General features: G+C 42.1%; 3 protein-coding genes across 4 annotated transcripts; 2 read left to right on the top strand and 1 right to left on the bottom strand.

Annotated features, from left to right (window-relative positions):
* Positions 1 to 48766: 48766 nt before the first annotated feature.
* Positions 48767 to 53862, top strand: LOC120818365 (uncharacterized). Its single transcript, XM_040175391.2, has 7 exons — positions 48767 to 49024; positions 51522 to 51675; positions 52082 to 52225; positions 52363 to 52491; positions 52568 to 52816; positions 53066 to 53191; positions 53314 to 53862. Exons 1-7 carry the CDS (start codon positions 48882 to 48884, stop codon positions 53539 to 53541), a joined length of 1173 nt encoding a protein of 390 aa, XP_040031325.2. The 5' UTR covers positions 48767 to 48881; the 3' UTR covers positions 53542 to 53862.
* A 2644-nt stretch (positions 53863 to 56506) lies between these two features.
* On the bottom strand, positions 56507 to 58114 carry LOC120818369 (glutamine amidotransferase-like class 1 domain-containing protein 3, mitochondrial). Of its 2 annotated transcripts, none has more exons than XM_040175397.2 (5): positions 57974 to 58114; positions 57521 to 57633; positions 57230 to 57401; positions 56922 to 57123; positions 56507 to 56841 (listed from the first exon to the last, which is right to left on the bottom strand). In XM_040175397.2, exons 2-5 carry the CDS (start codon positions 57626 to 57628, stop codon positions 56649 to 56651), a joined length of 675 nt encoding a protein of 224 aa, XP_040031331.1. In that variant the 5' UTR covers positions 57629 to 57633; positions 57974 to 58114; the 3' UTR covers positions 56507 to 56648. The 2 variants fall into 2 exon arrangements, with proteins under 2 accessions (XP_040031331.1, XP_040031332.1); XM_040175398.2 differs by having other exon boundaries at positions 57521 to 57752; positions 57974 to 58040.
* Positions 58115 to 58650: 536 nt separating this feature from the next.
* Positions 58651 to 62564, top strand: LOC120818363 (uncharacterized). Its single transcript, XM_040175389.2, has 9 exons — positions 58651 to 58789; positions 59172 to 59285; positions 59400 to 61073; positions 61166 to 61265; positions 61352 to 61500; positions 61611 to 61723; positions 61818 to 61907; positions 61989 to 62111; positions 62208 to 62564. The coding sequence occupies exons 1-9, from the start codon at positions 58738 to 58740 to the stop codon at positions 62406 to 62408; spliced, it is 2616 nt and encodes an 871-aa protein (XP_040031323.2). The 5' UTR covers positions 58651 to 58737; the 3' UTR covers positions 62409 to 62564.
* Positions 62565 to 66505: the final 3941 nt, after the last annotated feature.

The following is a 66505-nucleotide window of genomic DNA, read 5'->3' as shown; positions in this document are numbered from 1 at the left end:
TGGGCTTCGAAAACCAATTTATTATCTTCTCATTTACGAAGGAAATTTAGCACTTACATTATTAAATGTCAGACTCGAGTTCTCGGACTTCAGATCTTTTGTGTTGCTAAACGTATTATGGGCCATGCCATTCGCAGTTGTTATGACCTGAAAGAAACACCAATTTCATCCTTAATTGTTTTCATTTTTTCATTTATGCTTGAAAAAGTCCAATACATACAAATTGATTTGAGTTTGATGAGATGCTCAAATTATTTTTTCTTTTGCATCAAATGTGCGTCGGTTAATTTCTTTAATGCTAAAATGCAGCAACAACTTAACAATTAGGTGGTTACGACATCAATCATCTAGGTTTTGTGGAAAGTATGAGAGATACGGATGACTGACATGTGAGAACATAATGTTTCTCTAAGCTTATGGTTTCTTCACTATTGTCACGTCTTTCTTTTTGTTTTTCTTGCGGCCTAGTTTGTGGCCATTACCACAGTTGAGCTGTGTTTTAATCAGTAATCAGTCAAAATTTGGCGGGGTAAATTAAGTGAAATTCAAGTTACATTCAAATCACTTCCTTGTGGTTGAATTCGAATGAACTCATTTTTCTGTAATAGTAATATTTGGTCGGTCATATTTAAAGCAAATCCAAACATCTAACACTGGACCACAACAGACTGCCGCCCTTCGGACAGATGTTATTTGGGGTGTGCAATAAAAAAAAACACCATAGCGGACAAGCTGAACTGTGGCCTTTTCTCCCCTCATGAATCTGAGAGATTTCAGCTGCCGACCATGTAATGGGTATTTCTACCAGGCAGCTTCAGTTGTTTAGTGCACTGAAGCAGGTGTTTTTCCCCTGGGTTTTGTCTTTGCCGTCTTCATTCTCCACAAAATCCCCAAAGTCAGAAGGAACAATAAAGCCGCCTTTTGTGTGTGTTTACATTAAACCAACTGTCCAGCACTACAATCATCACAGCATATGTCCGAGGGCTCTGCTCTGGGTAAAAAAAAGCAACCTATCCCATCTACATCCAGAGACAATACGAAATACTTCTGCACACAAGCCTAGACATCAAGAACTTTGACATCGTCATCATCATAGGAATCAATCTGAAAATAGCCTTTGGTACTCCAGCCAGTCAAAGGGCAGCACATTAGACAGATGGACACAAAACAGGCGTGTTAGTACACAGTCCTCTTCTCCTGGACCCGTTTTTCCGATCAATTTAAGGGTCTTTTTCAACCTACACAAAGCAATTCTGCAATTCTGCACCCACTCCCTTTTTTGCGAACAGGTCTGGTTATTACTGATTAAAATTGGCACTCTTGCAGAGCTTTATTCCCACTCTGCTCATGGCAGCCTAAACTTTCTGTCAGAAGATTAATCAGCTTTAGGAGTAAAATAAAAACCTGCCGATGGCCAGTGTTACACCACCCTTTGGGAAACCTCAAACCTAAACTGACAGGTGTATGATGTGCAAATCTTCCATCAATGTTTTTCACCTCTCTTTGAGCTGAACGCAGCCATGCCGTATCTGGTGGCTCATGGTTTTATTTTTATTTTCAATTAACGTATTGGCATCAAAATTTGATCTTGATGATGAGGATTTATTGTCAAATGTTGTTTACATAATCCTAATTATTACAAGGATATAATGAAAGAGATTTTCTTTATGACTTAAATTAGGTAAATAACATTCGGGGAGATTACAAATTGTTTAACGTTGGCCATTAAAAACGCGGTCGGTTGAAGGTCGAGTCTTTTAGCCAAAAATCGGTGACCTCATCAGTCCTCTGTGCAGCCATCGTTAAACAAGCCTTTTAACTCCGCTAATCTTACCATCCTGACTTCATTATCTTGTTATCTCAAGATAGAATATTAATGGTTTTTGAAGGTCATAACTTCAATCTAATTGCCGTTACCTTCATAAAAGGGAGATGCGGTAAACCCGATAGTCGCTTCACACCGTTGACAGATTAAAGTGCAAGTCAGATGCCAGAGATTTTGACTGATTGCCACATTAGGATTTAAATTAATTAACATTTGACTGCAACCACAACTACTTACGAATTAAATCATGATCTCAAAAAAGCATTTTTGTTACATTAAGCTAACATGATTATGAAATGTGACAACAAGAACACATATTTTGATCTCTAGAAGTAATTAAATGACTTGTGTAGCTTTAACCAAGTGGCCACTGTGTCTGTAGAGAGATGTTTTGTTTCATAAGCATGCCTCGAAGTAATGTGAGTCAGGGGGTTTATATTTATATCAATATATCAATTTTTAAAGCCTCAAACTACTACTTACTGCATTTGGTTGTATTAAACATCATAAGTGATATACAAGTGAAATACATTATTTGGTACATGAGAAATTGCCAAACTGGCCATTTTGGAGACCTGTCGTTACTAAAAACTCCCTCATTTTCTGCTTCAATCAATTAATGTCAGACTTTGCAGAGAGCATGTACACTTATGGGGCTATGATTTGGGAGAGGTTTAAAAATGCAAATGCATCATTCCAAAGTGGTAAACATGAACTCGGAATTTTTTTATTTCTGCTGTGTGCCATTTTCATTTACTCTTAACCAGTAACAAATACACTAATATTTACAGTACAGGTCTTTTTTGGATAATAGCTGACGCTTTTATCCAAAGCAACCTACACTACATTTTTGCCTGGGGAGCAATTAGGGGTTAGGTGTCTTGCTCAGGGACACTTCAATATGGGACATGGCAGCCAGGACTCGAACCACCAACCTTGCGGTTCCCAGCACTGCCTCTCTACCCCTGCACCACGACAACCCCTTTAAACATCTGAACAAGTTTTATAGGTGTTCCCTTCTATAAAATTATTCAAATAGACCATACAGCTGATATACTCTTTTAAAAATGGGTATGCAAATTCTGAGCAGCGGGTTAAAAAATGGGAGGGTTTTGAGAGGTTAACTGTTGTGGTACAGAAGATGCTGCCGTCTGTCAGCCTCCAGCAGACCTCAGTGGGTCAAAACAGTTCTGACTTAAGCCATCTGTCTGTGGCGGCTACTGGGACCATCGCTGCTTACCTCAGGGCTGTGCACTTTGCTCCTCTCGCATCATCAGTGATGATGCGAGAGGAGCCTGACCTCTCGCCTGACCTTTACTCTGTTTCAAGCATTCAATTAGTTGGTGCCCTTCTAGAAGTTCCTCTCAGACCAGTGTGGCTCTGACACTGATCTGAGCACATGCATTGATGGTCAGGGAACTGTCCCAGAGCTCCCAGCCAGCTAGTTATCTGTGAATACATCACTGTGACGAGAGAGAGCGCAGCCTGTCACCACAATAGTTAGAAATTAATGACGGTAAAGTGCACGGAAGTGCTATCAAATGGCTTTTAAATTATCGTCTTTTCCTACAAAAGAGACTTAATGTTCCAATGTTTTTTTCAAGTGGTATTTGTTAAAATCGGAGTTTTAGAATTCTAGATTTCATCTCATGGATTTTAATCCATCAAAAGAAAATGTCAAAGTCAAGTCTGCCTGGCAGCAGTTTCGATAAATTGTCTGTACAGATCTTGAACAACCAGGCTTTCTAGAATCTCTATACTCTGTTCAGTGGTATAGTACAACAGGGCCTAAAATACACCATCTCACGGCAGATCGGTACAACAGACGTCATGACGATTTCATTTTTTTAAATGTCTGTGAAGACAGAGAGTATGTGGTAGCTCAAAGAGGTCGCCGAGGATGGAGAGAGCATCCGTACCCTCTTACCGTTGAAGAGTTTAATATATGGTTCCCCCTCGTGTTCTTTGTTCAGTGGTGTGACTGGCCCGCTCTGCAAAAGGTGTTTAGTCAGATTGACAAAGCTATCCAGAGAGACAGCGTCAGCAAGGCTTACTGGGCTGTTAGAAAAGGTCTTGTTTACGACAATACACCGAGCGGTGTGCAACCTGGTATATCTACTACCATGTGTAGGCCGAAAATGATTCACCCCTCAACCATCTAATAGAATGATAGGTGGGTTATGCTAATGTTGTGTATATATTTCTGTTACCGATGTTAATTCATGCAGAATCATAAATAAACAAAAAAAAATGTTTAGACTCGGAAATCTCCGGGTCCCAGGCGGTCTGGACTCCACCCGCTTCACCTCCACCTCCAGCTCTGATGGTTCACACCCCAACTCAGACTCTGCCTCCCGGGCCTATGGCCACACAGGAAGAAGAAAAGAAGTTCTGTGAACCTCAAGAGGTGTTTAAGGATACTGCCCGGTTCCTAGAATACCTTAGAATCGGGGTGCTACATCTGCTGAACAAGGTCTGGGTTAAATACAATATAGAGATCTGCTACGGCTGTCAAACAAATAATCCCAGTCAGAAAAACCATCCGTGTTTATTTCCATGTGACTGGTTCTTCGAACTACACTTTGATCCGCTGATGAAAAGGCTCTGAGAACTTCATATCCTCCATCCTCCTGTTTATGGATATGAATGACCTTCAAGTCGATGCAGACCGCATCCAGGGGGGTGCGTAAGTACTTCTTGACGATCTGAAATCTGGAGGCAATGCGGCTGAAAGTATCCAAAAAATGTATGATACATTTATCGGGGAAGATGAACTCAAAATGAACCAAAAAAGCATGGCAGGTTGTGGGGAGAAGTACCAGCGGCGCATGAAGCGTGGGAGGTACGCGATGATGATGATGATGATGATGATGATGATGAGGCAGACATTGATGTGTAAAAACAATCAAACATGCTAAGAGGAAAAAAATGAAATGAAATTGAAAATGAAGTGAACATCTTGAGTGTTTTTTATAACTGAAAATGTATTTTTGTTTTTCAATGGGATGAAATACTACTATACTCTCAATCTTGCTTGTCATATTTTGTACAGAAATAAACAATATATTGTAAATAATATGTTGTAACAAATGAACGGTCGGTCATTTATACTTTGGTATTATCATGGAAGGGACTCTACAGAAGATTTATTTAGATCCATCCCATGCGGGAGGTTTAGGCAGTGTGTCTAAACTTCGCAAAGCTGTAGAATGTACTGGAGCAAGATGTGTACACATTACACGTCAAGGCAGCCGTACATTTTCCGAGGAATAGGGTTTTGGTCAGCGGCATTGACAACCAGTTTCAGGCTGATCTAGTTGATATGGGTGAATATGCTGAGGAAAATGATACTGTGCGGTATTTGCTGACATGTATCAACGTATTTTCCAAATATGCATGGGTTAGATGTCTTTCTGACAAATGACACAAAGGCCTCACAGTCACAAAAGCCTTTAATGACATTCTGAGTGATGGACACATAACTGTGAAACTTCAAACAGATGAAGGTACAGAGTATTATAATAAACACTTTCAGCGGTTAATGTCACAGTATAAAATTACTTTAACAGGACTTTTAAAACCTGCATGTGGAGATATTTAACATCCGTTAATTCACAAAGATATGTGGATGTAGTACAGGAACTTGTTGAGGCCTATAATAACTCACACCATAGGTCCATAAAGATGCAGCCATCAGCAGTCAATAAAGACAATGAGAAGAAGGTCTTCATCCAACTGTACAAATTGTACCCTCAGAATACAGTATGCTTTAAATTTAACAAGGGCGACACCGTGAGAATATCAAAACTCCGTGGGGGGTTTAGGAAGGGTTATAAACAAACATTCACCGATGAGCATTTTACAATATCAAGGTGTATAGCCAGAGATCCTCCGGTTTATAACGGATTGTGCAGGAGAATTGTTGAAAGGAACGTTTTACGAACCAGAGTTACAAAAAATTATAGGTAAAAACAAGGTCTTTAAAATAAAAAATATTATGGATAGAAAAATCTCCAGAGGCAAGAAGCAGGTCTTTGTGAAATGATTGTGGTGGCCCGAGACGTTTAACGCCTGTGACAGCTGTTTTATCCTGCAGGGTGTTATAGGCATAGCATTTGGGCCCTCCTGATACAAACTCTGTGATGTAGTCTTCACTAGGCTGCCCGCATATGTCACCACTGTTTAACTCATCAGTCAGGTCACCAAGATATGCTCCCAGGGGTATATATATATATATATATATATATATGGATGATGTCACATACCTTGTAGAGGGTCTCTCAGCCTGGTCAACCTTATGCACTTTTTTTTTTTTCCCCGGAGGGGCATACAGGTCTATTGTTTATATATAAAAAAAAGAAAAGTTAAACAGCAATAATCAGATAAAAATACATAAAATATTTGATATCACTCTAGTTACCTGCAACCCCCTTTGATAACGATGCAGACCTTTTTTCAGCTTGTTTTTTCCGAGAGGTCTCCGATTCTTTCAAGAGAATTATAAAAACCACCATGAATGATTCGTCAAATAAACAAAAAATATATAAAATCTTATATAATACTACCATTTTCCCATCCTGTGCCAGCTCCCTGTTTTGGTGCACGTAGTCAATGGTGGTCGACAGCTGTATGCATCAACCGCTTTTTGCAGTTCTTCAAGTCTTACACTCATAGGCCTCGTGCTGTCATCTATTTCTAAAAGGTGTAAATACCTATTAAAATTATATATATAACTAGAGTTGAGAACATTTAATGAATAGCCTCCTTTACTAAAACACTTACACAGACCGCAAGAGGAGCACTACCGTCCTCCTGTGTTTAAAATAGTTGAGTTTTGTCTTTTGGTAGTACAGCCTGAATCTTACCATATTGCTATTTCTCGCAGCTAATAAAACACTAGACCTCACAGTATAATACATGTAGTGGATATAAATCCATGATATGCATTTTTCAACAGCATAGTTAAGTATAATAGTAAATCAACAAAGGCATTACGTTTTTTTTATTTGATCCCATTGATGCAAAAATCATAATTTAGCAGAACAGAACTGTTTTGTTCTCATAATGACCCAATATTAATATGAGTGACTATATTTATGACTCACATATTTTATATCCAATAAAATATAGAATAATTTGACTTGGTTTTTAACCAGAACATACACTAAATTTGACCTATGAATTTAACGTTTAACAAGTCTAGTTAGTCAATTTCATACAATACAGTAAAGTTTGTTGAGAGGGGCACAAATGACACCTGCTGTGATTCTGCTCTCTTGAGTTAAAGGGATTATTAGACCGCAGAGGTCTTGTTTTATGAAGCAATGTTGTTTGCAATGATCACTTGGGTGTCCGTATAAATCAGTCAATGTTTCGGGGGGGGGGGGGGGGGGGGGGGCTATATTCACAGAGCAGGTGGTTATCCAGTGTTATCCAAAAAAGTCATGTGACCACATACACCTCCACTGACAGAACACGTCAAATCAACTGCTTCTATCAGAAAGGAAACATAAAAAATAACGATGCACTTTTAACATTTTTACCCACATGTTATCACACAAATGAAATTTGAAGTTTAACCTTAACTTTTAATTAACTGTTTAGTTATTTATTTATTGAGTCAAACTATTTATTAACACTGGGAGGACACATGTTTTTTAAAATAGGCTACACTTGCATCCTGTTTCCACTTCTCCTCTCATTAGCAGAGGTGACAGACTAGGTTTAGGTTTTGTGTATGTGCCTATATAAGTCTGTGTGTGTGTCCTTGTGTGTGAATGTGTGTATGCCTATTTACAGGTTTGTGTTTGCCCCTTGAGCCTCAGCCTGTTGGCCAGTTGCAGGTCTGTGCCTTTAAAAGCAGCTCATTAGTGTTTCCACTCCAGACAGCTCTTTCTTTGTCTACAGCTGGTTCTGGGAACATTAGGCCAATGATGCTCTCTCCCTCTAATGGAGCAGAACCAGAAGGGCCAGCAATAAGTTGCTCCTGATGCTGTCCTATTAATTATCCTGCCCCAACCAACTTAAACTGTTACAGTTTGCACACATGCAGAGGCTTTGTAAGGCTCTCTTTCACATCCACATGTGGCACACAGCCTCCCTCTGATCAGTGCTCTTGTTGTGCTTTCGTCCGTCTACTTTGTGGGGGCCCTAAATGTGTACAAAATGGCTGAAGACTGTTGAGACGGCAGAGACGGCACTCATGATGTTTCATTTCCTGCTGAAGGAAAATTGAAGGGCCAGTTCTTTCGCAGTCTTATTAAATGTGTTTAAGAAGTCATCTGAATAGGAAGAAGAAATGTGCACATCAATTCATCCATGTGTTCGTCACTCAACTTATACGGTGTCAGATCAGTCTCAATAACTGCAAATGCACACAGAAAGAGTCACAAATGCAAACAGAACAATTCACATATATACTTGATTCAAAAATGCACACAGTAGGATTAATAAATACATTTGACTGACTGACCGGACGTGTTTGGATTCGCAAATGTTTTTTTCCAACATGGACCTACAGTATCTGTAGCCAATCAGATATCGCCCTCATTTTCAATCACATGAGCTCTCCTCTGCACGAGGCTGCCAGGGTTATAATACGTTCGCACCAAAAGCGAGTAGATTCCACGTAAAGTCAATGCATAGACGCGAATGGGCGCGAACGAATCAAATGGCACGAAGCAAATCATTTGCCCGACGCTGTCTTGCGAAAGCCAATCATAATTGGCATGCATAATTAATTAGGTTTGAGTTGGGAATTATTGCCACAAATATGCTGCATCATGGATGTATTTTCCACCATTTTAAGTGTTGAGTTGGCTAACTGCTTTGTAATATAATGCATAATTTAGAGACAACCTAGGATCATAAGCTAACGTTAACTTAGATAGTCACTAACTTATACATTCATTTTTACTTACTTCTAACAAAATAGCCTCACCGGTAGTTTGCTTGGAAATAGCTTGCTTGTCTATACATATTAATTAAAACATGAATTTAGTATTAAACCAAAAACTAGACTAATAAGAAACATTGAGCTATTGTGAGATTGGGAGAATATACAGAACAAACTCAAACTGTCAGTCAATAACTAAGCCAATCCTTTTTTTTTTCATCAAGATTTCTGTGGGAATTTATCCGTGTTCTTATTGATTAATATTTACAGGTGCAACTGTGAATAGGCCTCGAGAAGCATGACACACGTGAGAATGCTTTTCATCATTTTATATAAATCCCCAAATGCATAATGAAAACATTTGTTGGTTATCCTAAAACTGTAGTTACATGAAGATAAGAAAACAGTGCTTTTGAAGGTTAGATGTAATTTGTTCAGTCTTTAATCAGACTACAGACTTGCACTCAGTGTTTTTCTTTAAGCGCGGAAGAATACAGGGATTCATTGTTCAGGAAAACATTTGATTTGCACGATTCTCAGTGGTATGTGAAAAGACTGGGTATATTTCAGCAACTAAAAGCCCGACATTAATAAGTCAAAACTGTCAAATCTCTCCTCGCCGATGCTCCTCAGTAGGGTCCATCGGTGGCACTGCAACAAATGGTTTTGTTGGAATACATGCAAATATAAAGCATTGTTGAATATATGTATATTAGGACAAGATATATGACCTTTCTACATGGGTCTTCTTATAAGCAGGCATCCAACTAACCATCATTTCTCATTTCAAGGTTTTACTTACTTACTGCTTTAGTGTTGAATAACTGGAACCAATGGGCTGAATTCAAGCCCAATGTGTGTCACTGTGCTGGATAACTCGCACTCCTTTTGGCCAGCTGACAGTTCATTCATGTCCATGAATCAGAGAAAAACAAAATCACTGTTTAGTCAGTTGCTCATCTGTGAAAATATTCATCTGCCTATCCTTGTTTAAATGTTTCTTTCAATTTAGATAAAAATGTTCTGTACGGCATGAAGAATTTAATAGTTCATCACCGTTTATAGTAACAAGCTAATTTGACAATTTCATGTCCCCATCTGCCCACCTGAAAGTTACTGATCATGAATGCCATTACAGTTAGATTGACAAAGTGCTCTGTGTTATGTCTTAACTCCGTCCCCAACTTTTGAGCTCTAAGAGAAATGATGTCTAAGTAGGCTGAACAATAGCTTCTTCAGTGCGAAGAATTGCTGGTTTTCTCTGTCCTGTATGATAGCAAACTGAATAAATCTGGGATTCAGGACTATGGATTTAAGTTGTTGGCACACGTTCAAGCCAACTCTAGTAAGTGCAAATGCAGCTGCATGCAACTCTGACTTAAACCCCGCAAGTCATTTTCAAAATGTGTATTCAATTAAATATCGTCAGTTAGGTGTAAGAGTGGCTAGTTTCTCTGATCACGCTGAGATTGTCATCTCGTCGCATTGGTCCAACAGCTCAGCACAGGTCACATCTCAGCAGTTCTCTCTCCAGCACACAAAAGTAATTATGACGGAAATGGTAGGTTACTGAATAGCTTTAGGTGCTCATCAGAGCACATCTCCTCTCCTGCTAAAACACAGTAGCACACAGATTCAGCCTCGATTCACATTTCTAAATGTTGTACTAATGAACACCGGTCAGAGAATGAATGCAAAAGCAATGATGCAAACTCTGCGCTAGTGCCTACATGCATCATTTAGTCAGTTTTGTGGTGTAAAAAGGGCCATGCCCTTGTTTTACCAACTTAATTCCTATCAAAAACTCCTGTCACGTCAAAATGTCATTGCACGTAATCAACGCGTGCAAAATGTATTTTGCTTACAGATGCCAAAGTGTGCAATTAAACTGACCCATGGTCCAGGTTCAACACTATTGCAATACACTATCTACTAATTTGGAACAAAGAAAACAAACAGCAGGTACCAAAACTGACTAAACTCACTAAGATTCATTAAAAGCGTAAATAAGATACACTGTGTAGTGTTGCAGTGCTGCCATGCTGTACGGTGTTTATCTGTGTGTGTTTGTGTTAGACAGAGAGAGGCATTTTGAGTGCTGTCTTCTTCCTGCCAACATAGCTGTTTACATTGCTGCACCGATAATTGGATCACGCTTTGCTCATTACCAGCATACCGCAAACACGTGAGAAATCCAACAAAATTCAGCTGGATCTACAATATAAAACTAAGCTTATATTTGTTAACATCCAAAGCAGCTGCTGGGATCCAAAAAGCTGCCTTGGTATGAGGTGAGGGTAGAAACACTGATATTCATTTCTAAGATATTGAATGGGAAATTAAAAGGCAGAAAGAAAAACATTGAGAAGCCTTAAGACTTGAGAGAGAAGAAGACGTATCGTCGTATCGCTCTTCTGCTCTCCCTGCAGGCATTACCCAATAGTTTGCGTTCAGCCTCTTGGCAGCTTAATCAAAGACAGAAAGTCTGTAGGGGTTTTGAAATGTGCAGGCGTGAACAGACAGAGTAGACTTCTCCTTACGTGTTGTCTCTCACTGAAAGTGAAAAACAACACAGAACTTTGTGACTAGAATGAAAAAAAATCTATTTCAATATTTACTCAACCATAAAGGACTCAGTAAAACAGTATTATTTATAAAGAATCTTTACCTGACATATGATTTTGTGCGTAAAAAATAAATAATTGACATGCTTTTACACAGTGAGTATAGGTGACCGTGTGGATGTCTTCCTAATCCAGATGATCATTATGAACTTTAAAATTAAAATTGTGTTAAGATCAAGTCCTTTTGGTTGAATCATGTGTCCAACTAGGTATTTAGAGGTCAGTGCGGTGGTCATCTGTGTGAAACATTCGTACGGTGTGTTTTATCTGACAGTTTAGACATTTGCATCCCACATTAAACATGTGGGCCAATGTGATGTAACAGTATCTGTGTTTTATTTCAGGCGAAAAAGTAAAGTCTCTTACATACTTTTTGATACCACCCTCTTTATTTACCATTTATAAAAGGATTAAAATATCTCATTGATTCAAGGTCAAGTCCTTTATTTCAAGGGAAGCAAGCCGCTCCATGGCAATGATTACAGGTGTTTGTCTCAATTAACACTCCGTGCCGCTGTGGGAAACATGGGAATACAGCTCAACACCAGTCAAATTAAATCTAAAGCGCTGGCTAATTACAGAGTTTATTTTCCGTTCTTGCACACTTACCTTCAATTTAATCACAGGTTCAATTTTTAATCTCCACTTGGGATTAAGATAGTTTCTGGGAAATTCAATTGTCTAACTGGAATATGTTGTTCTTTGACCACACATACACCCAGATTCAGTATATTTCTCCACCCTTTGTACTCCTCTGTGTCACGGTGGCGGTTTGGTTCCTGTTTCATTTTGTAGTTTCCTGCCTTTCTTCACTTCTTGCCATGTTGGCTTTCCCGTGTGATACTGATTGTCTTCCGTGTCTCTGATTGTTTCGTCCTGTGTTCAATCGCCTGCACCTTCCCAGGTAGGTTCATCGTTGATGAGTTGTGTTGAGAGTCCTACTTCCGCCACCACAACCTGACACACTGTCTGTGAACACGCCCTGGTAGGATGAGGTGGAGAAGGATCTCAAAAGAAAACCACGGCAAGACAGACCAGACAAAGCTCTGGATTTAAAGAGTTGTAACAACTAAAAAGCCGTAATTAGGTAATGCAATAAGTATTAACTACCGCAACTTTAGTGAATTACCAAGTAAACCGACTATATAAGATACTTAGTATGTCATTTCTACCTCTTAAGCTATTATTCTTCCGCCCTGGGTGGAGATATGTTGTTGTGACACAACACAACCTTTATCAATGCCAAATAAAAGCTGCCAAGCTGCTTGATGACATAATAAACTTCCCCCCTACACATCCTAGTTGCTTTGACCTTTGATGTTTTTGACCTCAGATAACAGCTTTGATTGAATAGCTGTGGCAAAGTGTAGGCAGGTGTTTTTGTGTGTGTGTGTGTGTGTGTACGTACATCGGGAGTGTGGTGTAAAAAAGTAAGTTACAGTTTGACACTCACTCCATCAGCTCTGTGAATTGCGGTAATGCATCGATCGTTGAGACAACGTCATTGTGTCTTGCCAGGCCCATCTGGGGAGGAAGATAACAGAGATAACGCGGCTCGTTTCTCAGCAGAGTATGTTTTTTGTTTTTTTATGCCAGCCTCTGCCCCAGGCTGTGCATCTGAGCAATTGTGTGTGTGTGGACGTGCTCGGTTCATGTTGGTTGGATGTACGATGATAGTTAGTGTCTCAGGGGTGAAGATGCTGAAGAAAACACAGTTTGGCCAGTTTGTGCGTGAGAGGTTTTCCTCCCGCCGATGATGACAGAGTGAGCTCCATCAACATATTCACGCACACATCAGGTCTTACAGTTTTATCTGTTTCTTATTTTCCTGCAGCGTGAGGACTTAATGGTGCACTACGTTAACCAGAGACGGCTCCAAGGTTAAACAATTGCATTTCGGTGTACTCGGCCCGTCACAGTTATGCTGATGAGGGGAGAGGACTGTCAACACTGCTGGCCTTTCTTCAGTGCGGCCCTTCAGACGGTGATGAAGTAGCATTGAACATGTTCAAGCTGCAGGCATGATGCAGCGGTTTCACAAGTCAATGTGAACCTTTGTTCTTTGCTGAAGATAAATGATTGATAACAAATGAGCACATACACATATCTATCCCGCAGCATCCCTAGAAATACCCTCACATATCCTGCCTTTTCCTTCTTATTCACCTATTTTACCTCTAAATTATATCCCTCACGTTATTTTCCTTCTCCTTCCTTCAAACCCAAGCTCTCATCTGTCATTTCTGCTTGTTTCCTTCCCTCCCAACCGCCATCCTTCTCTGCCCCACTCCTTTTTCTTTTGCCCAGTATGTATCTCTCTCCCTCACCTCGTCTCCCTGCTGCTCTCCATCTTCACTCGTTCGTCCCGAGCTTAGAATGAGACTCATTTCTGTGCCGGCTCATTGTCAGAGAAGAAAAATGAGAACTTGAGACAAGGAGGGGCACAAAGCAGGCTTTTGACAGTAATGGGATTATGAGGTGGGTGTCTGGGGGATTAAATATCGAAATAATGGACAGGAAATCCAAAATGTCAAATGGGCATCTGAACAGAAGTCAAGCAACACTTAATCAGAGCTAGAGGTTTTGCCTGCACTGTGCAGTGATTGTTGGCGAACGCATAAGAGGTGACAGGGTAAACAATAAAGGGACTCACAGTCTGTTACGTATTCCGTTATGTGCCACCTTGTGCTGTCAAAAAAGGAGCGAGAGAAAAGGGGAGGCCATGGCTCTCTTTCTCGTCCTATGGACAGCTGGCTAATAGAGTTGTTCACGTAACAACAGAAACTCCCTGGCTCTTTCTGACTCTCACATACATGCACACAGGTCCACAGCATACATGCTTACCCATTACTGTGTGCCAATTGTTGCCAATGCAATCTTGGCATGTGCTGGAATGAACAGAATCAAGCTTTCCGCATGAACATGTACTGTACATTAACAGTATGCTACACTGTGTGGGGAAGTGCGTGTGTCTGTGTGTTTACTCAGCAAGGCTTGATCTGGGACAAGCAAGCCTGTTAGTTTAACCTTTTGCCCCGCGTGCATGCCCAGCAGATAATGGCCAATGTTGGCAGGAGCCAGTTGGTTTCCTCTGACTTCCCATCTGCCATGTGGTCAGGCCAAGCGTGACGCCAATTTAGGAAGAGGCAGGCCGACGGGCCGCCCAACTGATTTCATTCATCTCTATTTTAACACATTGCTAGTCAACATGCATGCGTCTGTTGATGCTGTCTGGATTTTGGTTGCTTTTCCTTGCTGTCAGTTGAGACAGGATCAAACGGCAACTTTCACAGCAAGAAGCAGGGTGGCACAACGACGACTTGGTCATCAAAGGGCTCAAGACCCCCAATCCCTGAGGAGGAGGTCTCTGACTGACTTTTCTGGTGTCTCTGGCTGACTGGTTTCAAAATGAGATCCATTGACAAAAACTCTATTTGAAATGAGTGAAATGTCCGTGCAAAAAGGGTTTGTCTAGAGAGGCAGTATAAATATGGAGGTGGGGGGGTTCATGTAACATCAAAACAATCCATTGCTCAATGTTGGGATTGGGCTTGAAGAAGTTTCTATGAAAATAATACTATGAAAAGTTTCTACTGAAAATAAAAATGTTATGTAGTCAACCGCACATAAGAAAAATGCATGTTGTTTTTTTCAGTTGATTATTGTTGGTCCAATGCAAGGGTGAAATCCTGACAACATAAAATCCTGATAACACAAAAGACTTAAGGAAGAACCTTTTATAACTCCCATAGCATTGCAGAACAAAACAATCCAATCGCTGAGCTCAATGCACCTCTAACGGCAGTGAAACGGCTTAACAGTGCTAACACAATTTGCAACATTTAGATCAATCATTTAAAAAAATCTGGCTCAGCTTGGAGTTATTCAGGAACAATGCACAGTGTTTTGTTCAGAAATACAACAAAAAGTTGAATATGCTGCTGCTTCTTGGCTGCTGTAGGATATTAGAAACAAATTGACGACCGGGTTCATAAAATTAATAAAAATGCATATAGTGTACACCAGAATACAGCCATGATTCCCAAACTGTGTAATCAATAAAGTAATGACAATATTGTAAAACCACTCTAATTCTGCAACTGTAATAGAATAATAGCAATGCAGTTATGATTGTATTTAATGTAATGTAATCAACTGGAATGCATGCATGTAATACTTGACCACACCACAACTGACATTGACTGACTCATTCGAAATCCGAGTTACATTGAACTCACCAGAAGACCACTCCCAGAGGTGTGGACACTAACTTTCACACCTTTACGGATTGGTATAAATACCCGTAGGAACCATTGTTCTCGAGTTCGCTGGTGGAGGCGACAAACGGGCACTAGGGATGGTCAAAAGGACTGACCTGAGGCCTGTTGGTTGCTGAGACCAGCAGCTCCTCAGCTGAGATGTTCTTTTTACCACAACACCATCTCATTTATTAAATACATTTGATATTAACCTTTTGATATGCGATGACCTCTGTCCGTCCGGCGTTTCTTCTTTTTTGAATACAACAGTGCAAAACGTCTTGGACAAGGAGAGGCCGGGATTAGGCGGATGCAATGTCGTCTTTTAAATTGCCATCTGCAGCATAAGATGGCAATAAGAGTCCTGCCTTCCTGTGTTAATTAGCATTGAGTGTAACGTTAAAAAAAAACATTTGTGCTGAAAATTTCAATTCCTGTTGTTTCACAGAGTTCTGCTGCCCAAGTTAAACATTTAAATCAGATTTGTGAACTGTGCATCAAACCACCGCTTCGATAACCAAACTGGCCAGTGTGTGGATGCAACACCTCCATGGAACGGAAATATGTAAACGTTGCTTTTAGAAAAATTTCAGAAAGACAGAGAGCAAAGGGTCTGTTTCCCCAGTGAATCCCCTGGGCAGGCTGACAAATTTCCCCTTGGGGATTAATAAAGTGTATGTCTATCCGTCTATCAGACGGGTACCTGTCGAGTCAAATGAAAGCCGGAGAGCTATCCGCTATCAGGTCCATGTTTACCTCAATTTGTTTAGTCTGTTTTGTATAACTGAGTGAAACAGAAGTGGCAAAGGCAATACATGGATTGAAAGAGCTGCAACACAAATTGTTCATTTGGTGAAAAGGCACAGAAAGCTTAAACTGGTGTTTTTGATCCAGGGCTGATGTAAAACCCTTCTTGAATGGATCAATCTTTCATACAACACTATGTTCAGACTTATCCACTTGTAGTTACACAAATACAAATGAGTATTTATTCTGACACATGTCTTTGATATTTTGCTGATTTATTTAAAGCTGTATTTAGCCTCTTAAACATACACATTAAACACACAAACTGCACCACACTCACTTCAGTTAGATTTGGCCAGAGACTTACCACAGGGCTGTGTGGTGCAAAATAATAAAAATACATTTTCAGTGATTAATACCCTACTCTTCCAGCCTTTGGAAAACTGAAGCCCACACTAAATCATGTCCTGAATCTATTAAAAATAATTGATTTTGTAGGATAGACAGAGTAAGAGAGAGAGAGGCAGTGAGAGAGAGAGAAACCGCAGAGATGGAGACGGATGAAAATGAGAAGGGAGAGAAACAGACTAATAAAGTTGTCGCCTCTCGTCGTTAATTCGACAATTTGACACAAAGAAACCCGCCAGAGGTTTTACACAAGCATGCTTAAACGCACAGACCAGTTTGGTCAGAAGTTTGAATAATGCAGCGTATTTCTGACACTGGGTCTTGGCCTCGGCCGTGTAGCCTCTCTGATGCAATGCGTTGTCTTTGATGATGACGGAGGCCTGTCGGCTCCGGTCATGACGGATGGGAGAAGAACAAGAGGAGGAGCCTTCAAGGCAAAGCTCTTCACTGAACTCAATAAGCCAAGAATGGGTGAGTCTTCAAAGAATGACGGATCTTCTTTTCAATCTTAGAAATTGTGTGTGTGTCAGTGCATGATCAATGATATTATGACATTAACATCTCTCTGTGTTCGGATGTGTATGTGCTTTGGCTCCAGACAGAACGGTAGAGAACTGTGGGATTTTGCCATTTAGATTGTGTCCGTGGTGTCAATGTTTGATAAGAATTTCTACAGACATGTATGATTGATCTTTTTGGCGTGCTGATGGTTTCTAATCCTGATGCAGTTATTCGCAGTGTTCTGTATTTTTCTCTTGACTGTTCGCCAACTAACATTTTCAGACTCATCAGTCAGTACTTTGTGATGTACTTTCAGTAGAGGACCTCAGGAGGTCTGGCTCTCTGCAGGAGGCTCAGGGTTTGAAAGTGATGAAATCCAACGAAAAGACAGCAGCAGCTCTGCACTACGAATACAGTAAATCCCACAATCTGCTCCTTGCAAAGCACTCAACTCTTGTTCAAATCCTGCCCCTCCTATTTCTCAGAAACTTTTTTAACTGTTTGGTGGATCTAATTTTAACAACAATACCAAAGAGGTTATGCTTTTGGCCCAAGTCAAATATGAAGGTACTTTTATGAAATATTATAAACCAGTAGGCCTCAAGCAATGGAACGATTGATTAATAATTTTTAATAACGCTCAGCTGTTGATCCGTTTCACCATGACAGAAACTAATTCCAGAAAGGGTGTAAGTTAGATTCCCTCCTTTTTCTATCTTACATTTGTTTTACCCTCAGTGTGGCTATTATTATAGTTCCCAACTCAAGGTATTAACATCTTTAATTAAGATAACATAATCATTAGCACGGCCGCCTTAGTCCACAACTCTATTGTTATTTGAATGTCACCTCCTGTAATTAGCCCCCGGTTTGGGAATCAGCCATCAATTTTGTGGCGAGACTTGCTTTGTATCCCGCTGTTCAGACGAGATGTTATTCACAGAAGGATTAACTCATGAGACTTGACTGGTTTATGTCACTGCAGATGGAGTGACCTTTCGGCTTTCCTGGTTATATTTTCCTGAGAAGACGATCATTTGTTGTACTGTAACTGAACAATGGCCTGTAAAAACAACTGTAAGAGTGCCAGAAACAGTTTAAGTAACTGCACACCGGCTCCATTGTTGGAATCGGCCACATTCAAGTTGGCAGAACAAAAAAGTGATACGAAGTGATTTCATTATTCTAACATTGTGATTGGTAATCAGGCAGTTACATTGGGTGACCATTGATCACCCAATCACAGTGACTGTCCTTTGAGGGATAAGGCCATCGTTGTGGACCTAAGAAGCTTGGATATATAGATTCTCCTTAATCATCGTTGCATCTGTTCTATTCATAATTAGCTACGGATGAAATTCGAAACTGTCGTATCTCGAATCTTTCAGCCATAAACGTTAACGCTTTGCTATCCAGTGCAGGAGTGGTTTCCCATTTTCTTAAGCAGGACATTAAAATGTTGACAAAAGACACATCCATACCTATGCCTAAATTATCCCAAAATAGGACAGGACCCCCCCCGCCCCCCTTCTCCCACATGTACACACACGTACAAACTGACATTTATTCAGTGACATTTAAATAAATGGGGCCTCAGGGTCTCTGGGAATATTTGGATCCATAAAGTAAACCTCAATTGGCAGCTGTCATTTACTCACAAAAGAGTAGTTGTCACAGCTCTGACTTATAACGGGGATCCGTGTTGCTTATAATTCTGCCACAGTCTACAAAATAAAGTATGATAAACAGCAACAGATGTCCAGTAATTGACATACAATTGTGTCAGTGGAAATAGAGAGATGAGCTCTACGGTGACATGACAACTTCATGAGTGCAGCGAGGAGCACTTTGTTCGTGTTGATGAATCGTCTAAAGCAGATTCTTCTCCGTCTTTGAGATCTATTTTTTTTCCAATGGCCATGTTGTTAGTTGGTGTAATTTCTCAATTGTTAGAGCAAGGTGGTTCGTGTGCTTGTGTGTCTGTGTGTGTGTGTGTGTGTGTGTGTGTGTGTGTGTGTGTGTTTATATGTTTTTTTTAAGCACAATGGAACAGGTGTGCCACTTCAAGCACTCTAAAATATTCAATAAAAACAAATGAATATACTCATGAAAGCCCAATTTAGAATCAGAATAGTGTTCTGAAATGGTGTCGATACTTCACCATCCTCCCCTCCCTCTGTCTTTGTTATCAGCTCGACTGTATGTCAGGATGTATGTCCTGCTGTGTCTCCGTCATACCACCCTGCCCGGGTTGACTAGCAGCCATGAAAAGATGGGTTGCAGTTTGTTGACCCTACTTATTGCCGAGATTAACGTCTTGCTACATTTTGACCTTCAGTAAACTTTAATACCCAAAATAAGTAGAGAATGTTAATGTGTGATTGAACGGCAGAGAAAGTTAACAGTGGGAACACGTCCTCAGAGCGCTACGAGGAAGAGCCGTGCGATCATAGGACAGGCACATTACATCTGGAGTTGAATCAACATACCTCAAGGGCATGTTCGGCCCTTTCTTTTTCACACATCAGGGAACTTGGCTTTCACCTTAAAGGCATCATCCAGAACGTCTCAAAACCCCTCCTCCACCCCTGCCCGGTCTCCAGGGATGATCTGACCTTCTTTTGGGTGTTAGGCAACACACTCAAAAGTTCACCCCTTAACTTTATTACTAATGCATCGAAAAATGGTTATCTTTTTGGAGGAGGCCTGTTTGTTATATAATGTCTGAAGGATTTCACTGTTTTCACTGTGTATTAGCCTTCACGTGATGTATAGGTAATTGCAGTCCAGTGTGAACGAGGCCAGCTTCTCAGAGCACCTCTTGGAGGGTTTTAGGTTTCTGCTAAGCCTGCTGATGCTCTCGGGGGTCATCAGCACAGAGTCGGCTGAGCTGGAGGATCCGGGCAGCTATGCTTGGCCGCTTGTCTGAAGTAATTGGCAGAATTCACAATTCAATGTCAGAAATCGTACCTCTGTGAACGGATGGGTCTGGCCCAGCGTAAAAATAACATCTCTTCCGTTTACACTTCAGAACACAAGCTCCTGGTATTATTGAGCTTTAATGGAGGAGAAAGAAAGATTGAAGGCAAAAGGCGTGTTCACTCTTTCGTTATTTTCACTACTTATGAGGATCGATTGTGTTTTTAAAAAAAGCTAATCGCAGATTTAGCTCAGAACTTGGCTGCATTTATTGCTGTATTTTAAACTGGCTTGGAAGCTGACTTGCAGTGCACCATGGGTACAAAAGCAGAGCCATCATAAATATTCTACTAGTTTATCACTAGTTTACTTGTATTGTTGTTTCTGAATGACAATATAATTTATTTTCTTTCCTAATAGTGTTTGCATGATGATGGCATATTAGCTAAAATGGATGCAAGTCTCTGCCAAATTGAATGGTGATCTTTCCTACAGTTACAGTTAGATATATTAGAAGATATATTAGAAATTATATAAGAAGTTAGAAGATATTTCACTCTGAACTGACCAATTGTCAATACTTTTATTAGAAGCACGCGTGGTATTCAAATGAAATCCCATTCCTGACTGTACCTCATTGTTAAAGTGAGGTTGCCAGGCAACCAACAAAGACGCTACAAGCACAACCAACACAATTTCAGAAACCTCAAAACTTCTATGTACATCTATGTACATGTGATACATATTGTAGCGCACATCTTTGGTATGCTGCATTACTTTGTTTGATGAAACAATATTTATTAAGAAATTTAGGATGTGAGGAACCGTGCACGAGAATAGAGTCACTTAAGGCTGAGACATATATTGCACAGTACATTAGTACATTAGCTATGGAGATGAAGCCTTTCTTCAAGCACCTTTACATATGACTGAACAGCAAGGTTTTCCTTTCCATGTTTCTTTATTTAGTGATTTTTTTAGAGTGACCTTTTTCCTTTCAAATCTGTCTCGTTGCATAATAATCACACTTTTCACATCTGCACACAAAAGTGTGGTGGAACTCTACACTCGCCCCTTTTTCATACCCCCGTTACACACACACAAAATGACAGAGTGAAAGAGAGCAAGACCGGGCCCCGGGATAGATCCTCATTCCCATTGACAAGTAATATGCATGACCGACCTCACTCTCAGTGCAGAAATCATTTGAGTGTGAGAAGTTTTGTCAGTGAGCAGAAATGATTCACCTTGTCGTTGACAGTGGATCTCAGATGGGTGTCGTGATGCAAGAGTTAAATAAAGTCCCAGTGTGAAAATTACAGAAGTGATGGGGGGGACATCTGAGCGGGAAAATTAGAGCCTGTGACTTATGGTTGTACAGATATATGATGTATATGCAATGTGTTATCCCAGTTTTAGGATTGTACAGCGAAGTCCTATTATCTCTGCTAATGACCTCATCATTCAAAGTGAACAAGCTGTATTCACTCCCCTCCAGATCCACAGAATTAAAGGCTAGAATGTTTTCTGGGGGTGAGGGGGAAGGGCTCAGTGTTTTTTTACAACGAGACCACAGGAAATCATCCACCACTCACTGCTACTTCTCGAGTGCTATTGAGTGGGAAGTTGAAGAAGTTCACTCCACAGTTATATAATCGGTTTCTTTTCCATTTGCCTCAGCTGGAACCATGGAGTAGAAAAAGATGTTTAAGATAATTTGAGAAAATTGCCACTTTGTGAAACACTCCCCAAGGACAAAATGTCTTGATTTTAAAGATCAAACTGGGAAATTATATTTGCTAAATGCGCTTTTCCAGGCCTCCATTTCTGGCGCTACAACGAATGACATTCACGCCAAATACAGACAAGCTTACCGGCTGGACGACACTTTTGAGGCTGTTGGTTTCCTTGATCCAATGGCTCAATCAATCACATTATTTAGTAGATTTTAACATCATTTTGGTATCCAAGACTGATTTTCAACGGCGCAAACTAGACGGCTTTCATCCAGCAAACCAACAGGTTTTTTGGTTGACGAGTGCGTTAAACTGTCATCGATCAAACAACAGGCTCCATCAGTCGTTGGCTCAGTGGGAAGGAGAACAAAACGGTATCTGATATCTGATTAGGCTGAATGACAGGTCAGCAGGCACACTAGGGATGGCATGTTGACAAAGCTCCGGCCGCGACAGTGTAACCTCACTATAACAACATTACACTCAGCCCCAAAAAATGGTTTGAGACACCACTGAAGACATCAATAATTAACCATGCAGGCGGGGAGACAAAGGAGCATGTCCTGGTTTATTTCTCCTTTGGGAGGTGAGGCACTCCAGCAGTCTAACTGCATTACATTACTATGCAGAGGAGTCATTTAAACCATAGTTCTTTGACAGCACTCACAGAGGAAGGAGTGCATTTGCTCAGACGTGAATCATATTTTTAAAAACTGTCGTATGATTGAATCACTGTGGATTAAAACTGTATGCTGCAGCAGGTGATAGTTAAAGAAAAACTGTATCACATTTTGTTTGATATACTGTAGTTTTGCAATGTGTTGAATGACCTCTAAATCGACAAACCATTTCATGATCAATAACCTAAGGGTGTCTTGTCCAGAGGAAATGTTTGCATAACAAATAGAATTTCAAATCCAAACTAATTAATTATGCAATCATGCTGACGTGGTGTTTGTACAACTAGATGAACTGGCTGAACGTGGATCTCTTCAGCGAGGAAGCTATGCAGAATTTGGACGCTGTCGCAGTATGAAGTGTTTTTTCCATTTGCAGCACAGAGAGCTCGCCACGGACACAGGGTTTTGCATGTACAGTAACCTTATGTGTGCTGTCTAGGATTGTTTTTTCTATGGTGCCTTACTTGAACCAGTTGTGTTCGCTGTTCGGAACCACCTTAGCATATTCAAGTATGCTGATGGATTTAAAGTCCTGCTTAATAGGATGGAGATAATTGATGGTCTTCTCATTCGGTCAGTGAGTCGACAGTATTAAACAACCTACCTTTTCCTCAACCCCCCCTTCTCTTTCTGTCGCTCGCTCTATCTCTCTCTCCTTTTCGCTCTTCCTAAATATTTAATAGTGCACTTCCAGCTGTACCTATGTCTTTCAGGAAGAAAATGCCACACACCATTTTCTGCATGTCAGGTTACAATGAAAGAATCTCTGTGGGTGGATAACATTTTGCATATTAAGTTCTCAGCAGTCGAGCTCCATGAACACAGTTTCTGTATCCATCATACAGCTGGTCTTCCTCTTCCTCTTCTCCTTTTACAAATTATTATTATTGTCTCTTTTGGAAGGTTATTCCTTTGTTTCAGTTTTAGTTAATTTAATTTAATTTAATAATATTTCTATATTATTATATTGTATATAATGTGTATCTTTTTATTCCATTTTATTCCCTGTACATGCTGCTGTGATACCAACATTTTGCTCTTGAGGGATCAATAAAGTATCTATCTATCTATCTATCTATCTATCTATCATCAAGAATATTTTCTTTATTCTTCGGTTGATTATTTTGCATGCAAGACCAAAGTCTACATACGGTATGCTTATTAAATGGAGGTTAATGGAGGTGCTTATTAAAGCAGGATCCTCCAATATGTGGAGGAAAAATGAGCTCAGCACCATGAAATTAAATTCTTCTAAGTTTACTGTGATTGCATTTAGAGTTGTAGCAGTGACGTGCGGTCAGTGGAGGCAGGCGTAAAGTAAAGTACTAAAATATATTCAACTCCAGGTAAAATGCTGGCCCACCGGGAGGTTTCATCAGGTCCCTCTAGTTCAGATACTCATCCTGGGCTCCTCAAACCACCACCTGACAAATATACCAGCAAGTTAAGATTGAGCTTGTATTCCATTTGTTATGTTTGCCAGTGCAGTCAGATAACATTGCACCATTGTGAGCCATGTTGAGCCAGTGGCAAAGGTTGCACTGGGATCAACTCAACACTTAATCCCCTTAATCGCTGTGCCAATGCAGTAGCCTCAGTGAACACATTTGGATTTTTGTGACACAGAGCTGTTGTCAGCCTGAACATGGCTTTCAGCTGTGTGTGCTTTGTGTTCAACCGTCCAGCTGATCAGAGGAAGTCAAACTCCATCACCGTGTGAATATCCAGGAGTACTGCACTTACACTGTCAAACTTCTGTCTCGTGTCTTTGGCTGTGTACGTTTTTTTCAGACAGCTCCGTCACAGAGACGTAGTCTACCACACAGAGACCAACTCGGTGAGAGGGAGAAAACTTATATATATATATGAATATATATATATATATAGTAGACACCCAGAGAGTCTTCACTCCCAAACTCTCAGCAGCTGCCATCTTTTTGCCCGAAGCCAAGAGGTTTTCCCTACAGCTCATTATTCAGCACCAACACATCCTGTCAGCACCACTTTTTCACCACTGGATGACACAACGCAGAGTGTCACAACGTGCAGCAGTTTAAAATAAAGGTCACAAAGAGGAGGGATTTTCCACAATTTGTTAAAGCAGTTGACAACTGGCCCGATGAGATAGTCGTCGACATAAGTTATGCTTGGAAAAGACTCTTCTCAGCTGTCAGCTGCGTAAGTCATCGGCCATTAATACGAACACACAGAAGCTCCTCAATGTCCATACTGCTGATATCCGACTAATCCATTGGATCACAAGAAATATCAGTATTGTTTTACCTTCAAAGGAAAGCTTTGTTCTCTACCGCTGATTTTGTTTATTTGGTATTTTTTTAATGGATAGGTGGAATATTGTGTCTGTTAAATTATTCAAGTTTGGAGATCAATGGAAATATCAGTATTTGAGAGTCCAAAGAAAAGCTGACACCAGCATGTTTCGCTCCCACGTATTCCTTAAAAGGTCACCCAGAATCAGTTTAAAAATTGCTTTTAAGCTTATGTTTTATTCTGGACCTTTTACTGGAGTAAGGTTGGTGGATATACTATAAAATGAGAAATGAAAGGGACAGCTGTTTCTAAATTATATAAAATATATCTTTGGCAATTCCGTATAGCATTTTCTTGTTAATTCACGGTCGACATTTACTATAGCGACATATTCTAAACTAATGACTCAGTGAAACTTGACTAACTATTGTTTATGTGGCTAATGGACTACAGTGCTAATTTAAATAATAATTAATTAGGTCAGTGGCAAGCTGATCTGAGGCTGGAGGCATCGTAACCAACAGGAAACCTATAGAGAGAAGCAAAGAGAATAGACTATGTGGAATAATTTGACATTCGTAGAAAAAGAAGTGTGATGATGTTTAGGCCAGCAGAGAAGGCCTCGCTGCCCCCGACGGCCCACCAGTGTATTTATCGATTACTTGTTGCCCGTGCTGTAGTGGTAAAATTAGAGGTGGGTAAACTCTGAATTTTGTGATCATACAGACCTTGACGCGATGCGAAGCAACGCAACACAAAGCGTCGCGACTCTGTGAGGCTGTCCTGGCTATATTGCATTATGTTATCAGTAAAAGTCATATACAATCAATGACAATGAATAAATGTGTTAGTAGTTTATTAAATTTAAGAAAACAGTAAAGAAAAGTATGTCACACAACACAACAACACAATTGCAGATTAAGAACTATCTACATATGGAGTCTCCTTTTTACAGTTGTGCCCAGAGGGCCTCCTTGTCCTCCACGTCAGGTCCTGCCTTGCACAGAGGAGCCATGAACCCCAGAACACGCGTTCTGGGGTTCATGGCTCCTCTGTGCTTCTCCTCTCTCTATTGGACCTGGTGTTTCTCCTCTCTCTGTGCTCTCTGCATCACTGCCTGTCCTATCACTGCCTGAAAAAATATATGTTGAATTTAAGAGTTAACCAGTTAAGCAGCCTGTCAATCACACTGACAACATAAGTTAAAGGAACACTCATGTACTACCTATGTCATCATAAATAGCCTATACAGCATGTTGTTTTTTCACATTGAGAACTGACTTGTTTTCTAATCTACGCGTCACCAGGCGTTTTTCTTGTCCTTTTACCGTGCACGACCAGCGAACACAGAGCGCGCGACTACTACCCCCCCCCCCCCCCGGACCTTCTCGACCGGTCCGCGAAATATTGTCTGACATGAAACCGGTCCGTGAGGTAAGAAAGGTTGGGGACCACTGGGCTGATCCACAACGTGTATGTTTACACACCTGGATCCTGATTGGTGTCGCTGCTGCAGCCGCAAGGCACTGATTGGATGCTCACAGACCGTAATACAGCGCAGATGAAAATGATTCAGACTACGGCGTTTATGTGTTCAACAATAGGAAACGTAGTTTTAGCTGTTTTAAAATTACACCAAGTTTATTTCGGATTATTCCAACGGAAGAATAGAAGGCGCAGGGAACTTTGAGGTGCGTAAACGCTATTTATAGGTGCGTAAACGCTATTTCCAAATTCTAGAGGTGCGTAAACGGCGTTTACGTGCGTTTACCCACAGCCCTGCTTGTTGCTACTTCTTGTCAGTTATTTATAAAAATCTGTCATTTAACATTGAAAATGTGGCAACGCTGAAGATAACTGTAGAAAACCAAAGTTCTTGCAGCTCAAAGTAAATTTGTCATTTTTACCTTAAAGAGTTATGTTTAAAGTGCTTCCTCTCTTCCATTAAGAAAATGAAAATGTTGAACTTTTAAATCATCTTCAGGTTTTGTCAAAATATTTTTCTCAAGTCCAAACGTGTATTTCTAGTCTGTACAGGGTTTATTTAAGGTTCTCCTGCCTGTGCGTAAACAAGCACCTACAGTCACTTAGAAACAACAGAAGATTGATTCTCCTTCTTGGTGCGTGATAATCCTGATCATTCTGCCTTTCCTTTAAACTAGAGAAACAGGCATCCATCTGTGGTCAGGTCTCATATAAACCAGGTCTTTGGGTTTGAGCTTCATTCACTAATTGCTTCATTTAGACCAAATATTAAATCTTAACTGTCAATCATCCCAAAGAAAATATTAGTTCATGATGCGAGCTTGAACTTCGCTGGAAGTTTTAATGGTACCGTTTGACTCTGTCAGAGTTTTAATTACAATCTTATTTTTCATCTCCCAAAGTGGAAATTGTGTTGAGAATCCAGTTCCGCCACAGAGCTTCCTGTGAAAGTGCCTCTTTTCTCAGATATCAAAGGCAGCACAACACGGCATCAATCATTTGCTTAAATGCTCATCATCCAAGCTTGTGAACCCATTAAGGCTCAAATTATTCCTCCACCTCACTGATACTGTAAATCTCACAATCCCTTACAGCTTGCTTAAATTCCAAGATACAGTTTAGTGAAATGAAGCAAACAATCACTGTTTACTTTTAATTTAACCCAAAACAGAATCAAACATGTGGCAGAAAAAGCTGTAATTGTAAATGATTTTCGAGAAGTTATGGCAAGTACACTGGCAGTCATAAACATTTGAGCCTTTTTCATTGACTTTAATACCATGGCCAGCCGTCAGGCAAATCATCAAGTACAAATAACATTTTGATATGCTCTTTCCACAAATATGTATTAAGTTATTCCCCATCATCCATTCGCTTCATTTCATTGCTTTCCTCTCAGGTCGAGATTTGGAGTGCTGGCCTTTATGTTGTAGCTTACACAGCCGAAACGAAATTGCGGCGTTAAGCAATCAGATTTTGAGTGTGTGATCCCGGGGCCAGGTAGCAGGCATCATCATCAGCACGTGAACGTCTCTTGATTGGATACGCACTAGTGGGAGGCGGAGTTATACAGAGCTAGAAAACTGAACCTGATGATTCTGTGTAGACATGAACGAGCAAAATCGTGTAGATCTACGAGCTATTGAATTCAAACCCCGATGACTTATGGATGAGAATAGATGGCAGATATTCTAAAAATGAGCCTATCAGAGGTGGATAAATTCACATAGGAGTGTGTGTGACATCACTGAAGGCCTAGGTGTGAAATGCATGGGCAGATGTTACTCAAATACCACAGAGGGTTGAGCCACACATTCCATACTTTTCCGTCCAACCCATATGAATGATTAATGATGCTCCTTTAAATGGAGGTGAAAGAGTCAGACACCGGACAACTTTATCAGAGACACCAGTCTCTTTATGTGCCCAACCAAAACCAACGCAAAAGAGTGACAGGGTGCAGAGAGAAAATACGGTGCATTTTCACCATCTATCCAATTTGCAGGCCCTGAGAATCAAACGGCAGCTGTGACTCTTACATCAAAGGTTTAAAAATGGAGTGACATTTTTATTTCTTTTCCCCCGGACCTCATTTTATCTGCTCTGATCACAATGGTGCAATTGCTTTCAAGTACAAAAGTGTGTCTGCCCCCACTCTCACTGCCGTGCTTTTGTCAGGTTAGGTGTGTGTGTGCATGCCTCTACTGGATGCATCTCCGGTCCCTGTTGTGTGCGTGTCTGCGTGCGTGCGTGTGTGTGCGCGCGCCTGTTGGTCACTAAGCTTTATTGTTGAATTGGCCCAATTGTCCTTCCTCTGATTTGATAGAACAGTCATTACTGTAAGAATACAGGGTCAACTGAGAGACTGTCTTTAACAAAGGCGCTGAAGTCTAAAAGGTGAAGAAACATGAGAGCATTACTTAGAAAATGATAAAACCTTCAGAGGGTCAGTATGAGACACCACATCTGTGGTGCTTGGTGACATTTCCTTGATCTGCAGGCAGGTTGGATCTAAATATGACATAATGAGATAGCATTACGTGATTGGCCACTTAAGTTGTGACCGTGATAGATTTCCTCCCCCTGTATCTTCATCTCCTCCTCTATGCATCTCCCTTTCTCAATTCTGTTTTACTCTTCCAAAACGCTATCAAGAAATGTTTTTACCGAGGAAATATCAAACAATTTGAACAGACAAAGGTTTACTGTAGGCTTTAAATACCCTGCATCCTTCATGTGCCTGAAGAGTGTGTTAATTCATTTTTCCTTCGGTGTGCTCAAAGGATTGTAAGTGGTCCACCTTGTTTGTTTCAGTCAGTGCCCACAGGTTCGCACAAACAAACAGAAAGGAAAAAAAAGGTGGCTTCCTCTCCCTCAGAGGCAGGGACCTTGAGACAGCTGCTCTGAATGGCAGAAAAACAATGAAGCACTTTTCGTCCCCCAGTGAAGAGGCGTTGCCAGGCAGCAGGAGCATGACGGTGTTACACGCCAGTAGTAGCCGGGAGGGGAGGGCTGGAGGGAGAAGGTGCAATAGAAAATAGACATTCTGGTCTTTGTCAGAGGACTGTGGGACCTAATACAGGACCTTGAAACACCCACATATGTATGCCCTCGTGCCTGTGTGTCAGTGCCTGTCTTTTTTTGCTTGGATGGTGGATATTTCTCTAAAACTTCCCTAGACTTTGACATCCTTGCTTTTGAAAGATATTTTCAGATCATTCTTGGTAGCCTGCAGAAGTGATATTCTGCAATATTAAAGCCAAAATGTAGGAAAAAAACTGAATTAGTAAACACCTTGACAGTGAACCTAATCAACATGAATAAAACGAAAGATAGTAAAAGATTCTTGTGGCATTGTTCAGATGTTTGATCTTATCTAGTGTGAATACTAAAGAAAATTCTAAATGTTGCCAGTTTAAAAAATATTACTACTTATGTGCTTATGCATTTAACAAGACAAGTCTAGAACTTTCTTGTGTGAGCACGATATCCTTGATCATATTCAACATCTTAGTGCCTGTACCAAACAGTTTCCCTCAAATCCACTACGGTCAAGGTAGTTTGAGACCATGCATCTTTCTACCTAATTTCCTTCCAGTTCTCATGACAGTTAGATATTTAAGCTGTGATCAAAGGGGGGAACAGCAGAGAAGACGTGCTGTTGTGTTGGTATCCTGTTAGTATTAGTGTTGGTAATATCACCCAGTCCTCCTTAAAAATACAGACATATTATTGGACACACATGGCCTCACACGTTCCCCGTCTATTCATGCTTAGTTTCAGGTGGTATTTATAAGTGCAGTTTTTTAATATTGGGACTGTCACTTAATACTTAATAAGTGACTCACCTTGGGGCAACAGCCGCAGTCCCTCTTCTTTAATCCTCCAACTCCTTGTCTCCTTTTCTTTGATAAACTCTATAGTTTACAGTTTTTATCTCGCAGATCGCTCAGTGACATCTCCTTACATCAGCCTATGCAAAATAATTGAACGGATTTGAAGTTGTTGCCTTTTTAGCTAGAGTTCACTGGGGAAGCGAAAAGACTCCCAACGATCCTGGAATGGAGTGATAAGGAGACCAAATGAGGAACCAGAGGTGCCCAAACTGACAGACATCAAGAAAAGGGAATGAAAGGAAAGGATTATGTTAATATGCAAATTGTCTGTTAATTCCCTTTCTGAAGACTAGTTCTTTAGTGTCACAGTGATTTGTGCAGCTATCTCTCTCTCTCTCTCTCTCTCTCTCTCTCTCTCTCTCTCCACCTTGTTGGACTCTTTCCCAAAATCGCCCTCTTTTATCTTTGTCTCCGTCGTGTCCTCTGGTGAAATATGTTAGGATAATTGACCCTGTATCTATGTGTTTTTATTAAAAATGGTTATGATGGAACTAAGACAAAAATTGTAAACACTGCAGTCTGATGATATCAGTGTGATTAAACTCACAAAGCATGCAAAGTGGCAGGGACATATTTGGATTACAAATTTGTCTTCTATTAGATCATTTTCCTGCTATTTTTTCATGAAAGGTTGTTGATTATTAACAAAATGTGTCTGGTGACAGTATGCAATATGGTGATGTTTTGTATTTCAGGTTTAATAGACTGATGGGTTTAGATAATGATAGTAATAAAAATAGTCCCTTGTACATGCATTGTCCATTGTCCCTGATGATTATACAAACTTCGTTTTGATTATTTCCAAGGACATTATCACAAATGGATGTTAGAGATGTTTATGTGTGTTCAGCCTCTTAATACAATTCTACATTTAGGATCCAGCAGTGACATAGTTTCATATGAGTGAAGCTTTGCCCAATGCCATTCCAGGGATCTTAAATGCATTATGATTTATTACATTATTATATATTGTTATCTGTTGAATTTCATGCACCACCGTCCCCTCTGTCATACCGGGTCTGGTACTTTGATGTCTAAATGGCAAGATTTCATGTGGGAAACAACTACTATCATATCTGATTGATAAAAATGTCCATTAATACGTCTTCATGACATGAAACCAAAACCCTGTGGTTTTCTATTATCTTGTCTAAAACTAGAATGTCATCCATCTGTTGCTGAAAGCCGTGAGACTAAACCTAGACTGTTGCTGAGTGCTGATGCTCAGTGAGTTTGGCAGAGCACAGAACTATTTCACATTACGGAGTTTCAATTGAATCATTGTTGTTATCAAAATGATTTAATGATATTGATATTGTTGACTGTAACATTGGAACCAGGACACAAGGTAAAAGGTTTTTGGTACTTGTTTGACATAAGAGATTGAAAACTTCCCCATCTTCAAGGAATTTTATTGATTTTGACTAGTGAAATTATTTTTTAATGCAAGTTTGTTTAATGCCTGGGAAAGGCAGGACAATATTGTGCACAAGACATAGTGATATTTGTTTAGAACTGAAAAGGTTCCAACACCCATTTAGAAATACTTTTCTTCGATTCTTTATTCAGGAGATTTGGTAGCTCTCCTCAATGCACCATGTCAAAGACAAAAACATGTTTCAAAGGCAAAATTGAATCATCCCTTTACAGACTGTGATCACCAAATCGTGGGCCAGGTCTTATAATTATTTTGGGGAAAATGGATGTAATCGTGCTTGAATCTTTAATTGTGGTTCCCACGTGATGTCCTCTGCCACAGTGGATTAGAGTGAGGACGTTGTCTTCGGTCGATGCCATTTCTTATTTCTTCTAACTTTTGAAACATTTCCAAAATACAATGTGATTATGTTCAGGGACCATTGAGATGTGATGAACTGACCTGAGCTTCACAGTGTGATTGGGTTTTTGGGAGACCAGTTAGATAATGAATGCACATATCCTGTATACACACACAAACAGTGCTTGCTGTTTGTGCCCCCAGTTTGTGCTGAACAACCTTATTGAAAGAAATTCTGCTTATAATTTCTGCGGTTCATGTTTAACCCTGCAGATTTCCCAACATTCTGAAACAGAAGTACAGAAACTCACCCTCTGCAGTGTGTGCGGCGGACTGCCGCGACCTATTAGAAGCTCTCCACAAGGTTGAAGAAATTTGCAAAAGCACGTATGTGATTGGAAGTTGCCAAGCCGTCTTTAGGATCTTAAAAGCTCTCTGAAACTTGACTGAGGTGACTGCTCGGTTGATACTGGACTTAAACAATGTATCCATGTGGGAACATGTTTTTTTAAGAACACTACTGAAGCTTTTAAGTCCTATCGCTACACATGAAGAGAAGCAGAAATATCTGCCATGCTATATGAACAACATGAAAGCACAGCGTCACATGGCGAAGAGCAACAGATGGGGCAGCGACATCGAATACATCATTTTTCGCTGTAAGCTTGAGAGCCGATGGTGTAAGTCTTTCCTGATCAGCCAGTTTTAAGGATTAGTTGTAATGTATTATATGGCATTTCATGTCAACACCAGTCACACCTGGCAGAATGCAAATGCGCCTGCTCCATAGAAACGTCCCATTTGAAACTAGAACCAATCATGCCTGAAAATTCAAACAATTTTTTTTTGAAAATCTGAAAAACCATTCTGGTGTTGTGTTCGTCCCCCCATGACTCCGACAAACCTTGACTCAAAGCTGTTCCTCTCTGCACATCACCAATCCCCTCTGGACGCTGCCGCCGCTCTGCTGTCACCACATGTTCTATTTCACCTCCAAATGTGAATACTCACAATCCCTCTGTCTTCCGTACCGCTTAGCGGCAAGTGTTTGCGTGTGCATGTATTTTGTGCACGTGTTGTGCTCCAGGCTGAGTAAATGAATGGGGGGGGGGGGGGGGGTGCGTAGTCACTGTTTTCTCTGTTTTCCCCTGCAATTAGACTCCCACAGACTTCCATTAGTATCCATTTCAGTTGGAGGGTTTGACCGTTTCTGACATCTCTCCAAGTATTGCGTGTGCATGCCGAGTGAGACCGAGGTTCCAGAGGACCAGAGGGAACAGTGGAACTGAATGTTGGACATTTTGGAGAACTTTAAATCCGATACCTTTGATTCTTCCCCTCGGGTTGGTTGACATTTAATTACTCTGTCCTGGTGACCAATGAATAAAAGAAAAGGTCCTGCTGCAATCAAAGCCACGGTCAGTGCAGTGTGCCATAATGTTAAGATGTTGAACTGAGGCTTTTACGGCATCTCTGTTATGTCACACACACACACACACACACACACACACACACACACACACTGGTATGCACACAAAAAGGGAAAGACAAGCTTCATTTCTTTCAAACAAAGCTATTACTTCTATCCCATATAAATGAATTGCAGCAGCAAGAATCGTCTGTGAAATTTTGTATGAAATGCAGCCTGTTTCCTTTGTAATTTAATCCATTTACAGCTATTTCTGTCAACTGGCTTGAAAGCCATGCATACCATGTTTTATTACTTTTTGGCTTTATTTGCCAGCCTGATAAATATGTTGGATTCTATGTTCCTTAATAACCTGTCAGTAAAGTATAAGTGACATCTTAGCAACCGCATATGCTCATGCATGAGCATGACCTCTACAAACACATTGTTCATTGCCGCTCTGGCTACCCGAACAGCTGTTCACCATTACGCCAACTTTCTCGCAACTGGCTCGCAATTGGCCGGCGAGTTAGCTTGTTAGCGTCTTAGCTTATTGTTGCTGCAAATAGCTGTTCGCCGCTCTGGCTACCCGAACAGCTGTTTGCCGCTACGCCAACTGGCTCGCAACTGGCCCGCGAGTTAGTTTGTTAGCGTCTTAGTTCGTTAGCTAGTTAGCATGTTAGCTTCTTGTGGCTGCTAGTGTTGACAGACTTTGCAATAAATCGTTTTCTGATATAACTTACGTCGGATTCAGCAAAACCAAAACCCCTCCAAACAGACACAGCTCCTCTCTTGGGCACAAGTTGTGTTGTTGCACCTCTGGTCTGTCATTGTTCCTCCTGTATCGCTCTTTTCCGTGTTTTCATGTAGCAACAGAGTTACTTCTTGTTGTGAGCTATACCCAGCATGCAGTTCGGCGGGGTAATTTTTATAAATGTACAATTATTAGTGTTACAAATTGTCTATGTGTCACAAGCTGTTGTGTCGTGGTGTTTTACCCTGTTAAAGAGTGTTTGTTGTGCTCTATTTATTGTTGTTATAAAGTTGAAACCATGAATCAATCTCAACACACGTAAGATAAGTAAATCCGACCGCCTCCCACCATGGGACGTATACAAATAAACCCAGTTTTCACACGAGAAGCAATGTCAATTTAGGCGTAACACCAGTGTGAAGGTATTTGAGAAATTCAATACAGTGCAGGCCTGATAATGATCTTCAACATGGCCACCAGCGAGCCTCTTGTTGTGTTGCTGCCTACTCACCCTCTAATCCTCTCAAGCTGGACATACCAGCTTTACTCAACATTAGCCAACTGAGTTGCAGAGCAACACCTCATTATAACTTCCGTGTTTATACCCCAATTTACTGCAGTTCTTTATTCTGCCAACTTTGTTTCCTCTCTTTCTCTTTTCTTCCTTATTGTCTCTCGCCAAGTCTTCTTATCCTCCACTTGTCTCTCGTTTTCTTCCTCACTGGAGGCTCATTAAGAGCTTACCCTGGACTCGTGCCTGGCCAGAGAAGATCATACCCATGAGATGCAGGGGCCACAATCTACCACCAGGGGCCAGTACTGTGCTACAAAGTCATTACCTTTCCAAACCTCAGAAATGTTATTTTAAAACTCAAGATGCCCACAAAATAAGGTGAACCCTCATATTTCAGCACCATATGGATTAACTGAATCTATAAATTGTGTACAAAACTTAAATCAAACTGAACTCCAGATCACATGGGAGTGAGGGAGTAAAAAGGATGGAGCAGATGGCAGACAGATGGAGACGGGAAGGAGAGGAGCAAGGAAGAGAGAGAGGAGTGAATCCATCAGCGTCTTCCTGTGGGACCTGACAGAGTGCCGGATAGCTAGATGGACGCCTGTGGTGTTCCCACTGAGGGCCAGAGCAGCTGGCTATTCACTCCTCCGTCTTTTGCTGGATTCACCTGGATGCCTCGTGGACACTTATGCTGACACAGTACTGGTACCGCACACGCACGCAGCCACCCACACACATCCAAACATGCATCAAAATTCCCAGTAAGTCCTCAAAATAGAAAAAAAGGCCAAAGCACAGATCAGTGGGGCAGACAGCATAGCATTGATTACATCATGATTCAAATTCAATATAATTCCTTTCATTTCTCAAAGTTTACCCATCTGTAGTTTGTGTAGTAACGCTCTGGAGCAAAACCACTTGGGAAACCCGGGTGAAGAGAAAGTACTGCGGTCGCTCAGTGGACTGGATGCAGAGACAGAAAGAAGCAGTCGGGGGAAAGTTGGTTGAGAAGTCCTCCTGCCTGAGCTCTGTGGTCAAATATCCGGCACCGTGCCATTAATTATATTCTCTATTCATTAGAGCACACCCTGTGGTCTGCAGTTATTAGACATAGCCCAATTAGGCCTGCGCTGAGCTAACGATGCTGGGCCTGGTGCGAGGGGCAGTGAGACGAATGAGGAAACACAGGGTTGCAGCAAAACCCCCATTGGCCCCTTTTCTGGGAGTTGTCGTGGCATTAATTATATTCAAGCCACATCCTCAAAGATGTTATTCTCTTTCAATACATAGGGCAAATAGTAGGGTTCATCTTCAATGGTGTATTCGAATGAAAGAAGGATCATGTCAAAGGAAAAGGAGAATGACTTACAGAAATGCCATGTGCTTCACCAGCCCGGAAATCTGCACCAGAAACAGAGACAATTAGCTTGGTGGCAGATGATGTTTATATGATATACACGTATGATAGACACGTATCAGATACATGTATGCTTGTGTGTGGGGCACAATGTCCCTATGTAGCAATGAAATTAGATGGTTTCATCTCCTCCAGTAAGCCCTCTGTGTATCCTCAAGGAACTTCAATACTTTTATTGCTTGAAGAAAACTGGTTGGGAAAAGTTACTGTCCCATGACAGTAGGTTTTTAAGGTCTCACAAGGATGGAAGTAAGTGGAAGTAAGACAGAGCCCTATAATTTAGGACGTAGTAGCAGATATAAATCATAGTGATTATATCTGTATGATATGGTGTAGAGCTTCCAAATCTAAAAGAGTGTCAGAAGAAGAGGGAAGATTTACCGTCAGCGTTGTTGGTTGTGAAACTTTGTAATTTGACATTTTATATTAATGCGTGTGTGATGACACCGTCAGGACAAAGCTGTGATTTGAAATTAGGATCCCTCACATTAAAAAGTGGGCCATATTAATCAATGTATCTGCACTTCTTTGACGCAGAGCCTGTTTCCCTATATCTTGTTTGGTTGATTAAACACATCGACTGGTCTGTCAGTGTGCCGGAGGGACGGCTCGCTGCACCACACCGTGGCACCGCTTCTTCACCAACTCCACGTCCTTCCTCCTAACAATCTCCCATGCATGACATTAGTGCTCTCATCTATAATGCTAAATAGACAGCTACATTCTGTAATTGTTCAGGGCTGCTCCCTGTCTATTACCGAATTAATAACCTCTCTCTTATCCCCTCCGTCTCTAACCGTCTCTCCCTCTGTCTCTCAAACTAGCGCTGTCCCTCCAAGGGTGAGCTGATGCAATAATATTGATGGCTCCCTGACTACAGTGCGTCCATGGGCTGATTATGCACTTTTTCCTCCAATCTAATCCCGCTAATGATTCTTGGATTTCATATTTATTAGGCAGCACACCAACATTTATCATTTCCCAGCACACACATAAATAGCCATATTGGCTTTGAGTAAATGAAAAGCAGGCACTAGCAGACATTTACTGTCTAATGTCTGTCTGAATATTGCCCTCATTTGCATTTACAGACCCAAAGCAGGTTCGTCTCACAGGATAATTACCTAATTTTCCATGTCAAAGCAATAAGACCCCCACTGAATGTACTAAATAGCTGTTTTCACATTGCCTTGACCACATGACTGACTGAAAAGTGTTGCATTCTGGTCCCTTTGAACAGGTGTAGTACGGTCATACCACAAAAGTGGCCCACGTTTTAAATACACTGTTCATTTTAGTACTGCTCAGCATGTGAATGTCTTCTAGAGGAGCTTCATCATGTCCTAGAAAATAACCTTATCTCGGTTATTGCAACATGTTTTTTTTGGGGACTACATTTTTTTAATAATAGGTCACAAACCTATGACAGCAGATGTGCTCTAGAAGGCACTCGAGGCGGGCCATGCAAAGAAAGCAAGGAGACACACACATACACACACACACACACACACAGGGGAACAGCCACTTAATCCTCTGTTCAAATAGACATTGCATGATTCTATGTCCATTACGATATATCTTTAGAAGCCAAATAGGCCTAGTTGTTTGATGCTACAAACACAAATATAAACAATTTGAAGAAACACATGCATTACAGAAAGATTTGACCTAGTGTTTGCTTTCAGTCGGGCGTGAACCTTAATTGATCCTATTGATTATGTCAGACTGATCCAGAGCCAGCAGACCTTCTCTTTTAGAAAACACACCCACACACACAAAGCATTTCCCCAACGCAATGTGCGGCATACAAATACATATTTCACAGGCTGTGGAGTTCCAATTTATTTCACTCCTGCCCCGTAATGGCCGCACACTGTTTTGAAATGATTGTATTGGGAGTTTCTGTTTTCTCAGCAAGTATGTGCTGCTCAATACATTAATTCATGTGGCTGAGCAAACGTAATGTAATAAGGGGCTGGCCAGGAAATATGACATGTCAAATACAGTAACCTCACACCACTACTGGACAGATTAACTCTGCAGAAGCATTACAGCAGCGTTATGAGAGGGCTTTACTGTCATGGCCAGTGGGAAGTCTGCAGGTGAGGTTTGATACTTGGTTCAGTTGTTCATGGTTGATATACACCTGGTGTTAGTTTTCTGTGTCCAGGACAAACGTGGAGGAGGATGTATGTCCTAAAGGGTTGAATGCGGCACGTATGAATGCAGAGATTGTGTGGGGGGAGATTTTGTGAATACGCCACAAATATTGTAATTGATCCACATACTGCAGTCATTCCGGTAAAGTGTCAAGTAGGAGGTAGAGAAAGACTGCCCAGAGTATTTTTGTTTGATTTTTTCACTCTGGAATCTTTTCAGGTAATTTGATGCTTTTCAACACTTCCCTTTCACCCTTATACTCTAAAAAGGCCCACCGATTAGGAAACAGGGAGAAATTGGAAATGAAATCTTTTGGATGCAGCCTGCTGTGATATTGCAAGCTCCTACAGTCCTCACACTTATACAGACCATGTTACCTGTACAATCTTCATCCTACACACACACACACACACACACACACACACACACACACACACACACACACACACACACACACACACACACACACACACACACACACACACACACACACACACACACACACACACACACACACACACACACAGAAAAATATTCATGTGTTGAGGGATGTTTTTGTAAGTGGGCCCTTTCAGAATATCCTTGTAGCTCCAATTGTACTGGGATTTTTGTTTTGGTTTACAATTTGAAGACCACATTGCATTTTTCCGCCCTGTTATTTCTTCACCAGATAAATAGGGGCTATGAGACATCTATAGGCCAGATATGTGTGACCGGGGCAACTGATGTGCCTGGCCGCAATGAGACACCACCACTCTGGGACTTTCACCCAGAGAATACCACATATGTATATTAGGTTCTTATTTGTTTTATGTTTGTAGAAAGGGAGCAGAGAGGTGAAGTTCTAGTTTTATTTATAGCTAGGCTTTATGTTGGTTAACAGTCTCTGTTTAAAAATATTTTCTATGCTTAAAAAAAGAGACAGACAGACAGTAGGACCCACTCCAGTTGGTTTACGAAGGAAAGGAACCAAGAAAAAACTAAACACCAACTTGTCTGGGGAGAAAACAAATTAACAATGCATAATCAAACTACTGGATAAAACAAAGTAACCATAAATACAAAATATATTTGCAAAGGGGCAAAAACAGCAGTGGCTAGAACTCAGCCATCACCAAATGCCGACATCACTTCCCCGTTCCTGCCACAAAAAAAAAAAAAGCACATGTCACACAAAACTACAAACATCACGGCACCAGTACGGAGCATATCCAAACAAAACTATTAAAAAAAAAACCCCGCTCTACTACAAAAACAAACACCTGGAGATTGCACAGATTGGGTGGGAGCTCTAGGACTAGTCCCCTTAATCGCCCAGTGCTGCACTTTGACCAGCTGTAGTCGTTCCCGAAGTGTGGAGCTGGGGAGACCTGGAACAAACCCTACATTTAAAAGACACCAGGAAGGAATCTGGCCTCACCTGCTCATCAGCCATTAAAGTGGTGTGGCCAAACAGGCAGAGCTCTACCCATCACATATGCAAACGGTTTGACTTGTCTCTTTGTCATGCTGAAGAAACAAAGGAGAAAAGAAAGATGGATGGATGGATGAAGAGGAGAAAGACTGCGGAAAAAAACAAATAGGACAAAGATATTATTTAGGACTGAAATAAAGATTACTCACGGTGATAGTGATGGACCTGGCTAGTCTACTGAAGTGGAACAGATTTATTCCCCAACAATAAAAATCAGACAGTGAAACGGGACTGATGTAGTGTGTTGTGGCCTGGCAGGGAGGAGCAATGTTCAGGGTGATATTAATTCCTAATGGGGGCATTAGAAGTTGAGTTAGTGAAGAATAGGGAGCATTAGTGATTAACTGGCCAAATTAATAACAAGTGCTACATTACAACTTTGCTGGGCTTTAGCAACATATTCTGGTCTGCTTAGTCTCTGATGTTATTATAAGTTAAGATGTGTCACGCAGTGCATAATTACTTAGATGATATCGTAGTGTAGCGACACAAGGCGTGATGGATGGCTGAAGGCAATTCAAATATTGTAAGTTCGCCAGACAACGCCACCCTGGGAATTTCACCCAGGGAATTGTTTTAAATCTTCCAAGGGGGAGGACACGTAATTTAAAACACAATGTAATTTTATTAAATTGACGGTTTAAAAACAGTAAAAACCTCTTCACTGTGGGACAAGCAACGGGGGAACCAATCAGGGCTGAGACTTACGATGATGGATGGTCCAAAGAAAAGGGGACCCAAGGAGCACCATACGTGAAACAACTAAAAGTGAAGCAACTCAAACATGCAAGCCGCCCGCATCCAGTTTAAAACATTGGTGCTCACGTACCATGCTGTGAATGGATCGGGTCCAGCTTACATCCAGGACATGGTCAAACCCTACATCCCAACCCGCACTCTCCGCTCTGCATCTGCAAAACTACTCGTCCCTCCCTCACTGAGAGCAAAACACTCGACTAGGTCTCGACTCTTCGCTGTCCTTGCGCCGAAATGGTGGAACGAGCTCTCTGAAGACACCAGGACCGCAGAGAGCCTTCACATCTTCCGCCGCAAACTAAAGACACACCTCTTCAGACTCTACCTCGACTAAAGACTAACAAATTGTAGCACTTAAATTGTACTTGTAACGTCACTCATCTATAGCAAATTGTAAATTGGCTTATTTGAGGAAATTGCACTTTCTTGTTTCTTGTTCTCCTGAGTTTGTACCCTATGGTTGAATGCACTTATTGTACGTCGCTTTGGATAAAAGCGTCAGCTAAATGACATGTAATGTGATGTAATGTAATGCAAACCATAACATAAGAGCCAATTAGGCCTGTGACACCAATCCACCACCGCAGACTCAGCACCTGAAGGGGGGGGAAGATGAGAGCAACAGGTTTAAAATAAGAAACCAAAACAAAAAGAAAGAAAAGAAAATAATTACATTTAACCAAAAACTATACTAATAAAACACCGACAAACTGCTTAACCAAATCACAAAATAAAGAAAATAACAAATTGACAGACAAACAACAAATAACAAAGGATCCAAACAAATAAGTAAGGCCTGTCTCTCTTACAGTTAAAATGTGTCTTGACCCAGTTAGGAGGCCAAAACAAAGCAAACCCAAACAGGGTAAATACAGCTAAAAGCAAGGCAGACCCAAACGGGGTTACTTTAACCAACAGAGGCAAAGCAGTTTAGCCAAAAGGCAAAGAAACAGGGTTCTTTTTCTAACTTCGTTCGGTGTTTCACTATGGGAATCGCCTCGGCGTGACCAACTAAGGAAGCTCCAATGACACCATGTCTGTCAGTGACAGACAGGTCGAACTGTGCTGGGGCCCCGCCCCCTCAAATTGTCACAGTCGACCGCCCCTCACAAATCATTCTCGTTTTCTTCCCGTGAAGAACTATAGCTCCCTCAGCATATCTTGGCTAGCTTGGATTGCTGCTTAACGGTTCGCAGCCGCATCATTAGGACGCGTCGCCGAACGCAGCTCCTGGCTGTAGTCTGGATTTGCTGGGTAAGTGACTTCATAGAAGTGTATCTGGTTACTACACAGTATTAGGGTAGTGTCCACGTCAAGGCGAACTGTTCTCCCGACGGCTCGGTATTTGATTACCTGTGCCTTCGGTGACTGTGTGTTATCTATTATCTTGGGCTAACGCGTTACGGTGAGCCGGCCGGGTCTCGGTTAGCATTAGTTTGCTAGTCGAGCCGAGTAACCGCTGTTTGGCTAACGTGTCACGACGAACAAACTGTTACGGTGCGAGGTTAGCGGGATTAACCCCCGGTTACCGAAACAATTTACCGTCAAGCTAAGCTAATGCTAGGCTCGGCTAATTGTGGTGTATTCCCCTCTCTTCTCAGTTGCTATGTCGGCCGCTACCCCCGCCAAAGGGTGGGGAGGCTGCATCCCGTCCGTGCCCTGTGTCATTCGGGGCGACCATCTCGGGCAGGGATCCTCATCCGATGTGCATAGTCTGCATGGGCGCTAAACACGCCCAGGCGGATCTGGCGGACCCACAGTCCTGTCTACACTGTGCGCCAATGCCGGAGAAGATTTGGGAGAGACGGCTTAGAGTGGCGGCATCCTCAAAGCAGGACCCGTGCCTGTCTGGAACTGCCCCAAAAGCCTCAACCAGCGCCCACCTGCCGCGGGCTTCTTCGAGCTGGGCGGACATGATGGATGCTGAGTCCCCGGAAATGCCTCCACTTTATGAGGAACTGCTCGAACTGGAGCCGGGTGGTGAGGACGCAGAGGGCGATGCCAACTCTGACCTCCTTGACGTGGACGACATGGAAGAGGAGGAGGATGACTCAACTTTTCCTGTCGAACCACCCAGACCCCCTAGTGCATCTGATGTTGTCCCCCCAGTGGACAACAACCTGTATGAGGTCTGCAAACGGGCCGCGTCAAAATGGGGCATACAATGGCCACCAGCCCAAGATGCTACAGGGGGGGAAAGAGACATCGCCTCTCTTTCCCCGACGGTAAAAGGCTGCCGGCAACCCTACCGCCGTCTGAACAACTTCTGCCAGCCGTGGCCATCTGCATGAAGGAGATGGGCAGGTACTGGTCCAGCCCGTTCAAGAGTAAGCTCCCCACCAAGGGCTACTCTAAACTGGAAGTTGATGGGATGGGAGAGCTGGGCCTAGCAGGCCCACCGGAGGTAGAACCTTCAGTGGCTTACCACCTCCACCCAAACCGCCGCGCTCTCTCAGCTTCCTCTAACATCACCCTGCCTAATAAAACAGAGCGCCTCACCGCCTCTGTTTTGCAGAGAATGTACCGCTATGCGGCACAGTCAGTGTGTTCGCTAAACGAGGTGACTTTGCTGTCTGCGTACCAGGGAGACATCTTAGAGGAGATGGGCAGGCAACTGGACTCTGGGTCACCAAACCCGGCCCTGTGGGATGAGATTTGCGTAGTAAATTATCTCATCCTCCGCTCATCACGCGGTGCGGTGCAGGGCTGCGGCCGTGTAATGTGACTTGCGGTCTCAGGCGAGAGGGCCCTATGGCTGAATCTTTCGGGCCTCAGCGATGTGCAGAAAGCAGAGGTGATGGATGCTGCTTATGACCCAGCTAAGGGTTTGTTTGGCCCTGCTCTTGAAAAGATGAGGGAGGCCAGCACCCCCAGGAAACGAGGGCGAAGCCTTCGACCTCTGTTTGCCCCAAAAGCACATCCCTCGCACCCCGCAGGTGCCCAGGGCTGGTTTTGCAGCTGCAGCTGTGAGAGGAGCACGGGGAGGCGTCAGACCGCACAGACAGGCAGCGAGTCAGCAGACTGTCCAGCAGCCTCGAGTGGAAAACCCCAAACCGTGGGGCAAACACTCCTTTGCAGCCGCTGCAGCAAAGAACCGCCCATCCCACCCCGGGGAGGGGAAGAAGAAGCGCACATCCTAACCGGCCTTGCTTTTCCCTCCCCTCCACCTTCAAAGAAAAGAAGGGAGGTGGAGGTGAGACAACCCCCCTGAGTTTGTATTCCAAATTCCCTGGTGTTTTCCAGTTCTCCAGAGGAGCTTTTGATGTTTCTCCCCCCTCACGTTCAAGGGAGGAAGTATCGGGGGCGGCGGGTAACAGTGTCACCAAGCACTTCTTCCCACCTCAAACAAAGTTATAAAGTTTGTATTCTCGCAGCCAGGCCGAAGGCCGAGGGCGAAATACATGATCAAAACAAATCCATGTCATGCCATGTTTCCTGCAGGATTTAGTAGACAAGGGCAAAGCTTTTTCTACTATTAAAGTATATTTAGCTGCTATCTCAGCCTGTCATTTGGGCTTTGGTGAGAAGACGGTGGGGCAGCACCTTTTAGTATGTCGTTTCATGAAAGGTGCTAGTAGTAGTAGTAGTAAGCTCCCCGTCTCCAGGCCCCTGGTTCCTCTGTGGGATCTATTGGTGGTGTTGGAGGCCCTCTCTCAACACCCGTTTGAGCCGATGGAGGCAGCGGAGATGAAATTTGTTTCACTTAAGACAGCCTTGCTCTTGGCTTTAACCACAGCAAAGCGTGTGAGTGACTTACAGGCTTTATCCATTCGCCCTTCCTGCTTACAGTTTGCTCCAGGGCTCACTAGGGTCTGTATGCGGCCCAACCCGGCTTTTGTGCGTAAGGTGGTGGAGGCAGCGTACAAGTGTCCCACGGTAGAGCTTTCAGCTTTTCACCCTCCTCCGTTTTCCTCCTCAGAGGAACGAAGATTTAACATGTTGTGTCCGGTGCGAGCACTGCATTTGTATGTGAGTAGATCGGCAGGTTTCAGAAAAGCAGATCAGCTGTTCGTGTCCTGGGCCAATTCTCACAAAGGAAAGCCATTGTCACGCCAGAGGCTGTCCCACTGGATTATGGAGGCCATATCTCTAGCCTATAGCTGTAGGGGTTTGCAGCCCCCCCGCCCCCTCCCCCAGGGTTTGAGGGCTCATTCCACGAGGAGTATGGCCACTTCATGGGCCCTGTTCAAGGGGGTTCCAGTGCAGGATATTTGTGCGGCAGCAAGCTGGTCTACACCTCACACTTTTGTAAGGTTTTACAGGCTAGATGTCTCAGGGCCTTCCTTAGCACACGCTGTGCTAGAGGTCAACGCGCCAGAGTCCCTGTGATGGTCATTACCGGGCTAAACAATCTTTGGCTTCGGGAACGGCATGCAATACGGGAGCGGTCTACATCTTCCATAGTGAAACACCGAACAAAGTTAGAGAAAAAACTTTGGGTTACTTAACGTAACCTCGGTTCTTTGATAACAGAGTGAGGTGTTTCACCACACATCCCTCCTTGCATTGACACAGAAAGAAATCGGTCTAGAATGATTTGCGAGGGGCGGTAGACTGTGATAATATGAGGGGGCGAGGCCCCAGCACAGTTCGAGCTATCTGTCACTGACAGACGTGGTGTCATTGGAGCTTCCTTAGTTGGTCACGCCGAGGCGATTCCCATAGGGAAACACCTCACTCTGTTATCAAAGAACCGAGGTTACGTTAAGTAACCCAAAGTTACTTTAACCAAGACAAGGCAAGCAACTTGGCCAAAAGGCAAAGCAAAGCAAACCAGAACAGGGTTAGTTTAACCAAGGTAAGGCAAAGCAGCAGTGGTGTAGCGCTGATGCTCAATGATCCTTGCCCAGCAGAGTACAGTTGCTGCCAACAGCCTACCTGTCACCACACGGCGCAGAGTGAAAGACGCCAGGAGGTGTCGTAACCCCAGCCTCTGGCAAGTGAAATGCAGACAGGGGCTCTGAAGCCGCCTTTATGCCGTATTGTCATGCAGCGATTGGCTGTGATTCAGACCCAGCTGAAAGTTATTAAGACCAATCACTGCATACTGCCACAATCGCAATAGAGGAAAACATACCTATTTTCCGATATAACATTCCACTTCTACATTCCTTTTTGTCCAGCGCAAAACATGTCTATGTAAATGCCGTAAACAGCTGAGGAACCTTGACCCTGCTTAATTAAAGAGCCTTTTCTAGTATTGACGACCTTTGCATCTAAAATGGCCTTCAGTTGCATCAGTCTGCATGCCAAAACATTCCTCTTTGGAGGACACGTACGCCTCACGCTTTCTCTGGTCGCTTCATGCATTCTTATGGGGTGCACACAAATCAACTTTTAATACGTTCAAAATATAATTAATGTGAGTGAAATAAATGATACATTAATCTTTGTGATGTGAAACTTCTCTTTATGGATTTGCATGAAAGTCTTTTCTTGTCTTACTAGTCAGAGCAGTTTAATACAAGCAATTCTGTTGAACGAGTCCCAGGAGCTGTAGCCCACTTATTCAGTACATTGTTTGCGTTTGTGTTTGTGTCAACGCATGGGGATGTGTGGGAATGCAAGCTTCTACGTATGCGACCCTGTGAGTCACGATCCTTTGGGTTAAACCACGTTTGGACACCCTAATGCATTGTTACACTGTGACAAATGTTCCCCAGAGATCACATTGTCACTCTCGCAGTCACCCATTGTCATGCAACTCAGACACACACCAGTCTCTTTGTAAAGAGACAGCAATGAACTCAGTCACTGAACCTGCAACAATCGGTCAAATTCAGTCATTGGCCCTGGTCGAGTTGGTCAAGCCATTGCCTCTTGAGTCTTAACAGGTGAAGCAAATGTTTGGGTTTAAGTGGCCATGCAAAGGATCCAAGCGCTAAAGCGATCAATTTGGTACAATCCAGTTAAGATGAATAGACTTAATCCAGGAGAACTATCCACCTCAGTCGTCCTCACTGCATGGGACCCTCTCCATTAGTCTCCAAAATCTTCTGTTCAACTAAAAATCAATCCCCCAATGGAGCGCCAGCCCATTTGTCGTTGACTTGACAGAAGCTTGGGTCAATAGAGGCACTGCATTGCTACTCCCTCATTGAGCCTCTCAGCAAGGCCTCTGCTTGGCACAGCAATACTGACTGCCATCCATGATCGATGGTCCAGGCATGTGAATGGGATCAGTGGAGCCAGTCAGAGCGACTGACACGTTGTTACTTCGCTCTCTCTCTCATCTCATGGTGGTGCAGCAGATGGTAAGATGGTAAGACAGAAATTTGGATTCTGCCCTGTGGATACCACAGATAACGAGACTCAATCTTTTATTATTTCCTCCAATGCTCCAAGGCCAGAAGTAGTTGGAATAGTTATGTTTTAACTATTCTTTCATCTATTTCACTGCATATCAAAGTACCAGGTGGTTCAGACAATCAACGTGGGTCGGAGGGATCGACGCTACCACGGCGGACATTGAGTGCATCAGGTGGAGAGTAGCATGCAGCCATACCAGTGAGCTTCTAGGACTCAGAGCACTAAAATGAGCACTGGACGGACACCGTGGGGGCGAATACAGTTGCTGCCGACAGCCTACCTGTCACCACACAGGGCAGCGTGAAAGACACCAGGATGTGTCGTAACCCCAGCGACACCCATTTATACCACATTGTCATGCAGTGATTGGCTGTGGTCCAGACCCAGCTGAAAGTTATTAGGACCAATCACTGCATATTGCCACACTACATTCTGTAAAGGTTGTCCCCCTCAAGATAAATCACTTTGAGGATCCCTAACTATTCACCATTGTTAAGTCCAAATTAGAATTTGTCCAATGTTGTACTTTATGATAATTGTCTTCCAAGCTAAATACACTCCCATGAGCCTCGGCTGCACCTTGTGTTGAATGCTAATTGGCAAATAGTACCCTGCTAAAGTGCTGAGCTAAGACGGTGAACTTGTGAAATATGGTATGTGTTAAACATCAGGAGTTAGCTTTGTCATTCCGACCATCGCTGAGTTCAATCTGGCATGCTGACATACTTTATATGACATAGACAATCCATACGATCTGCAAACTGCCTACTAATTTAACAATAAAGTATGCCATTACCAGCAGACTGCTCATACTGAAGTGAACTCAATCAATATTCACTATTCTGAATCACATCACGAGACCCGTCCAACCTATCATTAACTGAAAATGTATTTACTTTAAACAGTATTAAAGTAATATTTTTCCAGTGTTACTTTAAGGCAAATTACTATAATTATATATGCTAGTGTAAAATATGTTTTCCACAGCACATTATATATGTAAGCTTAATCGTACCTTGACTGAGTATCTATACAGCCTTTTCAACTTTTAAGTCAACATTTTTGCCAACCCACATTCATTTCTCCATTCAATGCATCTCCATTCAGGGTTAAAATGTTTTGAAGTATGTATACATCACAGCTGTTTTTAAACAAATCAGCCATATTTAAATTATATCTCTTTCTGTTTAATCTTACTACACAGAAAATTATCTGGTTCCAGAAAAATTGATGACAAGTTTTAATGATAAGGAGAGTTGTTCCTATTTCTTAACTGGAAGTGAATCTCTTGAACTTAAATGTTCCAGCAGACGATGGTTGCCAAATCAATTTCCTTAGCATTAACAAAAGACAGCTTACCCTCCGTAATGTGAATATAATTACAAAATGCTTTTAATATACTTGATTGCCCCTTGGATGAACATGGGATTCCCTCATTAACCTGCTGCAGCCCACTTCCCTTAATACCAATAATGAGCAGAGTATGCAATCATCCCGACCCTATTATTATTTGTCATGAATAAATGTATGTGTCACTATTATTATCAATTACATGTTCTGCAAGTATGCATATCTATGCAGCTCCCCTGGTATTAGCTCTTTCTTCAATTGCTCATTTAAAAACACAAGACAGCTTGGCTAACAGGCCACAGTCTCCTTCCTAACACGCGAACATTCACAGAAAAGCAGGCACACTTCCTAAACACAGAGAAGTTTCCATGATTTAGGAAGTTATGTGAAAAAAACTCCCCATCAACTGTGTAAACAAATAACGAACAATCAGTACAATACGTACAGCACATTTATTCATTGTGGAATTTTTGCAATTGACCACAGCGGGACAGACTTTCCTCCAGACAAGCTGAAACTGTTGTGACAAGTCACTTCCTATTCTCATAGCTTTGCATCATGGGGCTAAAGGTCTCAACTACTTCCTCTTTTGTTACGTATCTATAGCAACACTCTCTACTTCGCACCACATCCTCAGTAGACACACTTTGTCCCGTGTCTAGAGCAGCGTTCTAATTTTCTACCTTACAATTTTTTGCATTTCAACGATCATGGATGGAAATTTGTCGTCTTTGTTGTCTTCTTCATCATTATCCTCCTCGGGAGCAACAGGAACAGGGGAAGAAAACTCACCACAGAAGGACAGCAGCCTCCCCCCGAGTCATCGGGATCACAAATCAACTGAAGAATTATGGTACGTACGGTTCACTTTTCTCGATTACGGGGTGAACGCAAAAACAGGAACACATTATAGTGCAATCTATAACAATATAATACAACGAATCCACCAACCTAGTAATCAACATCTCGCTGACTGAGTGTGAACAGATGTTAATCATCACACACTAAGTATAAGGTGGTGTTTGTTACAGTGTGGTATTTTACAGAGATTCCTGCAATAATCAAGCTTGTGTGATCTGGCCATCCTCTGTAATGTCTTACATTCTAGAAACAGGAACACAACTCAGATGAATTCTATTTCCTGTTCGATGAGAGGAGGAATTAAGAGTGACTGTGGAGTTTCCCATGACGTCATGAAGATGTAGCATAATTAGCCATTAACCTGGAACTAGCTTTGTACGTCATTATCTCTTCTTTCATGACTCTTAACGTGGGCACACTTAGTCGTGACCAAACTACCTAAAAAAATGATTAGTGTGCCTTAAAATAACCATATTGAAATAGTGAAACAGCACACTTCTCTCGTCTGTAAGAGGCCAGAGACACATCAACTGTGATATTTCTCAGTTTAGCCACCAGCAAAAAGGAAAGATAATATCTCTCTCCGTATCATGTGCCATGAAAGTGAATTATCATTTTGCTGCTGGAAGCAGTGGAATTTTGGTGTCCTTCCACGGCGGGATACAATTGAAAACTTGCAACTGGGTCACAGGCAGTGTGTATCGGCCGTCAGGGACGCTGAAAGAGAAGAGGCTCGGATCAGTGGTGTGGTCCCAACAGGATGGTTGAATACACAGAGCGGACTTGGCAAGGCAGGCCGGGCATGGTTATGATTATGAGCATTTTTTACTCGTACTGGCCACAATTTATGTGTTTTAGTTCAGCTTCTGACTCCATCCTACACTTCCCAAATTGCAACTGTAGTTTCTGCGTGAATAATTCTCCCATGAGAGTCAATAAAGTTCCTTCCCTAAAGGCTGTTCCCGCCGCGTTGAACCTGATGGCACAGAGTGCACATTTGGACAAATTATTTCACTTTGAGTTAACTTTTCGATTAGGTCCTTTTTGATTATCCAATGAGACTATCTGGGATCAAGGTAATCCTGAATCCGGAAAGTCATCTTTTCTGGAAAAATCCCCAGGTTCTGATCGAATTGCCATTGCGACCTTATCCAGGGGCTTTTACAAGTTTTTAAGTTTACGGTAAAAGCCCCGAAGTATGACGTCGCTTTCTAACATTTTGACCATGCATACACGTCCACACAGAAGACTATTGACGAATCATATTGCATCTTCTTCCAGGGACACATCTATCATATTTACTGACTATATTGAATTATGTCAACAAAGCCCTTCCCAGAAACAGTTGTACAACCAAATGTCCCTACAGCAAAGTAAAAGACATTTCTTGATAACATCTTGTTTCAGAGAAAGTGCTTTACCCTTAAAGCGAGGTTACTTTGACCTTTAGCGGAACGCAGCAGCTTGGCCAATGTCCCCTCAACCCATACTAACAAGTCCAGTCCTCAGCAAGGCAACTTCTCCAAAATCAGCATGGTTTTCTTCTGAATTGTAATTACCTTCTTTAATCTTCATTTAAACTTCAGGTTAGAACTAGTATGCTTATGCCTACACGCACCTAACCACAACAAAGTCTAAACTGCCCTCTGATACGTGATTTGCGATATCTCAAAGGCCTATGTGGATTGTAAACTGTGAAATTTGGTGATACAAAGCTTTCATAAAACATGAGTTTCTTTTCAGGAATACATAACTCGAAAAAATACCGTTTAGGCGTCAAATAGACATGTAACTTCCCATTTGTACTTCCCTCAATAAAACGTCTCTCTAAACTTGTGCAACACCGGTTTTCACGTAGCAGGACATTGTGCGTTAGCGGTGGAAAGTACATGTGTGCGATGGAGTTTAGCCTTGAAGGTGATCGTGGGTCTTTGCCAGTTGTGATTCTTTGTAGTACTGAACTCTCTGAGGTCACATCGGTCCTTCTTTGTGTGAAGAAGCCCTGGGGGCTACAGTCACAGTTGTGTGTCCGTCCATAGCAGACAGATCCCCTGGGCTTGTAATCTCTACATCTCTCAGTTACACAAGACCTCAGGGCTGGAGGAAAGGAAACTAGTGCAAATAGTTAAATGGCAGCTTTTTCAGGGGTCATCCCCCATGTTGTTTCCAGGGCTAAAAATATGCAAAGATATCTAATAGTAACCACAGATTTCCGACTGGTTGGATGCAGCGAAATGCACCACCCTGCGCGTGTGTTTCTGAGTTTCTTCGGTGCATAATGTGACTACGCGCATGCGTGTGCGTGGGTGTGCATAATAGCTCCGAATCAATTCCCTGTAAGTGCACTCTACGCGAGTGGGTGTTCAAAAGTACTCTGAGGTTCTTTTGTGCGCACGTGTGTTTGCTTATTAATGGAAATCTTCTTCTAATGTTCATCATCATGACTTTATTTATGGATCATTTTCTCTGTGTGTCGGTGTGTGATCCAGGGCAGAGGACGTGGGTCCCGTGGGTGGCAGCAGGCTGCTGTCCGCCGAGGAGCAGGTCACTCTGATCACTGAGAGTATGATCGTCACCTCCACTGACCAGGAGAAACTGCTGCTGCTCAACAAGAACACCGAGCTACGCCGAGTCAACAAAGAGGTACAACGGCACTTTAAACCCGTGCAGATTCTCTTCAAGACCACATTTGAATGGCCGATGTAGCCAATTACATTGAGTGCTCTCTGAAAACCAGAGGAGGATTGTGGGCGTTGTGTGAAAACTCCTGTCAATCCGTGAAGAATTGTCGTTACACTTACCTTTGCTTCTTGATTGTAATCAAGTGCTGCTTAATAAAAAGAGAAAGAGGGAAATAACGTATGATTCTCTCCTATAATGCAAACTGTGAAGTGTTTTGCGTCGCGTCTCACCTCACCAACCTCACTCGACTTCCTGATGCCCATGTTGTGAAATGATGGCTGCTACGTTGGCTGCTGTAGAGGCCGTGGCGCCGATAATAATGTGATGATGATGAGGATAATGTGATGATGATGATGGTGTGCTACAGCTGATGAAGCTCAATGCGGACTGGGACCACATGTACCGGAACGCCACGCTGGGTTTCCAGCACAGACTGGAGGAGTTGGAGCTGGAGAACGCTGCCGTCAAACAGCTCAACAGCAGACTGCTGCTCAGGGTCGAGCACCAGCAGGTAAACACACAACGGTACTTCAAAGGTAGATGTAGAGGACACGGGTGTAATAGCCCAACGTTGAGTTACGGCTTTGGAGGTATTGATGGTGGAAGATAATAGATGTGTTTTACGTGCTGCTGTGTTTGGGATTGCAGAGTGCAAAGGAGTACTATGAGCAGGAGTTGATGCGTGAGCTGAAGAAGAACCAGGAGCTGTATGAATACATCCGATTGATGGAAAGTAGGGGGCACCACCCGGACAGAGACCACATACCTGCCAAACAGGTAATTGTACCTTTCAGTAGAAAGTTCTTTCACGTGTAAAGACTTGTTAATCATTTTCGTTATATCTTAACTACAGGGCAGTTTTGCTTCAGCGATTCGCGGCCCTGTAACTGGGCCCACCACTAATCCTCCAGTGGGTCCCGACCTGTCACCCGGTCGCGTTTCTGGATACAACCCCTCACCTTCCCTTTTCCCAGCTTCTTCCAGCCTAGAGACAGGGCGGGCGAGAAAAAGCCCAAGCAGAAGTACCCCACTGGGGGAACCGGGAGACTCACAGCGAGAGGTGCAGGATCTCAAACAGCAGCTTGAGGCACTGCACTGTCAGGTAAGATGCTCTTTTCAGCACGGCATCAAAAGATTTTTCTATTTCTGATGTGATGAGAGCAAAACTGGAGTCAGCTCACTGTTGCCAGGGAAGGATTTGCTAAATACTTAAACTTGAATTAGAGGGTAAAGTGCGCCACCAAGTGGTGGCTTGGTGCGGTTCCTCGCAGGAAAAATAAGAAGCGTCTGCGTATTAAAAGATGGGTCTTTGATTTTGGATCACTGCCATGTCAATGACTTTTGTCGGCAGACCCAGATATATGAAGCAGAATATCAAACAGAGCATAGCGACCACAAACACACACTTCAGGAGAACCGGCGGTTGAGGAAGAAGAGGGAGGAGACGCGCCAACAGGTCGCACTACTACAAGAGCAGGTTGTTGTTTTATAGTACACATTTTTAAAAATACACACTGCATTCTTGAGGTGTGTCTTTTTTCATGGAGTTTGCTCTGTTGTTTCTTTAAATAACTTTACTGGTTATGTCCCTTCTTGCAGCTCAAGGTCTATGAGGACGACTTCCGACGGGAGCGGTCGGACAAACAGATGTTGCAGCGGCTGTTGATGAAGAAAACGCCTCCACACAAGGACCCTGAACTCATCCACCGCTGCAATAATGAGCAGCAGCCACCAGAAGGAGACAAGAGGACACAAAGTGGAGATAAAAGAAAACAGCACCATCCACTCTGCCCAAAGCACCCAAACAGGGACAAAGACTCAGACTGAGGGACGCAGATAAGCTCAACGAGGTCGAAACTCAATTTTGTTTATGGAACTAGCAGGAATAACACGAGAAAATCTAAGGGCAAATCATTCTTTTGTCCTTTTAGGGTTCTGCTTTCTATTCTTCATAATAAATACATTGTTGTTTCACCGTAATACAAAACATTTGTCGATTTTACTACCAGTATATCAAAATATTTTTAACATAATTGTTTTAATATATCAATTTCTAATACACTGTAATATGTTTGTTTACTCTGACTTTGATGACTATAAAACACGGAAAACTATAAATATATTAAAAATAATGATAATAACTCAAAATAAGTGGTGGTTTGATACTGCTTCAACCTCTCTGTGTGAGGAGGTTTTCCGTTTTTTTCCATCACCACTTTAGTTATATGTTCCTTATGTCGTACACTACTTAGAAGTCCACAAAATAAATGCTTCTCAAATGACTCGCCTCAATAAATCAACAAACAGCCTAGACCACAATAAAAGTCAGTGCCATCAGAATGTCAGACAATGAAGCATTGATCTGATCTGAAACTATTGCCACAAATGATCACACAACAAAGGGCATCTTTCTTGTGTGATCATATGTGGCAATAAAGTAATTATAAATGTTGGGCTTTCCCTTCCGTAAATTAGTCTCTCAGCTTCCTCAAAGAATTCCATAAAAAATTCCCTAACCAGCTTTTCGGGTTGAAGTACACAACAAGGAGACAATTGTATGAAGCAAGTCTTTCACAAGTCATCTATTGTTCAACGTTCACGTGTTTAAATGAAGTCTTGAAGGACATCACTCGTCAGCAGAAAGGACACTAGATGAACCAACGAGGAATCTGAGAGATTCCTGTGAGTCACTGTGACGCAGTTTTAAACTTCTTGTCCGCACACAGACAATGATCTGTGTCCTCACACATGGTCTCGCATGTATCTTTCTCCTTTCCTCTCAAGAAATCAAAATGAGTAATACACAGTAAGGTACTGTACAAAAGCTTTTGTAGAAGAAGGAGGTCAAAGGATTTTTATTTTGAGTGACTTTTTTATTGAGTGAATAAGGGTCTGAATATATTCCAACATGTCAAGTGAATTTTAAAATTTAACCCTGTTTGAATTGATCGTCTATCCTATAACATATAGATGTCATAGTATTCGTCGGTAGACACATAGTCATCACAGGTAATAGTTAATTTCCATCCATTCAAGCATGTGTATACTTATCACCTCCACCCAGTTGTGCAATATTAGCTTCTCATAAGCTAATAAACAAAAAAACGACTTGTTTTTCAGTTGGTACGCTTATTTCCCCAACATCGGAGACAGTTGTGTGTATTCCAAAGGCTTTATAACCTTAGCGCAAAACTAAAAGGCATGAATAAGGGAATCTCTCAGAGGGCCACATTTGAAACATTTAATGAACATACATTTTCATTTGATAGTTTCTCAATGTAGCAAAGCAAGGATCTTAATTCCATTTGTGTGTCATTGCTCTCAGCTTCGATAGGAATATTGTATGCAGTGCAATTAAACAAAAGCTTTTTTTTCTTATTAGATCCACTCTGCAGTAGCCTTGAATCATGGGCCCGACTCACTCACAGGCTTAGCCGTTTATCAAGTCTTTATTCAAAACAGAGTTATGCTTTTTCAACATTTTCTTATACTTGACATTAATATATTTTTATGAGATATTTTTTATGAGATAGGGTGAGGACGTTGTCATTTTCAAGAATTTGGCCTTGATTTACAACAAAATAAAGTATGATTTTGTCCCTTTCGTGACATTTTATAATCTATCATCATCTATGCGATGCAATAAACACATACTGTATGTTTGCAGTGTTCTCATATTGAAACAGAAAACGAGATGAAAAAGGCTAAAACTGAACATAAATAATAACTAAATAAATAATATCTGAACCAAAAATGATAATAACTCAACGGAATATTTGCCATCAATGTGAAAGGAGTTTGGATTTACCCTTTCTTGAGTTCCGTTACCAGAGTTTCCTGGTGCAACATGATATCAGCCCAGATGGAGATAATACAATACAAGCACGTAGCAACCAAAACTAAACTTCCCTGTTACTTTAGTCAATAAATATGTACATTACTGTATAGGATTGCACAGTAATGGAAAGTCTGTGTGGATCATCAGTCACGGGTTTTACCCTTCATGAATATAAATTAATAAACTGTAAGCTGCTGACAAAGGAAGAGGAGTTTCTGACAAGTGCTCTGTGCAGTATCCAATGCTTACCACAGAGGAGCTTGTCAGCATCCAGAGTTAAGACCTAAGACAAGAACACACACCGGTAAGTTGATATCCAAACCTCAATGCAAAAGTTTGAGTTACTGACAAGTGTAGTCACTTTGTGTGAGATGCACTAACAATGATACTATGTAGGGTATTTGACTTATTTACATACGATTCTATCCTTTTAATTTCTAAAAATTCACAACATTTATGTATTTCTTTTTGTTACGACCAAAGACCAAATTTGGACTTCGTTGTGTTGTATAAACTGTAAAGTTGTAATCCTCTCTAATCCAATCTGTCAAAAAAAACATGGAGTGTTTAAGTGTGGATTTCTATATTTGATCCCTTTGATGTGGCTTTCAGAATATGAATAGTTCTGTACCAATGTTTTGCTTTTTATTGTTTGTTTTATGTTTAAACTTTATACAAGATTTCACTAAGGAATAAAAGTTACTAGAAGCAACAACTACTACACTTAGCCCATTTCTAAGATCGTGCACGGTTGCTATAGAAAAGTCTAGGTATCTAAATCCACTCCAAATGGGTTTGTGGTTTAATGCTTCTGCTCATCAAACAGAGAGATGTCACTTCAAGCTTTAGAATGGGCAATGTCTTAACCAGTGAAGTCGTTAAAAGAAACAAAATATAGATTATATGGAGGTGATTATCCTAAGGTATTGGTCTTTCAAATGAAGAAATGCAAAATTGGAATTTAAAGTAGGTTTATTGAAAACATCAAAGCAACACAGTAGAAAAGTCACCTAACTTAATGCAAGACAACATGGGTGTGCAGAAACAAAAATGAGTTTAAGTGAATACAAACATCCAGTACATAATGGGAGACTTCTTAAGCCAGTTTCAGTGTCTCTTTGACCATGACTCCAATTCCATCAAAAACCTTATGAATGGGAGCTTTGCACATGAATGCAGAGGTAGTGACCAGTTTATTTTTGACATCAACGTGTGCTTTCTCCACTTCCGTGTTGACGTGTTTGCAGCCCATCTCCTTCATGGCGCATGCGGTCTGAGCGTAGGGCCACCTAACGGTGAAAAGAGAAGGAAAGTCAAAACTGTGCTTTTATACTATGTACACGAATTATGTGAAAACGGTTTTACACACATGTCACACTCTTTGTCCGCTCCCACAGTGAGTTCACAGCCAGGCAGGACTTTGGCAGCGAGGACCGAGGCGATGCAGCACATTCCCAGTGGCTTTCCGGCTTTATGGAAAGCCTTGATGATCTTCTCCAACTGAGGCTGGATGGTGAACGCCTTGTTCTTCACTGCCCAGTCACTCAGGTTCTTCGCCACACCAAAGCCCCCTAAAATATGAGCACACAGGATTCATTAGGAGGATCGCAATTTTTGAGGGAAGAAAAACAAAAAGGGAGAATATTTGGAATTCATTAATGGCAGGTTCAGCCAAACCTGGGATGATGACAGCATCAAATGCAGACACATCCAACTTGGCCAGATCGGCCACATCACCCCTGGCGATGCGGGCACTCTCCTGCAGGACGTTTCTTTTCTCCTCTGTAGGTTTACCCTCACAATGGTTCACTACATGCATCTGATCGGAATTTGGAGCGAACATCTGCACCTGAAATGAAGCATGGCAGACTTATTTACTATGCTAAGGACAAGGGTTATTCTTATTAGGACTGAGTGACAGAAATGTGACAATATAACAGCAATAAGTCAAGACTGATCTTTTCTTACTTTGGCTCCAGCTCGACTCAAATGCACGAGGACAGCGGAGGCCTCATGGATCTCTGTGCCGTCGTAGACTCCACAACCGGAGAGAATAACTGCAACGCGCTTCGACATGGCTTCTATAGAACCAATAAAACGTTGTTTACCGATCAGATATGCTCCTGCACCACCCGTTGCTCTTGGTTACACAAATGAGTCAGGTGACAGGAGTGACTACTGCTGCCAGGAAACTGGATACCTAAACACAGTTACAGGAAGATGTTGGCGTATGCATATTGAATAAATATAAAATAATACAGGCAGTTTAAGAATTTTCCATTTCCCTCATGCTTCTCTGCACTTAATCAAAACAATGCTAACTAAAATCAACATGTTTGTTAGTTAATTTTAGTTAGCTGTAGGTTAGGAGAAAGCATCCGTTATGTTAAGCGAAGTGAAGAGAGTGTAGCTAGATCTTACCTTGTAGTTCTGCGGTGGGTCGCTTTGCTGCCAGTGGTCGAGCTCTTCAGCCGAGGTGTGCCGTATGAGATCAGAAGCAGACACTTTATAGTCCTGCCCGCCCCTCTGGCTCCGCCCACTACCTCCTTAAGGTAACACCGGCTAGATGGCGTGGTCATTGGAGGAGAAAATGCTGAATCATTGCTGAATGATTGCTCTTTGTAATTTGGTATTTAATGAACAACATGTTTAGATAAATATATTTATATATAAATATATATATGTGTGTGTCTGTGTCTGTGTGTGTGTGATGTATAGTCATTTGAGAACAATTTTCTTGATAAAATATCTAGATAATCCATAATGTAATGTATTACTATACTAAAAACATAAACTGAAAATTGCAAAACAGATGCTTCACTCTTCACGTGCTTATCTGCATTTCAGAGTACAGTTGGAGGAGAATTGATCATGTTGAAAGATTCGCATTTGGATCATACAAATAACAAAACAAACAAATAATGTTGCTATTTAGCCTTTATTAAGATCAAGACACGTTGAGACAGTATAACGTCTCAAAACGACGAGGCTCTCAATGAAACTCGCTACATTATTCTCGGGGTGATGTTTGGTGTCGGCTCTCATCCCTCCTGTCGGACCCGTCTCGGGTTTTCCCTCAACGTGAGCAAGTGGGCGTGGCTCAGTGCGCCTCGCGCGCCGCAGACACCGCGCGCCGCAGAGGACTATAAGGTTCAGCATCACGTATCGCGGACTCATTTCCGACTATGGCTCAACACTCACTGCATGGGTCCATAGGCATACTGGGAATCTCAGGCGGTAAGCATTGAATTGCATAGTGACTTTGCGACAGTTGTTGGCTGCGTGATCTTGGGTTTTTACACATTCTCAAAGTGTACTGCGTACTTTTTTAAAAACATAGGATGTGTAGCGAAACACTAATATAAGATTATTATGAGTCCTCGAATGTCATTAAATACGTTGTGTAATAAAAAAAATAAAGTTTTTACTCTAAATAACAAATTGCCGTTTTCAGCACGAGATAAACTGAGACCTTTAGGAGCGCTATTTTAAGAAATCCACTTTGTAAAACCTCATACCCAATAGTTATCTGATAATAATAAGCTCTTCTATTGAGGGGGCAAGATAATATATATTTTTTCGTATTCATTTCCGATACGTTTTTCCTTCTGACCCACAGGTTCCCTCCTGCTTTTGGTGAACGGCTATGGCAGCTCACCTGAAAAAGAACTCATCCCCTATACAGCACTGGGGATTTTGCTAATAGTCATTGCAGTCCTCTTGGCTTATGCAGGTTGGATTGATGAATGCCTATCACAAGATTGAATTCATTCATTTGTATTATTGTTAGATTAGCATTTGTTTGTAAAACTCATAATGGTCTCCTGTGTTTTCACCTGTTTCTCAGGTATCTCTCGCAGTCTGTCCCACGCCCAGCTGTTTTCATCTCTGTGTCTGACTGTCTCTGCCCTGTGGTTGGGTTCGGGTCTGGTGTACATCCTGGTGGGGCAGGCGGTGCTGCAGCGTGCAGAGCTTAGATCCGCTCTGGTCCCCGGCCTGGCAGCATTCACCTTAGCGCTGCTAATTATAGGCTTTGTAGCAGTTATAGTAAAGAAAGCAGTTCTATTTCTCTTAGCAGTCGGCATAAGTTTGGCAAGTGCGCATCAAATTGCCGGTTTGTCAGCTCCAGGTTTTGGTCAGTCTGCAACAGCTGCAAACTACCTTCTGGTCTGTGTGGTGGGTGTTTACTTTGGTTCTGGACGTCTGCTGTACGGCATCACTCACGGTAAATTGGAGCTTCCTGGAACGGGCTTGAGGAGAAAAGCCCAGCTGAAAACCGAGCAGAACCGAGGGTGTGATGATGCAGTGTCAGTGTGTCTGGTGATGAACTTGCTTTCCGCCTCGGTCTTAGCCTGTCCTTTGTTAGGCGTGGTCCCTCAGCTTTCAACCGGTCACGTGCCCTGGCTGTGGACAGCGGGGGTCTTCCAGCTTGGCATGTGTGTCCTCCTCTACCGGGCCATGGACACACTGGCTGCCACGTTTTACGGCTTCACTGCTCTTTTGAGATTTGCAGAGGGCTACAGCGCTCTCTTATCACCCATGGTTCAGCCTTTCTCCCCCGTTCCCTTTCCCGTTGTCTTCTCTGTGCTTTTCTTCATCCTGGCTCTGTTCCATTGTCAAAAGAGTTTGCTGGAGGGGATCTACCCATTGTTCTTTACAGCATATTGTATCGCAATCGCAGCCCAGCCTCGAGGTTTCTTTCAAGGAGGCACCCAGGGTGTTCAGGGAGCAATATTTGTCTTTACTGCCGGCATGCTTTTCATTACCACATTCAATATGGTTTCCGCGACAATGATCCCTACAGGCCGGAAATATTTCAAGACTTTAGTGACTAGGATAAAGAGTCTTACTCTCAGGGCCAATGATAAAGATCTACATGTACCTCACCTGGGCTACTCCAAGTATGCCGATGCAGAGGTGTTGGGCCACGCCTGTAATGTGCTGGCTGCTTTTGCAGTAACAGCCACAGTTGATGACCTGCATCCTCTGTCTGTGCTGGTTCTGCCCTGGGTAGTGATTGCTGGAGGAGCACTCCAGCTGCTCTGTGGTTCAGTAGCCTTTGCACGAGGTAAAACTTTTGAGAGCACAGTTTTCATCGTGTATGGGATGATGTGGACAGTGTGGGGTTTGACGCGATACGGCGGTTTTTACGGTGAAACCCGAAGCTTTCAAGTGGCTGTCGGGATCATCAGCTTCATGCTGTTTAATTGTCTAGTGACCATTGCAGCGCTGTTTCTAAGTGTCACTTGGTTTATTTACGCCCTCACCTTCCAGCTCATCCTCATTAGCTTCCTGTTAGACGCAGTAGGTGCGCTGCCTTATGGTTACGACATAGGCGTCACAATAATTTTCGGTCTGGTCAGTTTTTACAGTTTCCTGGCGCACCTTTTTAACAGCACCTTCGAGTCACCGCAAATACCGTTAGGAAAACCTCTAGTCAAGCTGAGTGGGGTTGGAGGAGGCACAGAGATCTGTCCGCATGTACCCGGCCGCAAAGCCACATCCGTCCAGCAGATTGCAGGTGAGTTCATGTTAAAAAATGAAATGTTGATTTTTCAAAATGCACAGCTTTTACATACTTAATATGAGTGTTATTTTTCTTTTTACCTGCAGAAATCATGAAAAACGGTGGCATATGTGGGATGCCTACTGACACCGTCTACGTGCTGGTTGCAGCCTGCAACAGGCCAGACGCAGTTGTCAAAGCATTCAAGTGAGTGTACATTTTCATATGAGTGCAATGATCTGCATTCTTCTGATATGATGATCGGACTCCCTTATTGTTGTACTTGAGTACAGGGTGAAGAAGCAGGCGCAGGACCGCCCAATGTCCATGTGGATCTCCTCCATCAAACAGCTGGAGCCAGTACGACATCTGCTGAGCCCTCTGCTCCTTGACTTCATGGAGGCCGCATGGCCCTCCTCCATCAGCATGGTTATACCCAGAGGTAGGTGTGCATTTATGGATTCATATCTGGGTAACATTTTGTGTCCGTGTTACTTTATTTTCCGTGAATGGGGTTTTATGAGTATCCTATTGATTGCTTGCCTTTCGCAGGCCCATGGATGGACACCTTTGGTTTAGGAGATGCTGCCAAACACATCGGGACTCCACAAAGTATTGCAATCAGATACCCAGACTGTGCTGTGGCCACACATCTCATTAATATGGTAAGGGCTGTGGAATTGAATTCTTAAGGTGTCTGAAGTGAACAAAGCTACTCATCAGGTTCATTTGTAAGTTTAAGAAACTTTGTTCCTGCAGGTGGGCCCCATTGCCGTAACCTCAGCCAACCCTTCGGGTGAGGCAGACACAACTCACCACAACCAAGTTTTTGCCAAGCTGGGAAAAAAGGTGAGAACACAGTTTCAAATTAAATAAATACTGGAGGCACTGTTCTTTGCAGCAAACTGGATATGCCTTTTGCTCGGTTAGGTGGATGGAGTGTTATGTGATGGACCCTCCCCTGAGAATATTGCATCTACTGTGGTTGACTGCACTAAGATTGAAACGGGGCATATAGGTTTCTTCAGAGTGGGTCTCATTCCCAAATCTAAGGTAACATTCCTTGTTGTTCTATTCATCCTGGAAACACAGTTTCAGTTCAGTGAATGCTTATGCGAAAACTGCTGCCTTTGTTTTTGTGCTTTGAAGGTTCTTCAGATCTTTGAGGATGTTCAGAAGCGGCACATAGGTGGGCAGATAAATCCTGCTTTTGAAAATGATCTGCATCCGTCAGATACACAAAGAGACGCAAGTTCAAGAGAAGATGAGACAGTCGAGTCAGGAAGTGAAAACTCAGCAATCTCCACGGTTTCACCGGAACAGAGTCCAGACCTTGGAAACGGGTCATAATATCAATACACTGCTTTCAAATGCTGCCAAATGTAACAAAAATTTGGGACAATTACTGGGTCGTTGATTAAGGAGGTCTCAGGTTCCACTACACAGGGACAACCTATCAATGTGTTCTTTCGCTGCTGTTTCATGGTGAATAAATTGATATTTTTACTATGTGTTAATCCGTGCGTATGTTGCCTACATAAACGCATAGTACAAGTGCAAATGAGCTTTATTCCAAAAGGGAGCCTTATCATTTTAGGCACATGTGTAGTATATCATATAGTCCAGACAAATCTAAAGCCCAAATTTATGCAATGAATATAAATTAATATGACAGCAACATAAAGGTAATGATGGTAAAGGCGCATCCAATAAAAAAGTGGTGGCAGCAAGATGATAGGCTAACAATATATTTGTGCCGTTTTTGCTATTGATAAGAGCAGCAGAAGCAAGACAGCCAATATCATGATTGACACCCCAAACAATGACAGCAAGGACGTTATCTGTACACTTAATGGCAAATGTAGGAAAAATAAAGAGAAAACAAGCCAACCCATGCAAAAGCATTGTCTTCCTTCCCAAGAGCTTCATCAGCAGTCTGCGGAATACTGAATTAGATAATTAAAAACAACAAAGACAAAGAACATTTTTTAAAATAGCAATGCATTGGGAGTCTTTTCATTTCCCTGATTGTGTTTTCTCGGTTAGGTTCAATCAATGTAATTAATACAAATAAAAATGTGGCCAAGATTAGGGTTACACAATCTGCAGATATACTAAAAACACGTGTGGTGGTCACTAATGTAACAGTAATGTGACTAAGCGCTTTCAGACAGTACAGCAACCTAAAACCTCATTGAAACTTAAAACAGAGTGAAAGACGTGTAACACTGAACACCTTCCTGGTTATGATCTATGTCAGTAAATGCTCTGTATGTATTTGTTTCATCATAGTGAGACCCACGCAGACAGGTGGAGGGCTCTGGTAGCTCGCAAACTCCTCTTTTTACGGTTCATTGAATAAACAGGCTGTCTGAAGACGGGGATCCAGCTGGGCCTCCCGGAGGACTTTGCTAGTGTGAGAATTACAGTAAGACATAAATTGCATTCTAGAAAAGCAGCTGCCATACCTAATCAGTGCACTGGGGCTCACACTATTTGAGTACCCTCCCCCCAGTAAGTCGGCCCTTACCCAAACTACATTACATTACAGGTCATTTAGCAGACGCTTTTATCCAAAGCGACTTACATTACACTTTAAACCCATGGCTTTTTCACATTTTTGCCCAGGGAGCAATTAGGGGTTAGGTGTCTTGCTCAGGGACACTTCGACATGGAACATGGGGCAGCCTGGAATTGAACCAACAACCTTGTGCTTCCCAGCACACCTTCTCTAACCCCTGCTCCACGACGACAAATAAATTTGACACCCCTGCTCTATGATAAATGATTAATTGTTCCTTCAAAGTAATCCATTTAAGCCTATTGTGTTAATGTGTCATCTATAAAGCAGTTGGCCTTCTAAAAAGTTATTTCCTGGTAGTAGTTTAGTGAATAGCAACCCTGTTTTTTTTTGCTCCGCTCCTCATCATGCAGCTGCACGCATTTACTGCGAGGAGGCGGGGTTGCTAAGCGTGCGCTCACAACGCGTGATCGCATAAGAGACATGCAGGGGGTATTGTGCTTGATTCTGGTTTCTATGGAATCCAATTTCCGACACTAGAAAGAAAGGCCATGTAGGTCATAATCATGGAATTGGTAGTAAGTATCGGGTATTATAATATATTTATTGTAGGACATAAATTTCAATATTGGGCCAAACTTACCGGCTGTTCGACTGCAGCTGGACTGCACATGTGCGTATGTAGCAACACGAGGCGTGATGTAAAGGTGAGGGCAGTTTAAATATTACGTTGCCAGACAACGCCACCCAGGGAATTGTTTTAAAATCTTCTCAACCCAACAAAAGGAAAGGGGGGAGGCACTCAGGTTTGTCGCAAATGAGGCGGGGGAACCAATCAGGGCTGAGACTTATGATGATGGACTGTCCAAAGAAAAGGGGGCCCAAGGAGCACCACATGTGAAACAACTGAAAGTGAAGCAAACTCAATCAACATGCAAAAACATAACATAAGAGGGACACCACCACCTGGGACACCAATCCACCACCGCAGACTCAGCACCTGAATGGGGGGCGGGGGGAAGATGAGAACAGGTCTAAAATAAAAGAAACTAAACCAAAAAAGAAAGAAAAAGATTACATTTAAACAAAAACTATACTACAAACTGCTTAACCAAAGTTTAACAAAATAAGGAAAACAACAAATTGACAAACTGACAAATAGGTGACGGTATATGCACCTTTAAGTTGGTTGCGATCTGCCAGTAAACCTCCGAGACAGAATTGTATCGAGGCACAGATCTGGCAAAGGGTACAGAAAGATTTCTGCAGCATTGAAAGTCCCAATAAGCACAGTGGCCTCCATCATCCGGAAATGGAAGGAGTTCGGAACCACCAGGACTCTTCCTAGAGTTGGCTGCCCAGCCAGACTGAGCGATCGGGGGGGAAGGGCCTTAGTCAGGGAGGTGACCAGGAACCCGATGGTCACTCTGACAGAGCTCCAGCGTTGTTCTGTGAAGAGAAGAGAACCTTCCAGAAGGACAACAATCTCTGCAGCACTCCACAAATCAGGCCTGTTTGGTAGAGTGGCCAGACGGAAGCCACTCCTCAGTGAAAAGCACATGACACCCTGCCTGGAGTTTGCGAAAAAGCACCTGAAGGACTCTCAGACCATGAGAAACAAAATTCTCTGGTCTGATGAAACAAAGATTGAACTCTTTGGCCTGAATGCCAAGGGTCATGTCTGGAGGAAACCAGGCACTGCTCATCACCTGGCCAATACCATTCCTACAGGGAAGCACGGTGGTGGCAGCATCATGCTGTGGGGCTGTTTTTCAGCGGGAGGAACTGGGAGACTAGTCAGGATTGGGGGAAAGATGAATGCAGCAATGTACAGAGACATCCTCGATGAAAACATGCTCCAAAGCGCTCTGGACCTCAAACTAGGGCTACGGTTCATCTTCCAACAGGACAACGACCCGAAGCACACAGCCAAGATAACAAAGGAGTGGCTTCGGGACAGCTCTGTGAATGTCCTTGAAGTCCCTGTAAGGATCGCAACACTTAACAAAATAAAAAATATATATGAGCACAACTAAATCACACATGACTGAACATACTGCATATGTAACTTATACATGATGTTTATTATATAATGCAATATATATTTATGTATAAATGGAGGCCATGTAAAACACAATTCTGTTTTGATCATATATATTTATATATATTATGTGGACAACACATATAGTAATTAGACATTTTATCCATATGTATTCCTTTCATTGAGATTAAAATAACACATTTGCCTGTCTTGATAAAGGAAATATGGTGTTTTTGCCCCTTGGCCTTTTGCTTTTGCCTTTTGACTGTTAAAGTCTTTTACTTTCTTAGAAGTCTGCGTTTGAGTCCTGCCTCCTCCACCCTTCCCTGACAGAAACAAAGTAGAACAAGGGATGAAAACAAGCCAGAAACCAAACCTGTTCCAGGAAGTGTCTGAAAATGTTACTTCCTGGACCAAATATGTCAATGAATAGAAATCTCGGCCAAATTAAAATGACATCATTCACAAACAATCCATCAAAACAGCTGAGAAGATGAGTCACAATGACTGTCACCTTTCTTTAAGGATTGCAACACTCAACAAAATAAAAAATGCTATGAGCACTATACCACACATGAATGAAATTACTGTATATGTACCTCATACATGATCTGTATTATATGACTATATATATAATTTAAAACACAAATCTTTTATTACCATATAAATAGAAATCTATACCTTCTGCTTGCAACACTTATAGTAATGAGACATTTTGTACACTTGGTATTTTAAATATAGCATAAAGTTTGATTGTTTGTCTGTTGTTTGATGTGATGTAGTTATGCTCATTGGAATTGAATTGTATTTTGTATTATAAACCAACAATTAAATGTTGAGATTTTATAGATAAAAACAAAGGATAAATCTGCTCAAATGCAAGAA

The sequence above is a fragment of the Gasterosteus aculeatus genome, chromosome 4 (genome assembly GCF_964276395.1).
Source record: "Gasterosteus aculeatus chromosome 4, fGasAcu3.hap1.1, whole genome shotgun sequence".
NCBI classification, from domain to species: Eukaryota; Metazoa; Chordata; class Actinopteri; order Perciformes; family Gasterosteidae; genus Gasterosteus; species Gasterosteus aculeatus.
The sequence above is the reverse complement of the archived record's forward strand: the minus strand, read 5'-3'. Positions and strand labels throughout refer to the sequence as shown.

Bases quoted from the DNA above. Each gene is read 5' to 3' on its own strand.
- LOC120818369 (XM_040175397.2), bottom strand. From the start codon at position 57,628: ATGTCGAAGCGCGTTGCAGTTATTCTCTCCGGTTGTGGAGTCTACGAC. The intron at 57,402-57,520 runs GTAAGAAAAGAT...GCTTCATTTCAG, and splicing joins TGAGTCGAGCTGGAGCCAAA to GTGCAGATGTTCGCTCCAAA. The intron at 57,124-57,229 runs GTTTGGCTGAAC...CTCATATTTTAG, and splicing joins TGATGCTGTCATCATCCCAG to GGGGCTTTGGTGTGGCGAAG.
- LOC120818365 (XM_040175391.2), top strand. From the start codon at position 48,882: ATGGATGGAAATTTGTCGTCTTTGTTGTCTTCTTCATCATTATCCTCC. The intron at 52,492-52,567 runs GTAATTGTACCT...TCTTAACTACAG, and splicing joins ACCACATACCTGCCAAACAG to GGCAGTTTTGCTTCAGCGAT. The intron at 53,192-53,313 runs GTTGTTGTTTTA...CCCTTCTTGCAG, and splicing joins TCGCACTACTACAAGAGCAG to CTCAAGGTCTATGAGGACGA.
- LOC120818363 (XM_040175389.2), top strand. From the start codon at position 58,738: ATGGCTCAACACTCACTGCATGGGTCCATAGGCATACTGGGAATCTCA. The intron at 58,790-59,171 runs GTAAGCATTGAA...TCTGACCCACAG, and splicing joins CATACTGGGAATCTCAGGCG to GTTCCCTCCTGCTTTTGGTG. The intron at 61,724-61,817 runs GTAAGGGCTGTG...TTGTTCCTGCAG, and splicing joins CCACACATCTCATTAATATG to GTGGGCCCCATTGCCGTAAC.